We start from the raw sequence: 69,166 nt of genomic DNA on the forward strand, positions 1-69,166 counted from the left end.
TTCCTAGTCTAGACAAAACTCCGAGCGTCACATTTCGACTTCTGCTCCCATTAGCGGAGCGATTGGTAGAGTCACAGAGTTCCTCCTTTTGTCTCATTCCCGGGTGCCCTGGGTTATATTGTTCTTACCATTTTTCTCATTTAAAAATATACCAAAGATCTGGAGCAGGGAGAGGATGGAAGTGTCATTTCAGCCGCCGTGACACGGGAAGGGTATAGGGTGGTCTTGATGGATTCCCTCCTTCTCCATCACCGTTCAATCCCCCCCTCAACCCATCCGAGTTAGCTTCTGTGGGAGCCACAGTGGAGTGTAACCTCCCTTCCACCTCCCAAAGTGTCGCACGACGCAGTCTTCTCGGCTCTCCGTGCTTAGGAATCACAATTTGATCTTAAACCAGACTCACTAGGGCTGGAGATGAAAGTGTCAGAGACCCGGAGGGGAGATTTGAATGGATCACAAACACACAGAGTGATGGTTCTGTGTTTTCATCCCTTTATCTATCGGCAAAGCTTTTTGCTGCTGAGCTGGGATTGTCTCCAGAGGAGAAGACTGGATGTTCTAGCGTCATTGAAACGGGGAAAACGTTTTGTAAATAACTTGACTCAGTAATAATGAAGTGGTGCTGACTGAACAGTGAGGGTAATTAACCAGTAGAACAATTCACCAAGGTTTGTGATGGATTCCCTGGTCTACCGAGGGCCCCTGTCCTTAGGGAGGAGGATTGGCCGACTGGGGCTTTGTAAGACTGTTTGTTCTAAGCTGAAGTGCTAATGAATTTATAATCCCAGGGTTTCCCCTACACGTGGGTCAGAGAAGACTACAGTTGTCAGAGCCCGTGTGAGAGCTGGGCTGAACCCTGGTAAGCTTGTTAGCGGGTGTGTCGCTTCTGTTGTTTGAAATACGTTTTCTCTGCCATGATTTTTCCCTGACGAATAAAGTAGGTTTTCTTAGAAAGGACTGTGTGGCAACGTCTATCCGTAGCAACCTGTCGGTGCTGAGAATTACCAAGGGAAGTCAAAAAGAACAGGAGGACGTCTGGCCCCTTAGAGACTAACAAATTTATTGTAGCATAAGCTTTCGTGGGCTACCGCCCGCTTCATGGGATGCATGGGAAGTCACTATCCATTCTGAAAATACCCCAGGTGGAAGGTGGACGGAGGCATGTCTCCATCAAAGCTCAGGGTTGGTGCCTTTGCTGGACCACGGAAGGAAACCCAGGTGCCGTTGCCCCGAACTGTGACAGGTGGATCTTCCATTGTCTCACCAGGGTGCTGCATTTGTTTCTTGTTGGCGTATCCATCCCAACCTGGATGGGACAGTGTTACACCAAGAACCATTACGTCCCCTGCTCCGGAGAAGGAATTAAAGCTTCCTCACTCCCAGTGGTTCCCCCAAAGCGAGAGGGGAAATTGAGTGATACATCTATTTCTTTACAAAAAAATAAAACCATAACGACCACACTGGGTCGGACCAAAGATCCATCTGGCCCAGTATCCTGCCTTTCAACTGTGGTCAATGCCAGGTGTCCCAGTGGGAATGAACAGAGCTGGGAATCAGCAAATGATTCATCCCCTGTTGCCTATTCCCAGTTTCTGGCAAACAGAGGCTAGAGACACCATCCCAGCCCATCCTGGCTAATAGCCACTGGTGGACCTGTCCTCCAGGAATTTATCTTCTACTTTGAATCCAGAGATTTGAGCAGGATAGAGGCACCGTGGAGCTGTTTCCAGGGCCTTTTATAACTTCTGCCACCCATGGTTTCCAACAAAGCCCTCGGCACGGCTAGTGGAAAATTACAGGGGAAAGATGGAGTTTGGAGTCACATGGGCCAGTCACAGGTCCATGCCTGACTTCGCTCAGTCAGAGCAGTGTTGAGGGGCATTTCCCGTGGTCCATTGAGAGTTGTTCCTCGACGAGCCGCTCAATTTGAATTTGAATTTGGTTTTCCAGCCGCCATTTCAGGAACTTGTCCCGCTCAGGTCGGAGCGGCTGCTCGTCAGGACAGAGGGGTTGTCCACCCGGCAGCTGTCTCGCGTGCGGGGCCTTTCAGCAGGAGCTGATCGGTGCCCCCGTTCTCCATTACGTGTCACAGGCCCCTGTATGCCCCGTCCTTCTTTGGGGGCAGGGCGAGGGTGCCGCTGCCCGCCGGTTAAGTCCGCCTGCCTGCCCTTAGCCTTCGGGGCAGTACGGCCCAATGGCCGGAGTCAATATGGGTGCCCTCTCCCTCGGTCTGTATGGCCTAGTGGTCAGAGTCCATAAACCAGCCCTCCTCAGCAGGGCTACCGTATCCGCTGATGCTGTGTCCTGGATGTTTTTGGGGTCTCTGGCTTCCTCAGGGTGCGCTACCCCTGGGGACTCCGGCCTCCACACGGCATCCGCAGGTATCCAGGTGTCCGTCTGGGTCTCAGCATCTCCAGCTCCTAAGGTTTGGGGCTTTGGCCGCCCCCACGGCTGGAGCCAGCGGCGTGTGTCCTTCCTCTGCCACGGTCAGCCCCGAATGAGCGGGGCGGCTCCCTTTTATACCGAGACAGCACTTGGAGCGTGCCCAGTAGGGGCGAGGGGGCGTGGCTTCCTCAGCCCAGAGCATGGGGTTAACTCCTTCTTGTCCGGTGCAGGGCCTGGACGCCCCGTCACAGCTCCACACCCGGGGATTTTCATACTCCCACCCATCACACCCGGCTCACTAGATTCCCTAATTCTGCCAAAGGTGCTTTCCTGACACTGCTGAGATCCTGCATTCAGTGAGATCCCTGCCCGTCCTGTTCCCTTTCTCCACTGAACCCCACCAGCCCATGCTTCCTGTTCCCAGCTTCCCCAGGACTCTCTCACTGTCTCTGGACCTCTCTGTCAGCAGGAAGCAGTGCCAGGGACACTTGCCCTCTGTCTGGAGTCTTCGATTTCTGGGACATGGATTTACCTTCTTTATGTTTTAGGAGCCTCTTTGATAATAACAAAGGCTCCGTTTTAGTCACGGGTATTTTTAGTACCTGATATTCTGTGATTCTCTGATAGGTCACGGGCCTGAAACAAAAGTCCACGGGCCCATGACCTGTCTATGACTTTTACAAAAAATACCCGTGTCACGGAGTCCCAGGACGATGCTCTGGAACTGCTCCCCACCAAGCCAGGCAGGACTCTGGGGAGCCTCCTCTCCCTCGGAGCAGCCTGTCCCCAGGGCAAGAAGCTCCCACGGCTTCACCTCCTGGGTCTGACCTCGGAGCATTCAGCCTCCTCTGCCCCTCCATGCGCTTCCCACAGCGAGTCCGCCCCAGCGGGGTCCTGGGGGGGCCACAGGGTCCTGCCCCCCCACTTCGCAGTCAGACGTGACTCTCAGCCAACCAGTAACACAGAGGTTTATTCGATGACAGGAACAGGGTCTAACACAGAGCTTGTAGGTACAGAGAACCGGACCCCTCGGCCGGGTCCATTCTGGGGGGCAGCGAGCCAGACCCCCACATCTGCCCTCACTCCCCGTCCCCAGCCAGCTCCAGACTGAAACCCCCTCCAGCCCCTCCTCTCTGCTCAGCCCCGTTCCCGGGACAGGAGGTCACCTGACCTCTTTGTCTCCAACACCTTCAGTTGGCACCTTTGCAGAGAAGAGGCCCAGGCCATTGGTTGCTAGGAGACAGTGTCAGGCATTTAGGTGCACTGGCCCTTTGCTCTGCAGCAATCACACACCCTGATCCACCACCTAGATACTTAAGAACTGCGTAGGGGACACTGAGGCACCGACACCGTATTCAGAGAAAACATTGAGAACATCCCTAGTTCGCCACATCCCCGCCATAATGAAAACTTGGCCAGAGGCCAGTCCGGGGGCACCACGGGTGTTGGAGGAGTGGGGGCCACAGTTACTCAGGCTGGAGGTTGGTGGGAGCTTCCTACTGGCTCCTTCCCTGCAGAGTATTGTGTACCCGGGGAACTGACCCTGGGATTTCACTGGTCTACAACTAATAAATAAACCTATAAATTTACCTGATCTCACTTGTTTTCTGTCCCTTTACAAACCTGATGTGATTTCCACCCTGGAACAAGGGGAAGAGTTATGATGTTCAGAGCTCACAGAAAAGAGAGATCCTTAGAGTTCCCTACACTGGCGAGGAGACATGAAACAAACTCGGACTCTGTAGGTGTCTGGAGGAAAGAGCCGGGGTTCCCCACAAAGACCATGAGAACTTTCTAAGTCCAGGAGTCTCCTCAGCAGGTGTCGTGTCTTCAGGGTCCACGTCCCTCATGCCCTCCGACTGACACGTGGCAGGACCTCCCTCCCTTCCCACTGAGAGTTTGGGTGAGCTGTTGAGGCAGAATTGATCTTTTCCTCTCTTCCATGGAAGGGATGAGTTTGGAGAGGGTTTGCGCATCGGCCTGCTACACCCAGGGTGGTGAGTTCAATCCTTGAGGGGGCCATTTAGGGAATTGGGGCAAAAATCTGACTGGGTATTGGTCCTGCTTTGAGCAGGGGGTTGGACTAGATACCTCCTGAGGTCCCTTCCAACCCTGATATTCTATGAATTCAAATCCTGGTTTTTATTTTCTCTCTCTCTCTAGCACTGACTTCCCTTGTCCTGAGGTTTCTCTCTGTCTCCCAGCAGGTGCTGGGATGGTGAGTAAGAACGAGGAGCAGAACCCCCAGCAGGAAGATGCGGAGCAAGTGAAACCAAATGGGGGAGTATCCCAACGATCCAACGGGAACGTGTCCAGGAGTCACGAGCAGCGAAAAGCCTGGGAGAGGCCGGAGAGCGAACGGGGAAACCAGAAAGGGAAGAACGTGTGTAAACCCACGAATGGGTGGGGAACTCACCAGGACCTCAAAGAAACGGTAACCCGGCAGAAAATACTCAGGGGAAAGAGAAAAAATACATGCGCGGAGTGCGGGAAACATTTCAGTTACCACTCAGGCCTTGTTAGACACGAGATAATTCACATGAAAGAGAGACCCTACGAATGCAGTGACTGCGGGAAAAGTTTCACTCAGCGCTTAAAACTTATTACGCACCAGAGAATCCACACAGGGGAGAGACCCTATGAATGCCGCAAGTGCGGGAAACGCTTCACTCGACGGTCAAACCTTTTTACGCATCAGAAAATCCACACGGGAGATAGACCCTATGAATGCGGGGAGTGTGGGACGAGCTTCACCGACAGCTCGGCCCTTCTGAAACATCAAAGAATCCACGTGGGGGAGAGACCCTATGAATGCTGCAAGTGCGGGAAAAGCTTCACTCAGCAAGCAAGCCTCATTACACATCAGAGGATCCACACAGGGGAGAGACCCTACGCATGCTGCGAGTGCGGGAAAAGCTTCACGCGGAGTTCAAACCTTATCACTCATCAGAGAATCCACACAGGGGAGAGACCCTACGAATGTTGTGAGTGTGGGAAAACCTTCACGGATAGCTCAGCCCTTCTTAAACACCAAAGAATCCACACGGGAGATAGACCCTACGTATGCGGCGAGTGCGGGAAAAGCTTCACTCGCAGCTCAAACCTCATTACACATCACAGAATCCACACTGGCGAGAGACCCTATGAATGTTGCGAGTGTGGGACAAACTTCATTGACAGCTCAGCCCTTCTTAAACACCAGAGGATCCACACGGGAGAGAGACCCTATGAATGCGGCGAGTGTGGGAAAACCTTCACTCAGAGCTCAAAACTGGTCACACATCGGCGAACCCACACAGGGGAGAGACCCTATGAATGCGGCGAGTGCGGGAAAACCTTTATTCAGAGCTCAGACCTTATTAGACATGAGAGAACCCACACGGGGGAGAGACCCTATGAATGCGGCGAGTGCGGGAAAAGCTTCACTCAAATCTCAAGCCTCATTACGCACCAGAGGCTCCATGTGGGGGAGAGACCCTATGAATGCAGTGAGTGCGGGAAAAGCTTCACCCAGAGCTCATACCTTATCAGACACCAAAGAACCCACAAAGGAGGGCCTTTGGGAATGCTGTGAGTGTGGAAACCGCTTTACTCAGAGATCATAAGAAAGTTTTTTATCATAAGAAAATCCACACCGGAGAGAGAAACCTCTTGGTGCTGTGAGTGTGGGAAAAGATCCACTCCGACCTTGCTCCGCATCAGAGAATCCACAAAGGGTGAATGTTGTAAGTGTGAGGAAAATCTTCACTGACAGCTCAGCCCTCATTCCCCGTCAGAGAATCCACCTGTCGGAGAGACCTCGGGAAAGTGACGAGTGCGGGAACAGCTTCACTCAGAACTCAGACACCTCATCGTATCATCAGCGAAACTGTAAAGGGGAACAACACCATGAAACCCTTGTCTAGAACTGTCAACTTTTTTTTTTTAAAGTCTTTTGCTAATTCCAACGTGGTGACCTCATCCTATGATCTGGGAAATGCTGCCCTCTATGATGCAAATGGAAATAGAAGGGAGGTTTTTTTGTTGAATTTACCCTTTGTAGGTGAGCCACATGTGTATAAAATGAGATCAGTGTTGAAAATGAAACAGTAGCCCAGGGGTAGGCAACCTATGGCACGTGAGCTGATTTTCAGTGGCACTCGCACTGCCCAGGTCCTGGCCACCGGTCCGGGGGCTCTGCATTTTAATTTAATTTTAAATGAAGCTTCTTAAACATTTTAAAAACCTTATTTACTTTACATACAACAATAGTTTAGTTCTATATTATAGACTTATAGAAAGAGACCTTCTAAAAACTTTAAAATGTGTTACTGGCACACGGAACCTTAAATTAGAGTGAATAAATGAAGACTCGGCACAGCACTGCTGAAAGGTTGCCAACCCCTGCAGTAGCAGGAAAAATAGCTATTTTTTAATAGACACTCCAGCTCTGGTAACTTACAGAGATCCCGATCCAGGCCTATATCTAGTCCCTGGCCCAGATCTGTGCTACAGAATGAAAGAAACACGGGGCGTGTTTAGGAAACTGATTCCTCACTAACGCGGCTGAGATTTCGAGTGGTTCGGTAAAGGGTTCAACTTCGGAGAAGTGTAAATTATCCCTAACCGAGGCCAAGGATTTGGAAAGAACTTGTCTACACTTAAAAGTGCTGCACTGGTGGAGCTGCGCCGTTTATTCCTGGGGGAATTCTGCGCCACTGCGGATGCACAGAATTCATTGGTCGCGCCCAGTTTTGTATTTTCCTGCATAAAAAGCATTTTGCCTAAGATACGCTGCCGTTCTTTTTCCCCACCAGAGGCAGCCGGGAAAACACACAGTTCTAAGCCCAGTCTTGCAGAATTGCCCCAGGAGCAGAAGTTCATCACAGCCAGGTTAGGACAGAGCGGGGGGGCATACAGAGCTGCCAAGGGGTCACAGACGGGTTCAGAATGGCTGGTGCATGAGCTCAGGAGCTAATGGGGTGACAGCGCTGAGCCTAGGGATGCAGGAGGGGAGCCGCAGAGACCCGTGGGGATGGGGGGGGGTGCAGGGACAGGGACATACATGACTGAGAATGAGAGAGGCTTGGGGTCTGCATGGGGGAGGCTTCCCAACACCCTAACTATCCCCCACCCCAAGAAAAAACTTCCCACCCACACCCAACACCCTCCAGGTTCATTCCTAGGCTCCTTCCCTCTCTCTCTGCTCCTCTGTTACCCCTGACCCCCACCCCCACCCCAAACCTTTTCACGGCTTCTGACAGGTGCAGGAAATACCGGTCTGTATTGTCACATAAATGAATTGCACAAAGTTCTGCATTAATAAGCCGAGTGAGGAATCGATTTGGGGGGGGGGGGGAAATGACCAGAATTTTTTGGTGGTATTGTTTTGGTCTGTATTGTTAGACACATACTTGTTGACAGGTATTTTGAAATAAATTCCCCAAATAATTGTAACAGGCACAATTATATCGTGCAATAAACTATGCAGAATTTTCAAATATTGTGCGCAGAATTTTGCGTGTTTTGGTGCCAAAGTCCCGCAGGAGTAACCGCTGTGGGGCGTTAATGAAGACGCTCCAAGCTGAAGGACGATAGCTCTCCTGTTGGCTTTGTTAATCCACCTCCCTGAGGGGCACCGGCTCTGCCAGCAGGAGATGCTCGCCTGCCACCCTGGCATTGTCTACGTGGCGGGTTGGTTCTGTATAACTAGGTGGTGGATTTTTCACACCCATGACCAATGCGGTTCTACCGATATAGGACGGTAGGATAGATCAAACCTTCGCTTTTCTCTTGCGTTTTATGCATTTGGAGCTCTTCTCCTCTACCTCCTCCTACTTTGAAAGATTAAAAAATGTGGAAATACAAGTCGTCTGCCGTGGCTGGTGCTGGCCCAGGGCAGTTTGGGTGTGTGGGAGAGGGCTCAGGGCTGCAGCAAGGGTTTTTTGGGGGGGTGACAGAGGGGTGGGGGGGGTCTCCCCGACGCTTTCCTGCAGGCCCCGCCTCTGCAGCTCCCATTGGCTGCGGTTCCTGGCCAATGCGAGATACAGCAGCTGGCACTTGCGGCAGGAGCTCATGTCCCTTGGCCTAGGAGCTGCAGGGACGTGGAGCCGGCTAGGGAGCCGCACCAATCCTCCCTCCCCCAGCTCGGGTCCCGGGTCATCTCGACCCCTTCCGCCAGCACCCACGGCGCCCTGGACCACTGCACCACAGGGCACCCCCGCCCAAGTTTTAGTCAGGGTGGGTATTTTTAGTACAAGTCATGGACAGGTCACGGCCCGTGAATTTTTGTTTACGGCCCGCGACCTGTCCATGGCTTTTACTAAAAATACCCGCGACTAAAACGGAGCCTTCGTTATTGTTACCAATGTCGCGGGGGTTTTAGAGGGCTGTATATTATTGTTATAGACTTGCCAATTGACCCGAGTAGAAGGTTTTCGTCCCAGAATCAGGCTACACAGAATCAAATGTCGTGAGTTCAATATCTTGCAAGGACCCTCGGGGGCTAATTTAGCTACAGCGAGTCAGGAAAAAGATGTTGGAGTCATCGTGGACAGTTCTCTGAAGATGTCCACGCAGTGTGCAGAGGCGGTCAAAAAAGCAAACAGGATGTTAAGAATCATTCAAAAAAGGGATAGAGAATAAGACAGAGAATATCTTATTGCCCTTATATAAATCCATGGTACGCCCACATCACAAATACTGTGTACAGATGTGGTCTCCTCACCTCACAAAAGATATTCTAGCACTCAAAAAAGTTCAGAAAAGGGCAACTAAAATGATTAGGGGTTTAGAGAGGGTCCCATACGAGGAAAGATTAAAGAGGCTAGGACTCTTCAGCTTGGAAAAGAGAAGACTAAGGGGGGACATGATAGAGGTATATAAAATCATGAGTGATGTTGAGAAAGTGGATAAGGAAAAGTTATTTACTTATTCCCATAATACAAGAACTAGGGGTCACCAAATGAAATTAATAGGCAGCAGGTTTAAAACAAATAAAAGGAAGTTCTTCTTCACGCAGCGCACAGTCAACTTGTGGAACTCCTTACCTGAGGAGGTTGTGAAGGCTAGGACTATAACAATGTTTAAAAGGGGACTGGATAAATTCATGGTGGCTAAGTCCATAAATGGCTATTAGCCAGGCTGGGTAAGGAATGGTGTCCCCATCGTCTGTTCGTCAGAGGATGGAGATGGATGGCAGGAGAGAGATCACTTGATCATTGCCTGTTAGGTTCACTCCCTCTGGGGCACCTGGCATTGGCCACTGTCGGTAGACAGATACTGGGCTGGATGGACCTTTGGTCTGACCCGGTACGGCCGTTCTTATGTTATGTGCCACCGCTTTACATCTTCCTTTAGGGTGGGTCACCACCCTGTATCTTTGATCTTTTCCAGAACTTTGTCCATCTCAAAATGCCCTTGATCATGCACATATTGAATCAATTCCGTCCTGACTTTCTTAGGCACTAGCCAGTTTAGGCTGTTCCGCAAGGTCTGGGGGAGCCACACTACGCCTCCAGGCTCTTTGTGTTCATGCCAATTTCCTATGAGTGTTTTTTCCTTCAGTAAACATTCATCGTCCCCATCCTGTAGGGCTTGTAGGTCCAACCTCTCTGGGATCGTCCACCTGCTTTCGTGCTGTGGTTACCGCTTTGATTAACTCTTCCTTCCCTCGTTAACAAGGCCGCTTGTCTGGCTAACACATCCGCCCTGTTGCTCCAAACTCCTTCCTCGCTCCCTGGTTTCTGCTGTGCTTCCACACGTGTTACAAAAGTGTCTCCCTTTCTTCCCCCTCTTAAAACCGCCACTTGCTCCCAGTACCGTTCACGAGCTGCTGGCTTTCCACCTCTTGGGCACGTCACACCACGGCTGCTCCGCACACCCGGTCCGAATCGGTAAATGCTGCCAGGGTGGCTTCCTGATCCTCCGCCTGTAACACCTTCAGCACCGCCACCACTTCTGCAGCTTGTGCCGCGCCTTTCCTGACAGATATTCCCAGTGCCGCACGGCCCATGCCAAGGCCAAGCACTCTTTCTTTTCTTTAACACCGCGTGTAAAATTCTGCTCCGTGTCATTCAGTGTTTTGGACCCACAGACCACGCGTTGGAGGGGCGGAAAACAGGGCTGGGGCTGGGGCAAGACGCCTGGGCTGATTGGGGGAAGCAGGCTCAGCTGTGGCCATGCCTCAACCAGGCCCAGCTGGCCCCTATCAGAGGCACCGAGCCAGGAGCCCAGAGGGAGAAGGGCCTGGCTGGAAGGCGCTAAGGAAGGAACCTGGATTGAAGCAGGGCTGGGGGAAGGCCTGGGGAGCTCCGGCTTAGGAAAGCCCCAGGCTGCAGGCCTGGTAAGGCCCATCAGGTACCGGGTTGCAGGGGGCAGCCCATGGGGAGGCAGAGGTGGCAGGTCTGAACCCCCTTTGCCTGTGGTGAGTGACTCATACTGCAGTCTGCCCCAGTGAGCGGGGGCTGGATGGAGCCTGGGCAGTAGCCTAACACTGAGGCCAAGCGGGGATAGTGGGTGGGGGTTCCCCTGGGAGGGGGAGACCCTGAGGCTATGGGGGGTTACTGCCAGGGGGCAGCACCCTAGATAACAGGGCACCAGTTTGGGGGGGACATGGTGCCAGTGAGGGAAGGCGGATCACCGGCCTGCAGAGCTGGGATGAGCTAATTCCCAAGGACGACCAGCACTAATATCAGCAGCCTAGGAAATTACCCTCTTTGGGGCTTCAGGGATCCATTTTCCCCACATCTTAACCACATGGGAGGGACAAATGGCAGGTCCCTGGGGGACCCTTGTAAAACAGAACTGTCGGGCCCTGGAAGCGAACCCAGACTTGTGCCAAGACTCGGGGTGCAAGGGAACGGCGAAGGCATTTGCTAAGTCGGTGACTGAGAACCACTGTCCCCCTGTGGCCACTGCAGCAACTAATTTTTGGGACTTCGCTACGACCGGGGCAGGGGTTAGTGCGTTTAATGCTCTAAAATCCACTGTCATTCGCCAGGTCTTCCCATCCCCTTCTGAACACAATAGTTTACCCCCCGACTCCCGGTTTCCTATGCGGGTCAGGATCGGTGTCGTGACAAATGCTTTTGTTGTCTCCCCTAATAATAAATAAAGATAATAACTGGAGATATACCAATCTCCTAGAACGGGGAGGGACCTTGAAAGGTCATCTAGTCCAGCCCCCTGCCTTCACTAGCAGGACCAATTTTTGCCTCAGATCCCTAAGTGGCCCCATCAAGGATTGAACTCACAACCCTGGGTTTAGCAGGCCAATGCTCAAACTACTGAGCTATGATACTGGGTGTCTTGAATTTTCTGTTTCTGCCGCGTCCCTGGGAAGCCGCGGTTCGCCAAGCAGCAGTGTCAAGCTTAGTAGGGCAGGTTGGTTTTCCTGATCTCCCCATTACTGCCCCTACAATGGGGCAAACTTGTAGCTGGGGGGAGTCCGGGAAGGCGGGCACCCCGATCCGGGGGGCACTGAGGGCCTGGGGTCCATTATGGGAGTGACAGGAGCCCATCAGTCAATTCCTTCTGCCTCTAACTGGCCGACGCGCTACAATAACTCGCCTGTGGGCTTCCCAGCCTATTTCTCACGCGCTTCTCCTGCCATCATGTGCCTCCTCTCTCAGTCCCGTCATGCACCCTCTGCTTTGCATCGGCTAGCAACACCCACTTCCCTTTCTTGGGGGGGGGGGTCACCCCATCACCTGACACGGACCCTCTGCCACAGCCCCGATGCCCCCAACATCACCCTCTAATCCAGGTTGCCCCCCCTGCACCTGGGGGGAAGGGAAGAGCTGAGAGGGTCCCCAACCCAGATCTTCACACCCAGCCCTACTAGCAAGCCCTGGAATTCAGCTCCCTGTTGTCCCCTTGCATTGGGGGGCATGGGGGTCACCCCCCCCACAGCCCTGATCCCCCTCCCCATTGCCTCCAACAGTCCCCTCCTCTCAGTCTGGGGGGGGGGCACTGTCCAGGCAATGGAGGGGGCACAGATAGGGTGACCAGATGTCCCAGTTTTATAGGGACAGTCCCGATTTTGGGGTCTCTTTCTTATACAGGCTCCTATTACCCCGCACCCCTGTCCTGATTTTCCACACTTGCTGTCCGCTCACCCCAGAGCGAGCGAACGAGCCGAAAAGGGGTTAACGCCGCGTCCCCGCTAGACCCAAGATAAGCTGGTGGCTTCAGCCGGCCCAAGGCCGAAGATGTGCTGCTCCCTGCCAAGAGCCGAGGTTCCCACCTGGGAGGACGGCGCGTCCCAAAGCAAGAAGCTGCAGAAACGCCAACCCAAGGCCAGCGAAGTAAAGCAGAGCCGCCGGCCGGCCGCCGCGTGGCCCTGAGGCCGGTTGGTTTGGGGAAGCCGAGGCGGCCACGGAAGGCCGTCTGCACCGGACTACCCAGCGCGGGGAGAAAGGGCTCTTCGGCTGTGGCTAGTAACTCGGGGTGTCGCTGGAAATAGCTCCCCCATTCCTCTGTCCCGGCTGGTCCCAGGAGTGGCTCCAGGCCTCGGCGGCGCTGGGGGATCCAGGAGACGCGTTGACCTGGGGGCCAGCGGAAGGTGGGGTGAGTTTGGGGGTAAGTGACGACCGATCACTAAGTCTAGGCTGCTGCCTGCAGGAAGTTCCCTGAGCGTTACCCCGTTTGCTGGGGGGGGGGGGGGGATAGAAATGTTCCTGCTGCCTGAATGGGGCGGGCCGACGGCTGGTGTAGTGTGACCCTCCAGGCTGGGGGGCAAGAGGCCCTGGGATGTGTGGGGTTAATACCTGGGTGAACTACAGCAGCACCATCCCACAGCCCCCCTGCTCCTCCCCCCCCACCTCCACAGCCACCCCGCTTCCCCCCCACCCCCACAGCCACCCTGCTTCACCCCCACCCCCACCTCGCTTCCCCCCCCACTTCTCCCCCCCCACAGCCACCTCGCTTCCCCCCCCACAGCCACCTCGCTTCCCCCCACTTCTCCCCCCCACAGACACCTCGCTTCCCCCCACTTCTCCCCCCACAGCCACCTCGCTTCCCCCCCACCGCCACCTCGCTTCACCCCCACCGCCACCTCGCTTCCCCCCCTTCTCCCCCCCCACAGCCACCCCACTTCCCCCCCACCTCCACAGCCACCTCGCTTCCCCCCCACTTCTCCCCCCCCACAGCCACCTCGCTTCCCCCCCCCACAGCCACCTCGCTTCCCCCCCCACTTCTCCCCCCCCCCACGGCCACCGCGCTTCCCCCCCACTTCCCCCCCCCCACAGCCACCGTGCTTCCCCCCCACTTCTCCCCCCACACAGCCACCTCGCTTCCCCCCCCACTTCTCCCCCCCACAGCCACCTCGCTTCCCCCCCCACTTCTCCCCCCCACAGCCACCGCGCTTCCCCCCCACTTCTCCCCCCCCACAGCCACCGCACTTCCCCCCACTTCCAAACTGCTTCACCCCACCCCCCAGCTTCCCCCCATAGACACTGCGCTTCCCCCCCACTTGTCCCCCCCCAGCCACTATGCTTCCCCCACCATCTCCCACATCCAAACTGCTTCCCCCCCGCCCCCCAGCTTCCCCTTCCCCCCACACACCCAGCTTCACCTGCACCCCCACCCCACTTCCCCCCCCACCCGAACCACCTGCACCCCCATGTCAGCTGCACTGCCCCCCTTCCCCCACACTGACAACCCCCCCGCACACCCACCCCACTTCCCCCCACCACATGAACTTCCCCCCACAGCCACGCCCCTTCCCCCGTGGACGCCCCCCCCCGCTTTCCCGCCATGCCCCGCCCCCCGCAGACTGCCACCCAGCCCCCTGGCCACGCCCCCGGGCCAACGTTCGCCGCTCCAACCGCCCTAACGGAACCACCCCCCCTCCCCCGCGCGCGAGGGAGGGGAAAAGGGCTACGTCACGGCTCGCGCCGCTGCTCCAACCGCCCTGAGGGAGCCCCCTCGGCACGTCACGCGTCACTTCCGGGCGGCACCCAGCCGCCTTACGGCCCCGCCCCCCGGCTCAGCTAGCAGAGGGGAAGAATAGGCACCGCCCCCTTCCCCCCCCGCGAGGGTCACGCGCTCCTCAGCCCCGCCCCCCCATCCGGGGGACTCCTCCCTCCTGGGGGGGGAAGGTCCCAGGGGCTGGGTCAGGGGAGCCCAGGCAGGGGGTGCGCGGGGTCCCGCTGCTGGGGGGGGGGGCAGGAGCGGGGCCGCAGGCAGCCGGGGGGGGTCCCTTGGGGGGGTGTCCCGTGGGAGGTCCCAGACAGGCAGTGGAGGGAGGGTGGGGGGGGATCCCTGGCTGGTGGGGAGGCCCTAGTGGGGGGGGCTCTTGGGGGGGATTTCTGGGGAGGGGCCTGGCCCCTGACAGACAGTGAGGGTCCCAGGGGGTCTCTGGCTAGGGGGGGTATCAGGGGAGGGGTCCTGGGGGTGTCTGGGGATCCGTGAGCTGGGCCCCCACTCCCCTCCCAGAGCCGGGGAGAGAACCCAGGAGTCCTGGCTCCCAGCCCCCCCTGCTCTAACCCACCAGCCCCCACTCCCCTCCCAGAGCCGGGGAGAGAACCCAGGAGTCCTGGCTCCCGGCCCCCCCTGCTCTAACCCACCAGCCCCCACTCCCCTCCCAGAGCCGGGGAGAGAACCCAGGAGTCCTGGCTCCCGGTCCCCTCTGCTCTAACCCACCAGCCCCCACTCCCCTCCCAGAGCCGGGGAGAGAACGCAGGAGTCCTGGCTCCCAGCCTGCCTGCTCTGACCCACCGGCCCCCACTCCCCTCCCTGAGCAGGGGAGAGAACCCAGGAGTCCTGGCTCCCAGCCCCCCCTACTCTAACCCACCAGCCCCCACTCCCCTCCCAGAGCTGGGGAGAGAACCCAGGAGTCCTGGCTCCCAGCCCCCCCTGCTCTAACCCACCAGACCCCACTCCCCTCCCAGAGCCGGGGAGAGAACCCAGGAGTCCTGGCTCCCAGCCCCCCCTGCTCTAACCCACCGGCCCCCACTCCCCTCCCAGAGCCGGGGAGAGAACCCAGGAGTCCTGGCTCCCAGCCCCCCCTGCTCTAACCCACCGGCCCCCACTCCCCTCCCAGAGCCGGGGAGAGAACCCAGGAGTCCTGGCTCCCAGCCTGCCTGCTCTGACCCACCGGCCCCCACTCCCCTCCCTGAGCAGGGGAGAGAACCCAGGAGTCCTGGCTCCCAGCCCGCCTGCTCTGACCCACCGGCCCCCACTCCCCTCCCTGAGCAGGGGAGAGAACCCAGGAGTCCTGACTCCCAGTCCCAGCACAGGACTTGCTGAGCCTCCGAGCCAACAGCTGGGTCCCTGAGCAGCAGCTCCCGGTGTTGGACCTGGCTCGGGAGGGGGGGGGGGGTTGCAGGCACAGGAAGGGGCTGAGGCAGCTGGGAGCGGGGGGTGCCGGGCGGAAGGAGACAAGAATTGGGGAGAACAAAAGCCCCGAGATCGGCATCCAGGTGGAGAGTGGGCCTGGGGGTCGGGTCCCCTTTGGGGTCGGGGGGTCAGGAGGGGAAGGGCCGTGGGGCAGGTCTGGGGGGGGCTGAACTGCCCCGGGGAGGAGATGGATCCGGACCCTGTTTGTGCCTCTCACCCCCCAATACAAATTCCCTCTCGTTCGGCCCTCGGTATCTTACACGGGGCTGTAAAATCCGGGGAGATCCCCCCCCGTTCCCCTCCGACCCCCCTGTTCTCTCCGTAATCCTCAAATGTCCATTTCCAACCCCCTCTGATCTGGGGGGGGGCTCCCATGCAGTTTATCTGCACTAATTTGGGGGAAATTCTTGCCCGGGGTGGTTCCCCCAAAGGGGTCGGGGCTAATGGGGCCGTTCGGGGGAGCCCTGAGACCCGGCTGCCTCGGGGGTGGGGATGGGGGGGCCGGTCTCTGCCAGGGCGGGGAAGGGGGGAGCACGTGTCCCCCATGGGGACGGCCTGGACCCTGGTTTCCCAATCCCAGGGGCGGCCCCCGAACTGCCAACACAGTAGCCCCCGGGCACCAATTGCCAGTCACGTCCGCAGCCCCTCCTCCTGCCCCCCTCCCTCTTCCCAGGCCAGCGCCCCCTCCTGGGCCTCTGCCAGCGCCCCACAAGGGGACCCCGGCTGCCCAGCCGAACGGGGGGGGGGGATTACCGTGTTTATGGGTTGGACAGTCATATACAAACCCTTCAACCTGCCCCCGCTTATTCCAGAGCCTGTAAAATCCCTGCAAACCGCCCCCTCCCCCTCTTATTCCAGAGCCCCGTAAAATCCCTGCAAACCGCCCCTCCCCCCCTTATTCCAGAGCCCGTAAAATCCCTGCAAACCGCCCCTCCCCCCCTTATTCCCCCGCCCGTAAAATCCCTGCAAACCGCCCCCTCCCCCCCCTTATTCCAGAGCCCGTAAAGTCCCTGCAAACCGCCCCTCCCCCCCTTATTCCAGAGCCCCGTAAAATCCCTGCAAACCGCCCCTCCCCCCCTTATTCCAGAGCCCGTAAAATCCCTGCAAACCGCCCCTCCCCCCCTTATTCCACAGCCCGTAAAATCCCTGCAAACCGCCCCTCCCCCCTTATTCCAGAGCCCCATAAAATCCCTGCAAACCGCCCCTCCCCCCCTTATTCCAGAGCCCCGTAAAATCCCTGCAAACCGCCCCTCCCCCCTTATTCCAGAGCCAGTAAAATCCCTGCAAACCGCCCCCTCCCCCCCTTATTCCAGAGCCCGTAAAATCCCTCCAAACCGCCCCTCCCCCCCTTATTCCAGAGCCCGTAAAATCCCTGCAAACCGCCCCTCCCCCCTTATTCCAGAGCCTGTAAAATCCCTGCAAACCGCCCCTCCCCCCCTTATTCCAGAGCCCGTAAAATCCCTGCAAACCGCCCCTCCCCCCCTTACTCCACAGCCCGTAAAATCCCTGCAAACCGCCCCTCCCCCCTTATTCCACAGCCCGTAAAATCCCTGCAAACCGCCCCTCCCCCCCTTACTCCAGAGCCCGTAAAATCCCTGCAAACCGCCCCCTCCCCCCCTTATTCCAGAGCCCTTAAAATCCCTGCAAACCGCCCCCTCCCCCCCTTATTCCAGAGCCCGTAAAATCCCTGCAAACCGCCCCTCCCCCCTTATTCCAGAGCCCGTAAAATCCCTGCAAACCGCCCCCTCCCCCCCTTATTCCAGAGCCCGTAAAATCCCTGCAAACCGCCCCTCCCCCCCTTATTCCATAGCTCGTAAAATCCCTGCAAACCGCCCCCTCCCCCCCTTATTCCAGAGCCCGTAAAATCCCTGCAAACCGCCCCTCCCCCCCTTATTCCAGAGCCCTTAAAATCCCTGCAAACCGCCCCTCCCCCCTTATTCCAGAGCCCTTAAAATCCCTGCAAACCGCCCCCTCCCCCCTTATTCCAGAGCCCGTAAAATCCCTGCAAACCGCCCCCTCCCCCCTTATTCCAGAGCCCGTAAAATCCCTGCAAACCGCCCCCTCCCCCCCTTATTCCAGAGCCCGTAAAATCCCTGCAAACCGCCCCTCCCCCCCTTATCCCAGAGCCCGTAAAATCCCTGCAAACCGCCCCTCCCCCCTTATTCCAGAGCCCGTAAAATCCCTGCAAACCGCCCCTCCCCCCCTTATCCCAGAGCCCGTAAAATCCCTGCAAACCGCCCCTCCCCCTGTTATCCCAGAGCCCCGTAAAATCCCTGCAAACCGCCCCTCCCCCCCTTATCCCAGAGCCCGTAAAATCCCTGCAAACCGCCCCCTCCCCCTTATTCCATAGTCCCGTAAAATCCCTGCAAACCGCGCCACCCCCCTCTTATTCCAGTGCCCGTAAAATCCCTGCAAACCGCCCCTACCCCAGTTATTCCAGAGCCCGTAAAATCCCTGCAAACCGCCCCCTCCCCCCCTTATTCCAGACCCGGTAAAAACCCTGCAAACCGCCCCTCCCCCCTTATTCCAGAGCCCGTAAAATCCCTGCAAACCGCCCCTCCCCCCTTATTCCAGAGCCCGTAAAACCCCTGCAAACCGCCCCCTCCCCCCTTATTCCAGAGCCCGTAAAATCCCTGCAAACCGCCCCCTGCCCCCCTTATTCCAGAGCCTGTAAAATCCCTGCAAACCGCCCCCTCCCCCCTTATTCCATAGTCCCATAAAATCCCCTCAACCTGCCCCCTTTCCCCTCTCATTATTTAATAGCCACATAAAATCTTCTCAGATCTTGGTGGGTTTTTTGCATGTCGTCACATGCGGAGTTTGTGACGTGTTTTCTCTGCAGTTCTCACAGGTTGATATAAAATTCCCTAAACCTTTGCCCCACTTCTCTCTAGGTGTCTGTTACGAATGTCGCCCTGTTAAAATGTTTGCTGACGAAAGAGACCAGCTAGATATTTAATACCCGTCAAAGCCAGAGGCCTCCCCCTGTTTGGGGGTCAGTGGTTCCCAGCTGGTAAAGGAGAGTTGGCTGGACCCTTTTCTTTTCTCCAGCTGGCATGGGATGAGGAGGTCTCTGTGAGTGCAGTGTGGGTCCAGAAGTATCCCAAACCCCATAGCAAATGGCATCTGTGAGGGGCTGCTTCCCGCAGTGCTAAGATGCAGCCACCTCTGGGGTGGATCCAGGGTGGCCATTATTTGCTAGTGACAGGGCATGGAAGTTTCTTACCTATTGTGGCCTTTCAGGCCGTCCCTTCTCCTGTTAAAGATGCACCCCCCAGGGCTCCCTCTGCCTGTGTGAGTGGCCAGCAGGGGCTGGAGGTCACTTTCTATCCACTTATCAAACACGGTGAGGTGAAATGACAGATTTTGCTTCTCTCCCCTCTGGAAAACTGCAGGAACTTCTGGTTCGGTGGGGAAAACTCTTCCCCTGAGTCCTTGTCCTAGATCTGGGGAGGGAGCGAGGTGGGAGGGGGGTCAGCACTGCCCCCCAGTGATCTGCCCCCCAGTGATCTGCTGAAGAGGATTCTGGCCTCCTCCTTTCGGAACTGTGCTTCTGAGACCATTGTTAATCCAGAGTCACTGTATGGAAAGACAAGGAGTGACTCCGGATTGACAGTGGGGCTAATGAGATCAGCAATTCTCCCTGTGAGGAGGGGCTCTCATTAGCTGCTCTCCCCAGAGAGCTAAAGGAGGGAAGCTGCTCAAACGCTCTGTCCCTCTCTGCTCAGGATACTGGGGTTCAGCTTCCTGGGTCAGACGCTGCAGCCTCCGTTGTGATCTGGGAGACCAGGCTTAGCAGCTGCTGCTCCCCCAGCGGGGTTCTGTGCTGGGAAGTGACCTGAATTAAAGCTGCTTCTCTGCCTGGCCCAGGGGATGACTTTCTCCAGCTGGTCCTAGCGCCCTAGGGCAGCCCTGGGCCCTGTTAATACTAAATTCTGAGCCAGAGTCTCCAGGTAACTGACAGACCTCAGGGAAAGTGCTGGGGACTGGCAAGAAAGTGACTCTGCACAAACAGCCCCTCCTCATTTCTCCTCCCAGTAGTAATTGCCAGGAGAAAATCCAGCCATGGGAGAGCAAAGCCCCCAGGAATGGGACTGTCCCAGCCAGAGGGGCAGGGAGAGAGGACGGGAAGGAGAGACTGAAAGGGGGAGTGGGAGAACTGAGCAGGGAGAGGGATTTCTAGCTCTCCCATCTGCCCAGAGACTTGTATTGCTGCATCCCTGGGTAGAATCAGACAGAGGAAAATCCAGTTCCTGACTCCATATCCCTCCTGCTGGGGTGTGGCTGCCGTGGGGTCAGTGTCTGAGGGGATCCCCCACAGTGAATACTTTGGTTCTGCTTTTTTCTAGCCTTGTGTTCAGAGACTTTGTTAGGGGGTGAGGGGAGGGAGACGGGAGGTTAAAAATGTCTCTGTGGGCTTAGCCTGGCAGGAGAGGCCAGGTCTACACTGTACAAAGAGATCAAGCCTTTCTCAGCATGGCAGACTCTAGGGTGCCTGTCTGCAGGGAAAGGGCCTGGGGGAATCATGCTGTGAAATGAATTAAAGCCTGTTCTGAAACCTTCACAACTGCCCTTCTCGCCCTGCCAGGCTGCGGAATAACGTCCATGTTTCGCTCCAGTTCATCCCGTCCCCTCGTTGGACAGGGGAGAGAAATGGCTGCAGAGGAGCCAGTTCAGGTAGGTATTATCAGGGGGTTGCTGGTGGGTTCCTCCAAGCGGGGAGAGGGAGAGCAAATACGTGGGAGATGGGAAGGTTTGCACAGGCTGGTTTGGAGGTTGCAGTCTGGTTTGCAGGAAATGCACAGGGTGGAGAAAGGGAGGAGGACAGGGGTGTGCTAAACCTGCTGGGAGTTATTTAATATGTGGCCTAGATTCTAGGAACAGACCCAGGAGGTTCGGCGGTGGAAATGCTCTAGTTTGTGGAGCAGAAAATAACCCAGCTGCATGGAGCTGGGAAAACTGACCAGACTCATAGTGCTGGAGCCTGACCTGACTAACCAGCGGCTGCTGTGAGATATGAAGGGGGCACCCACCAGTGAGGCTTAGGGGAGATTCCCCTCCCTTCCCATCCAGCTCTTCAGAATGGGGAGGTTGTTGGGCTTCCTACCAGGGAGCTGTCCCTGGACCCTGCTAGGGGCTCCATCTCCTGAATCAGTCTGTGGATAGTAGCGGGGTGATGGGTCTGCTAGGAGAGAGGAGGGGCTCTCGCTTCGTCCCCTCCCCCTGGTGTTTCCTGGATGCTCTGAGCAGGGTGGGGGTGGGACTCTGACTGCAATCCACCCAGAGTTTCTGTTTGGCTCCTGTCCCCCATGTATAGGGGGGCTGTGAGTGGGGCAGCAGGTACTGAGTGTTGGACTCTTGCTCTTTCAGGGGCCGGTGACCTTCGAGGAGGTGGCTGTGTATTTCACCAGGGGAGAGGGGGCTCTGCTGGACCCCGCTCAGAGAGCCCTCTACAGGGATGTGATGCAGGAGAACTACGAGAATGTGACCTCGCTGGGTAAGGAGTCCTGTCCCCTCTGTTCTTGGAAGGGGAAATGACAAAATAAGGTTCATGTCACCCCTACAGTGTAACCACTACGCTGCCCTGTTTCAGCATCACCCCACATGCCAGTGACACACACACCAGCCCTCTGCCCTGCCCTGCTACACAACACTGCGGGAACAGCACAATGTCACACATCGTCTCTTTGCTCAGGTAAACCTGGGGCTTGGGTCCCGCATAATGGACAGAAGCTTCCAACCTCGGCCTTCGCTCACACACTGATCCTGCTCCACGCAAACCAGCTCCGACTCTCAAACTGATCCCCCTCCCCTGCCCTCGCCGTGAGGATTCCTTCGGAGTCACTGCCCTCACTGGCCCCTCACTACGCCCCGCAGATCACTAGCGTGTGTCCCACCAGAGCGCTGACAATCCCCGTGGCCAGAACTGCCCCTTGTGCACTTTCACCGACACCGCCTACAACGCTGAGCATTGAAACGGGGCAGACTCGGTCCCTCGGGAGTCATCTGCACCTCTCTGCAGACCACGGTCCCAGCTCTGCCAAGCTGCTCCCTCCACCCTCCGGTTACAGCTACAGCTGACCCAGGGCACACAGCTGGGGGCCGTGCGGATAAACGCCGGGATTCCCGTCTGTGAACACAACAGAAACGATGGCGCGTTCGTCGTCCTTCCTCGTATCTGTTATAGAGTCATAGAATTTTAAGGCCAGAAGGGATAATTTGGTCGTCTAGGCTGATCTCCTGCATCACCCAGACTGTAGAATTTCCTCCGGTCTCTGCTGTACTGAGCTGAACACCTTGTGTTGGGCTAAATCATCTTCCAGGAAGGCATCCGGCCTTGATACGAAGACTTGAACAGATGGAGAATTCTCCAGGGACACCACCCTTTCCACCACCTGGACAGAACCATTCCCAGTGGCTCCCCCCAGCTGCAGGGCTGGGGGTGTGAGCACACTTAAGGATACATGGCAGGGGTGGCCTGGACAGTAACTTCATTTTCTGGTTTGCAGAGGTTTAAGTGAAGCTGCCGTTCACATGGTCAAAGGCAGAAGACAGCACCGAGCACCCTGAGCTCTGCAGTAAAGTAGTTTCTGGGTATCCAGTTTCCTTCATTTTTTGTAATGGACTTTTTGCCACCATAACTGTGTCTATATTGAATCTTTGGCCAACGTCATTCTGCTGGATGAGGTAGGGAGTGTGATTTTGTACAGCCCTAAGCCACAGAGCTATCCCGGCAGAACTTGAAAGAGCAGATGGTGTTAGAGAGCACCTGTGGATTTAACAGCACTTCAAATATTCTCAAATCATAGTAGATCAGGGTTGGAAGAGACCTCAGGAGGTATCTAGTCCAACTCCCTGCTCAAAGCAGGACAGATCCCCAACTAAATCATCCCAGCCAGGGCTTTGTCAAGCCTGACCTTAAAAACCTCTAAGGATGGAGATTCCACCACCTCCCTAGGGAACCCATTCCAGTGCTTCACTAGCCTCCTACTGAAATAGTGTTTCCTCATATCCAACCTAGACCTCCCCCACTGCAACTTGAGACCATTATTCCTTGTTCTGTCATCTGCTACCACTGAGAACAGTCTAGATCCATCCTCTTTGGAACCCCCGTCAGGTAGTTGAAAGCAGCTATCAAATCCCCCCTCAGTCTTCTCTTCTGCAGACTAAACAAGCCCAGTTCCCTCAGCCTCCCCTCGTAAGTCATGTGCTTCAACCCCCTAATCATTTTTGTTGCCCTCCGCTGGACTCTCTCCAATTTATCCCCACCTTTTCTGTAGCGGAGGCCCCAAACTAGACACAGTCTCCAGATGAGGCCTCACCAGTGCTGAATAGAGGGGAATGATCACATCCCTCGATCTGCTGGCAATGCCCCTACTTATACAGCCCAAAATGCTGTTAGCCTTCTTGGCAACAAGGGCAACTGCTGACTCATATCCAGCTTCTCATCCACTGTAACCCCTAGGTCCTTTTCTGCAGAACTGCTGCCCAGCCATTCGGTCCCTAGTCTGTAGCCGTGCATGGGATTCTTCCGTCCTACGTGCAGGACTCTGCACTTGTCCTTGTTGAACCTCATCAGGTTTCTTTTGGCCCAATCCTCTAATTTGTCTAGGTCCCTCTGTATCCTAGCCCTACCCTCCAGCGTATCAACCACTCCTCCCAGTTTAGTGTCATCTGCAAACTTGCTGAGGGTGCAGTCCACACCATCCTCCAGATCGTTAATGAAGATATTGAATAAAACCGGCCCCAGCACCGACCCTTGGGGCACTCCACTTGAAACCGGCTGCCAACTAGACATGGAGCCGTTGATCACTATCCGTTGAGCCCGACCATCTAGCCAGTTTTCTATCCACCTTACTGTCCATTCATCCAGCCCAGACTTCTTTAACTTGCTGGCAAGAATACTGTGGGAGACCGTATCAGAAGCTTTGCTAAAGTCCAGGAATAGCACATCCACTGCTTTCCCCTCATCCACAGAGCCAGTTATCTCCTCATAGAAGGCAATTAGGTTAGTCAGGCATGACTTGCCCTTGGTGAATCCATGCTGACTGTTCCTGATCACTTTCCCCTCCTTTAAGTGGTTCAGAATTGATTCCTTGAGGACCTGCTCCATGATTTTTCCAGGGACTGAGGTGAGACTGACTGGCCTGTAGTTCCCCGGATCCTCCTCCTTCCCTTTTTTAAAGATGGGCACTACAGTAGCCTTTTTCCAGTCATCCGGGACCTCCCCCGATCGCCGTGAGTTTTCAAAGATAATGGCCAATGGCTCTGCAATCTCATTGGCCAGCTCCTTTAGCACCCTCGGATGCAGCGCATCCGGCCCCATGGACTTGTGCTCGTCCAGTTTTTCTAAATAGTCCTGAACCACTTCTTTCTCCACAGAGGGCTGGTCACCTCCACTAGGTTGCCTCCCTCATTCAGCAAGGGGCCCACATTTTCCGTGACTTCCTTCATGTTGCTAACATACCTGAAGAAACCCTTCTTGTTCCTCTTAACATCTCTTGCTAGCTGCAACTCCAAGTGTGATTTGGCCTTCCTGATTTCACTCCTGCATGCCTGAGCAATATTTTTGTACTCCTCCCTGGTCATTTGTCCAATCTTCCACTTCTTGTAAGCTTCTTTTTTGTGTTTAAGATCAGCAAGGATTTCACTGTTAAGCCAAGCTGGTCGCCTGCCATATTTACTATTCTTTCTACACATTGGGATGGTTTGTTCCTGCAACCTCAATAAGGATTCTTTAAAATACAGCCAGCTCTCCTGGACTCCTTTCCCCCTCATGATATTCTCCCAGGGGATCCTGCCCGTCAGCTCCCTGAGGGAGTCAAAGTCTGCTTTTCTCAAGTCCAGGGTCCGTACCCTGCTGCTCTCCTTTCTTCCTTGTGTCAGGATCCTGAACTCGACCATCTCCTGGTCACTGCCTCCCAGGTTCCCATCCACTTTTTGCTTCCCCTACTAATTCTTCCCGGTTTGTGAGCAGCAGATCGAGAAGAGCTCTGCCCTTAGTTGATTCCTCCAGCACCTGCACCAGGAAATTGTCCCCTACACTTTCCAAAAACATCCTGGATTGTCTGTGCACTGCTGTATCGCTCTCCCAGCAGATATCGGGGTGATTGAAGTCCCCCATGAGAACCAGGGCCTGCGATCTAGTAATTTCTGTTAGCTGCCTGAAGAAAGCCTCGTCCACCTCATCCCCCTGGCAAAAGTGCCCCTCATGACTATACTCACAGACCTACTTTCTGCCTGTGGTGGACTTTGCCTCTCCTGCAGATCTCCTTCACACCTGCTCTGGGCCTGGTTGACGGGGTGCCTCTGTTCAGGGTTTGGGGTGGGGGGGGCGTTGGCCGGAGGTCATGATAAGCTTTGGCGTTCCCTCAGCCCTGTTTCATGGGGATTCCCCCTTGCCATCCTCTCCTGGGACCTCCAAAGCCGAGCCTCCTCCCTGTCAGCAGCCAGGTAGTGCTCCATCAGATCTGGGTGAATTGTTCAAGGACCACGGTCTCCACCACCGGGGTCCCTGATCACTTCTCTGGTTCCAGCCATCACCAGGTGCTGTCTCGTAGGCACTGGGCTACTACTCGAGGCTCTGGCCTACGGAGGATACCTTTCCTGGTGAAAACAACGGTGGTAAGTGTTGTGGTTAATCCCCCGGTAGGCCTTCTGCGCTGTCCCGGTCAACAGGGTGGCCCGATGCCCTGGGGGCCACCTGGCGGCGGTGGCCATCCGTTGAAATGTTACCAGGAACGCCTTGGGGTCCTCGCTGCCATTTCAATATCTTCTCAGTCTCCATCTCGGGCAAGGCCATGGACAGATGGGCAAAGAGAGATGACCCTGTTGGCGCTATCCTCCCACTGGGGCCTTCCAACGTTGTCTGCATTCTCCACTGCGTGCGGTGGCGTGCGCACACCCCGTCCTCCTTTGGGGGTGGATCGTGCCTGTGGTGACACCGTGGTTACAGTCTACCGGACTGCCCTGGGATTCGAGACACTGCGGCTCAGTGGCATCCTTCAAATGCCTTGTGACCAGATCCAAGGGCTGCCATCAAAGTGTGTGTGTGTGGGGGCGGGGGTTGGCAGCTGGGGTAGGGGGACCTGGGCCCACCCGACTCAACCGGGTCCCAGCTGAAGACCTTAACAGTGGCAGAGTGGTCCACCACTGGGTCAGCGGGGAATCCAGCCGCAACACGCCGACCTTACACGGGTGGGAGATGCCACTCACTCCACCTCCCTCGGCCACTTCTTCCCATGCTTCCTGGAGCTTACGTCCTCCGGGCTCCTCAGCGCAAGTAACTCCCTGGGACTCTGATTCCAGCTGGACAGCTATAGGCAACAGGTCTCCAGTCTGGTTCTTGAGATACTTGGCTCCCGCAGACAAGGGTTGTAATGGCTTCTGGGCTGGGGCATCCACCAAGCATCCTTCCTCCTTGGCGGTCAGGTTTGGGAGTGTTTCTATCTCTTGCCAGGGCATCCAAGGCTGGTGGATGCCAGAATGTGCCTGGGCTGTTAGAAGCAGCATGCTGGATTCAGAGCTGCTGATCCAGGGTCACTTATCACTCAGACACTCAGCGCGTCCCTGAATGCTGGCTGGGAGCATCCTGACATGGGAGCTCCAGCAGCAAAACATTGATAATCACCCAGCATTACAGATAACACAACTCCTCTGGATTGCAACCAAGAATGTGAAAACAGCCTAGGTTGGTAAAGACACACACTTCTCGAGACACGGCGAGTCTTGTTCCCTGAGCAGTAGCCACCATCTCTCGTCTCTGCAGGCTCCTTTGATCTTGGGCTCCATCATTCCTGAAGTCACATCACCTTATTTTTCGCCTGCTGCTTTTCCAGAGGAATTAGAGTCTGTGGCTCCTGAATTCTAGCTTCTAATTTCCCAGGGTTCTCCACACCCAGGGATTTTCATACTCTCCCATTACACCGGACTCACTAGATTCACCAATTCCACAATATGTGCTTTCTTCACATGTAGCACTGCTGAGATCCTGCATTCAGTGATATCCCTGCCCGTCCTGTTCCCTTTCTCCACTGAACCCCACCAGCCCATGCTTCCTGTTCCCAGCTTCCCCAGGACTCTCTCACTGTCTCTGAACCTCTCTGTCAGCAAGAAGCAGTGCCAGGGACACTTGCCCTCTGTCTGGAGTCTTCGATTTCTGGGACATGGATTTACCTTCTCTGTTTTGTAGGAGCCTCTTTCATACTGTGTGTCTGTGACATTACCCAGGGGACAATTTGGACTCTTGAACAGCTGGGTTCCCTCAATTCTTCACCCTTGGGTGCCTTTTGCTGTGAGAACAGCCCCTCTTGGCCAGTCAACAAACAGTCTCCAGCATGTAACTCTACTGAACACCACAAGCTCATACAAAGTCTTTCATTTAACCAGTGCAAATTCACATGCCTCAGCCTTGTTATCCCAAACAGAGTTTCCCACACACTTTAATCCAAACAAACTGGTTGGATAAAACAATAAAACAGGTTTATTAACTACAGAAAGAGAAGATTTTAAGTGACTACAGATAATGAGGCATAAAATTCAAAATTGATTACAAAAGGAATAAAAGATACGATGCAAACCAACTTCTAACTTAACAAGCTAAAGCAGATTGAAAGCAAATGTCTTTCTCTCACCACATCTTGTAACAGGCTGGGTTTCTTCTCAGCCAGGACTCCTCATTCCCCACAAGCTCAGTTCTTCAGGAGTTGTTGATTTCCTGAGCAGAGAGAGAGACTTGGGTTTGTTCATCACTTTGTACTGGAAACATCTTCCATTTTTAGCTGTCAGGATGACTGGCTGGCTGTTGTGGATGTGAACGTCAAGCAGCCCCTGTAATGGAAAGTACATTTTTTGTTCACACCTCCCATCGCCGGAGAATGGCCATATACCCAGGTGATAGCCTTGCTCTCTGAGGACCAGGTCTGTGGGTCGTCCCCAGAATTGTAACATATTTTCGGGAGCATTGAACATTAAAATCTCATAACTTTACAGACATAGTGTTGCTACACTTATTGTAACAGGACACTAATGTTCAGTGGATTATGAATTTTAAATGAAACCTCAAAAAGGCATACTTTGTACTAAACATCATAATTTTGTAGAATAGTGAATATAGGTGTGCAGACTCACACAGTGTCTATCTATGTGAGTTCTCAGCAGATACGTGGGTAGTTGAGTCCCTCATAATCAGTGTTCTCCATCATCTTTGAGGACCTGGGGAACTGGCCCTGAGATTTTATTGGTTTACTAAGGACTGGAGATAAATTTATAGACAATTTTTTATGACAAAGTCTTATGAATTTCCTCAATCTCATTTTTTTTCTTTAATCTAAGCAGGGTTTCCAGTTTCCAAACCTGATGTGATCTCCCAGCTGGAACAGGGGGAAGAACCGTGGGTCCCAGACCTCCAGGGTTCAGAGGAAAGAGAGATCCTGAGAGCTCCCTGCACAGGTGAGGAAACATTAAACCACCTCAGAATCTGTAAGTGGCTGAAATAAACATCTGGGATCCCCTACAATGACCTTGGAGCTCTCTTCGTTCAGGATTGTCCCAGCAGATGTGGTGGCCTCAGTGCAGAGAGAGCACATGGCTTCCTACAGATTGTAGCTGACACCCGGCATTAGCTTGCTCCCTTCCCGCTGAGAATTTAGATGGGATGTGAAGGCTGAATTAATCACCTCCTCTCTCCCATTTGGGGGAGTTCTCCTCCTGATTTTTATTTGATCTTTCTCCAGCACATTTTTTTGGTTTGCTCTTCCTTTTTCCATCCCTTTTTGAGGTTTCTGTCTCTATCACGGCAGGTGACGCGATGCCACGTGAGACTAAGGAGCAAAATTCTCATCAAGAAGATGCTGAGCAAGTAGAATCACACGGTGCATTATCGCAAAGATCAGCAGGGAATGTGACCACAATTCATGAGCAGGGAAACTCCTGCGAGATTCAGCACAGAACAGAGAGAGAGCAGGGAAACCAGCCAGGGGAGAAATCGGGTACTTTAATTTACTGTTGGGGAACTCAGAAGGACCTCATGGAAACTACAGCCCAGCAGGAAATCCCCAGGGGAAAGAGAAAAAATACATGCAGTGAGTGCGGGAAAACCTTAAGTTGCTGCTCAGCCCTTATTAGACATCAGAGAATCCACACCGGTGAGAAGCCTTATGAATGCAGCGAGTGTGGGAAAACCTTCGCTCAGAACTCAAACCTCACTACTCATCGGAGGATCCACACGGGGGAGAAACCCTACGAATGCGGCGAGTGCGGGAAAAGATTCACTCAGAGCTCAGAACTTACAGCGCATCACAGAAGCCACACGGGTGAGAGACCCTATGAATGCGGCGAGTGCGGGCAAAGATTCACTCAGAACTCAGCACTTACAGTGCATCACAGAATCCACACGGGAGAGAAACCCTACGAATGCGGCGAGTGTGGGAAAACCTTCGTTCGGAGCTCAGAACTTACAGTGCATCACAGAAACCACACGGGTGAGAGACCCTATGAATGCGGTGAGTGTGGGAAAACCTTCGCTCGGAGCTCAGACCTGACGATGCATCAGAGAATCCACACAAGAGAGAGACCCTGTGAATGCAGCGAGTGTGGGACAAATTTCAGTGGCAGCTCGGCCTTTCTTCAACATCAGAGAATCCATGTTTGCCACGAATGCGGGAAAACCTTCGCTCAGAGCTCAGTCCTGACTACGCACCAGAGAATCCACACAGGGGACAGGCCCTACAAATGCAGCGAGTGCGGGAAAACCTTCGCTCACAGCTCAAACTTCATTCAGCATCAGAGAATCCACACGGAGGAGAAACCTTACAAGTGTGGTGAGTGCGGGAGAGGCTTCACTCAGCGCTCGAGCCTCCCTACGCATCAGCTAATCCACACGAAGGAAAAGCCCTACGGATGCTTTGAGTGCGGGAAAGACTTCACTAACCGATCAGGCCTTGTTAACCATCAGCGAACCCACACAGGGGAGAAACCGTATGAATGCCTTGAGTGCGGGAAAAGCTTCGCTCACAGCTCAGCCCTCATCGTACATTGGAGAATCCACACAGGGGAGAGGCCCTATGAATGCCGTGAGTGTGGGAAAAGCTTCTATAGCAGCTCAGCCCTTTCTACACATCAGAAAACCCACACAGGAGAGAAGCCCTATGAATGCTGTGAGTGCGGGAAATGCTTCGCTAGCAGCTCAGCCCTTTCTACACATCAGAAAACCCACACAGGAGAGAAGCCCTACGAATGCCGGGAGTGTGGGAAGAGCTTCGCTAGCAGCTCACAGTTTTGTGAACATCAGAGAATGCACACAGGGGAGCGGCCCTATAGATGCCGTGAGTGCGGGAAAAGCTACATTAGCAGCTCAGCCCTTCGTCACCATCAGAGAATCCACACAGGAGAGAGGCCCTATAGATGCCGTGAGTGCGGGAAAAGCTACCTTGGCAGCTCAGCCCTTCATTACCATCAGAGAATCCACACAGGGGAGAGGCCCTATAGATGCCTTGAGTGTGGGGAAAGCTACATTAGCAGCTCAGCCCTTTGTTACCATCAGAGAATCCACACAGGGGAGAGGCCCTATAGATGCCATGAGTGCGGGAAAAGCTATAGTAGCAGCTCAGCCCTTCGTTACCATCAGAGAATCCACACAGGCGAGCGGCCCTATCAGTGTTGTGAGTGTGGGAAAAGCTTCACCCAGAGCTCAGAACTTTCGACACATCAGACAATGCACACGGCAGAGACACCCTCCGAAGGCCGTGAGCGTGGGGAAAGCTTGACTGATCGCTCAGCCCTGTGAGATGCAGCATATCAGAAAGTCTGCAGGGGAGCTAAACACCACAAAAACCTCGAGAGAGATCAACACTTTTTTTTTGTAATGATTAAGCATCCAATTCTGTCGCAGAGGTCATAGATTCTGTGACTGGCATGGACCTCCGTTGCAGCAGCTGCCTGCCCCCGACGCTGAAGCAGTGCCCGCCCCCCCCCCCCCGCGCGGGGCCAGAGCAGGAACCGTCCCCATCCCAGAGCCAGTGGTAAGCCCATAAGGCCGGAGCAACCCACAGGACCAGAGCAAGAACTGCAGCTAACAGCCACCCCCCCGGCGGGGCTCCATCTGTGGTTCCCCACCGCCGGGGTATTCTTAGTGAAAGACAAGGACGGGTCACGGGCTTCCGTGAATTTCTGTTTATTGCCCGTGTCCTGTTCGTGACTTATCTAAAAATACCCACGCCCAAAGCTGAACCTTAGTAATGGTTTTGCTAATTCCCGCGTGATAACCGTGACGGCGGCTTGAACTCTCCATTTATCCCGCAGTTGGTCCAGGCGAGGGGCCGTTTGCGGTTTGTCCGGTCACGGCGCGGACCTGACTGTCCTTTCTATCAACTCCATTGACCCACGAGTCATGGGAGTGGGTCCCTCTTGCCACACAACTGGGAGCATTGTATTGGTACCCTGATGATACCAGTCAGCTTTGTTTTTTTGGGGAACCAGGGCGCAGTATTTAGTCTGTCTGACTCACGAAAGACACCCCTCCATACCCCCACCAGTCTCTGTTGGAACCAAAACCGATCAGAGAAAAGGCTTGCAGAGAACAGTGAAGGGCGGTGGGAGACGCACCTCGACCCCTCCTGACAAGGTGACGAGATGAAAACATCTCCGTTAGCATAAAGAATGAAGAACCGAGACACCTCCCCTAGCCTCATCTGCATGAAAGATGGGACAGGAATTAGCATCAAGAATGGGAACCGCACTGAACTCTGGGACCGAAATAAGCAGGGCTGCACTGCATCATGGGAATCCCTGCTCTGGATGCTAAGGAACCGACGCCTGCCCCCACCCGGCTCAGCAATTATCAGCCCAATTCTAGTAATGAATCTGTAACTGATGCCCAAAATACTGAAGCGGCCTAGTTGCCTTGTGAGCTCCCTGGAAGAAACCCACCACCCATAGCCAAGAGTGATCAGCTCCTATTGTCTGGCTGAAAGAAAACCCTTGAGCCATCACTTTACCCATAAACAAATCTAGTGTCTCCCTTGCACCGTTGTATTTTCAGTTCCACTGGGACTCCATCTCCTGACTGGTCGTGCCGGGGGCTCTGCCTGCCTCCAGCCCTCAGGACCCCGAGCTACCACCATCACCTGGGAACCCCGACCAGCTCAAGCCTCATGGAGTGGGTGAGATCCCTCCCTCCCTCCCTCTCTCTGTTTTCCTTTCTCCCGTAGGTATTAACCTTTAAATAACGTGTTATGTTGCTTTAGGCTCCTTGTGTCGTTATCACTGTTATTCAATAAATAACTTTTATGGTTCAGCTGGTTGCTTCTCTCTCTCTCTGAATTTTACTCTTGTGTTTTTAAGCTTCCCCCAGTCACTCTGCAGCAACGCTGCTTTTACCTAAGCTAAAGATCCCTGTAGTGCCCCAGGGCCGCCCGGGGGGGGGGCAAGAGGGACAATTTGCCCCAGGCCCCGCAGGGGCCCCCACGAGAGTTTTTTGGGGCCCCTGGAGCAGGGTCCTTCACTCGCTCCGGGAGCCACAAAAAATTCTCACGGAGCCCGGGCCCCCGGAGCTTCTTCCGTTCCGGGTCTTCGGTGGCAATTCGGCAGCAGGGGGTCCTTCCGTTCTGGGACCCGCTGCCAAAGTGCCCCGAAGACCCGCGGCGGGGGGGGTCCTTCCACCCCAGGCCCCACCGCCAAAGACCCCAGGCCCCCTGAATCCTCTGTAGTGCCCAAAGATACGGTGGGGTTTGCTCATCGAGTGGGTTACTGCCAGTACAGCTGGAACGTGAAAGTGGGATAGGGACGTGTTAAACTCAGGGCACGTGGAGGCAGGGCAGCTGCAAGTGCTGCTCAACCCAGCCTATTGAGACCACTCAGACTTGCGGGGGGGGGCGGGGGGTGCCCTGGGGAACCGAGCTCCTGCAGGGTAGCCCCATTGGGAGGGGACCTGCAGAAGGAAGGAGTAGTGTGCCGTATGAACACACAAGTGACATAAGCAGCACATTAATAGAATTACAGCACACACACCCCTCAGAAGAGCAACCCTCATCAATGAGCCTACCCCAAAAGAACGGCCACATCTGGTGGTAAACTGGTGGAGATATGCGGGCAGCAGGTGACCCTAATCATGTGGTAACCGTTGAGTATTTGCTGTGGAGTAGGGAAACTGAGGCACAGCCCTGCTTTCTGTTCCTTTTCCAGACCAAGCTCCTTTAGCAAGGTCTCCGTCTCTCCTAGGCTATCTGGTAACCTTCTGTTAAGAGCCGTGCTTCGAATACCTGCAGGACTGTGCAATAAGGAGTTATGAGTAGTGCCTTAAAAATGAAGGTTTTAGAAAGAACGGTTGGTGGGGATCATTAGTGAAATAAGAAAATGGAGGTGGCTGAAAAGGACCTTTTTGCTGCTCGCTTGAGCCAGGAGAAAACCACCAGGTTAGCGAGACGGGTAATGAAGAAAGGGAAATGCCCCTGGGAGAGGGGGTGTTTTAAGGGTGACACTCCCCTGACCGAAGCTAGGCTGAGCTTTGAACAACATTGCACGACCTTTCAGCCACGTGGTCGCGCAAAGAAAGCAGCTGCCGTGTGGGCATTATTTTCTGCGTGGCCGGACGTGGTTGAAATGGTAAAGGGAGGGCAGGAACTGGAGCTTGAGAACGCGCAGTTACAACAGCGGTTGAACAAATGCGAGACAGACGGGTGTGAACTGCTCGTAGAAAAGCTCAGCACAGTGACTGTACCCAGAGATACACAAGAGGAGAGAGACAGGGCAAGTGGGAATGCAGAACAGCATAGGAGAGTTAACACTCACATGTTGTTAGAAGACGCAAGAGCAGGCAGCAAACCAGTAATAATTGGAGATATACCAATCTCCTAGAGCTGGAAGGGACCTTGAAAGGTCATCAAGTCTAGCCCCCTGCCTTCACTAGCAGGACCAATTTTTGCCCCAGATCCCTAAATGGCCCCCTCAAGGATTGAACTCATAACCCTGGGTTTAGCAGGCCAATGCTCAAACCACTGAGCTATCCCTCCCCCCCAACTTACACCCATAAGGGGGTGGTAGGAGCTGTAAGGTTGAGAGAGGATTGGCATCTGGAGGCCCCTGGGAAAATAAAGATACCCCCTGCTGCTGTCCCTCAAAACCCAGTCAACCCCGATTGGCCACGAATTCATAATGTTGCTCCTGTTTCCACAAGGGAGGTTAAACACGTAATTGCAGGAGCCGATCTCCCCACAACAGAGCTGGTCGCGGACGTAGTAAGGTGGGCTGCTAGCCAAGGCTATCGCTGAGAGACAGGGGCCACTGAACCGTGACCTGGCCGTCGCGTGGCTGGCCCGCGGGTGGCAAATGGTGACGGCATGGACTTAACCCAATTGGCTGTTATGCGCCTCTCCTTGTGACGCAGATGCTCTGGACGCAGATGCTCCAGACGCAGGCATAGGCTCTTGCCACTGGACCCCGGGAATGGATGAGGACTCTTAAAAGATCACTGCCTGCGTCTTCCCGCAAGAAACTGTACGTAACGGAAGAGCAGAAACCAGGAGAGGCCCCAGAAACTTACCTAATTGGAAAGAAAATGCTGGCGGCTCTCTCTGCTTCATTACCCCAGACAGAAGAGAACGGGATCATCACTTGCCACTATCAGGGACGCGAATTAGTACAGAGCATTTATGCAGGACTAAATTCTCAGACAAAATTGACCACGGGGAGGAGATCTGCTGCGAGAAACTGGGGTCTTAAAAAGTCAAATCAGCACAAAGACCCCCTCAGAGCCCGTGCAGGCCATCACGTCTACAAATAACGGTCCTCACTCTGCCAGGCGCCCTCCCAACCCTAATTCCCCTACTCCCCCGACCCTGGGCAGCGCCGACCCAAGGAGACCCTTAGGAACGGGATTTGGAAGGAGCTGGTGAATTTAGGGGAGGCTATGGGAAAAGATGATGGCCAGCCCCTCAGCATCCTGATTAATGCTTTGTCTCAGGTCAGGCGGAGACCAGAGTTAATGCAGGGAGCTCCCCCACAACCCACTCCCCGTCAAAGCCAGATCCCTGCCCCCTCTTCTGAGTGGAGGCTCTGGGAGTCTGACCATCAGTAGGGGCGCCTGGTTCTCCCCGGGGCTCCCTAGCAGATCACGACGTCAGTGCAATGTATGGACAAGACCCACTGTGAGGGCTACAGTGGGGAACGCAGGGATGTTAGCCCAATTGCCAGTGGACAGGATCTCCGAAGGGAGACCCACCACTAAACGGGTTCAGCTCGGCGAGTATGAGGGAGAAACCGTCTCCCCTGGTCTGTCTCTTGGGAGTGGCAATTTGCCTGTTAAAAAAGCCATTCCAATCTCCCAGTGTTTGGCTGTGAACAGCCATGTGTCTGTGACCAGGGGGAGGGAAGTGCAAACTGTTTGTCTAGTCAGAAAAGCAGTTTCACTGTTGGGGGAGAAAATGTCTCGGGTTCTGTCTGCGGAGCAGGCAGGAGGTACAGCACCTCTCAGTTTATGCTGACTGAGGATACGTCAGTTGTCTCAGAAGTCGTTCTGGACTCAACCGAAACCCAGAAAGATGCTCAGGAAGATGTTTCTGCCAGGCAACCCCTAGCTAAAAAGGGAAAGGACAAAATTTCTGGAGAAAATGAGTTGTTGCCTAAAAGTGCTCCTGCGGGAATAAACCCTCGGCCTAGCTTGTGCGAGCCGTGTGGCTGCAACTGAAGGGTCTGGAAGTGGGTTGATTGAGTTAGCTCAGGATGAATCATTGCCCGTAGCAAGCAACAGTGTCGGTGCTGAGAAACGTGGTTGTTTCTAGCTGCCAAAGTTTCTCAATCGTGTATAAATCCACTGACTGTTTTAGAAAGATCCAGGGTGGAAGCCATCCCTACTAAAACCAACACTGTGTCTGTCGCCGCTAAGCAGCTCTTTACACACGCCTGGGACGGCCGCTGCTCTGTCGTGAATCGGGCCAGCCCCGGTGAATGTCGGAGAGAAATCCTGAATGGGAAACCCTGGTGGAAATGCTTTCATTCTTCACAGCTCAGAGAATGGAAGGACCCTCAAGACTGTCTTCTCCATCCTGTCGGCCACCCTTCTTGGCCAGCGAGAAGGAACAGCTTTGAGCCATTGGAAAATACGCATCGAGTGGGCTGGTCAGTGCCTACCCCGATGTTAAGACAGAAAAAGGCCAGAAAAGTCCCTGACTTATCATAGAATCTCAGGGTTAGAAGGGACCTCAGGAGATCATCTAGTCCAACCCCCTGCTCAAAGCAGGATAAAGCCCCAGACAGATTTTTATTTTTTAACTCCAGTGCCCTAACTGGCCCCCTCAAGGACTGAACTCACAACCCTGGGTTTAGCAGGCCAATGCTCAAAGCACTGAGCTATCCCTCTCCCCCTTGTTATGGCCAAGCTCACGCAGGTCACCGCTTCACGTTCACCCTGTAATACTGATCCCAGATTCTCCCTGTATATCTGGGGGGGGGGAGTGTGGGACGTTTCTCTCTTCTCTGCCCACTCACAGGCCCCGTACACGAGCCATGACATCCCACCGCTGCCCCAGCCCCCTGCTGTCCAGGCTCTGTGCTGGACCTGGGACCCCTGTGAGCCTCTGGAGGTGCTGGGCAGCTGTGCCACATGCATGGATCCTATGGGAACAGGAGCAACCCCCCGGCCCAGTTCGGACAGGACAAACACACCCAGGGGCAGCCTCCCGGGCGGTGAAAGGTGCAGGGCAGCCCTGGTGTCCTCCGCGATCTGGGGAACAACCATGCCCCTGTGGGTCCTCGTTGTCACTGGAACTCAGACACCTCCGTTACCGGAGAGGAACTGCAGCCGTCTCTGATCACGCCAACAGGCAGAAATACCCCACGGCTCTCCGCCCCAGCCTCATCCCCTTGCACCCCCCAACTCCAGCTTTCAGGCACTGTCTCACTGCACCGGGGGGGTCACCCCATCACCAGTCACCTGACACGGACCCACTGATACAGCCCCGCTGCCACCAGCCTAATCCCTCAACATCACCCTCAAATCCAGGGTGCCTGCATTGCCCCACACACACCTGGGGGGGGGGGAGCTGGGAGGGTCCCCAGACCATATCCCCACACCCAGCCTGACTAGCACCCCCCTGAAATTCAGTTCCGCTGTCCCCCTGCATTTGGGGGGATACCAGGGGTTACCCCCAACAGAGGCCCGATCCCCCCGCCCAATGCCGCCACCGATCCCCTCCTCTCAGGGGTTCTGGGAGGCTGCTGGCCCCGTGTCCCCAGGGGCAGCTCTGTCCGTCATTAGGGACCCCCCCCTCCCCGAGAACCCCCTGTAACATTTCGCAAAGCAGCTCAAAGCCAGCATCTCTAGCACACTGAGGAGATTTAAACTTCACGACTCCTTATAGGAAACGGAAAAGGAGGTGGATATTTCTGGCTGTTTTTAAAATGAAACAGGCAGCGAGTCTTGTTTTGAAAATGCTGATGACGAACAAGTCTAAGCTTCGTTGTGAGGCGCGTTGTTTGCCCGGCCTGCTCAAGCCCCGAATGCTCGAGTAGGGGGAACACTGAGTAGGCGTCTTAAATCCCTTCCTGCTGTTTCACGGCTGATACTCCCTGATGAACACAGGAGCCTGGTCTGGTAACAGGCTGATTCAGTGATACAAGCTCCGAAAGCGAGATCTTGGCAGAGTGTCGCCATTTTCATACTGGAATAAAATTCATACTGTCATTATGAATAATAGGAGTGTGCAATAAGCAGGTCTTAAAAACAAAGTTTCTCTCTCCAAGCTCCCTGTGTTTGTCCTTCGTCCTCAGGTAAAGCAGAAAATCCCAGGAAAGGGGCGTTTTCGGGAGGAGTTGGCAAGACTTGAGGTGCTGGTGACAGGGGTTCGCGGGCTGTTAACATTTGGGAACCGCTGCTCCAGTCGCTGGGATGGAGGCCGTGCCGTGCTCGGCGTTAATGCCTGGAGGAACGACAGCGGGTATCAACCCCCCTCCCCAGCCCCCTGCTTCCCCCACAGCCACCTTTCTCCCCCCACCTACTTCCCCGCCTTCCACCCCTTACAGCCAGCCTGCTTCCCCCACCCTCCACCTCCCCCCAGCCACCCCTGCCACCCTGCTTCCCCCTTACCCCCACCTTGCTCCCCACATCCTGCTTCCCCCTACCCTCCACCCCCACAGCCACCCTGCTCCCCCACACCCCACAGCCACCCTGCTTCCCCCCACCCTCCACCTCCCCCCACAGCCACCCCTGCCACCCTGCTTCCCCCTTACCCGCACCCTGCTCCCCCCTACCCTCCACCCCCACCCTGCTTCCCCCCACCCCCCCCCACAGCCACCCCGCTTCCCCCCACAGCCACCCCCTGCCACCCTACTTCCCCCCCACAGCCACCCCACTTCCCCCCTACCCCAACCTGCTTCCCCTACCCTCCACCCTCACAGCCACCCTGCTCCCCCACCCCCTGCTTCCCCCCACAGCCACCCCTCTTCCCCCTACCCCACCCTGCTCTCCCAATCCTCCACCCCCACAGCCACCCTGCTCCCCCACACACCCCACAGCCAGCCTGCTTCCCCCACCCTCCACCTCCCCCCACAGCCACCCCTGCCACCCTGCTTCGCCCTTACCCGCACCCTGCTCCCCGCTACCCTCCACCTCCACAGCCACCCTGCTCCCCCCACGCCCCACAGCCACCCTGCTTCCCCCCACCCTCCACCTCCCCCCACTGCCACCCCGCTTCCCCCCTACGCCAACCTGCTCCCCCCACCCTGGTTCCCCCTATCCTCCACCTCCCCCCACAACCACCCTGCTCCCCCCTCCACAGCCACCCCCTGCCAGTGGGGTATCAACCCCCCTCCCCAACCCCATGCTGTCCCCACAGCCACCCTTCTCCCCCCACCCTCACAGCCCACCTGCTCCCCCCCCCCCACAGCCACCCTCTGCCACCCCGCTCCCCCCCCCCTCTGCCACCCCGCTCCCCCACAGCCATCCCACTTCCCCCTACCCTGCTCCCCCCCACAGCCATCCTGTTCCCCCCACAGCCCACAACCACCCTTCACCTCCCCCCACAGCCACGCACAACCACCCCACCCCCCACACGCTGCTTCCCCCCTGCAGCCACCTCCCCGACTGCCCCACGAGCCCCTGGCAACAGCCCCGCAAGTGACGGGGGAGGGGGAGGGGGGGAGCTGCGAGTCTCGGCGGGGCAGGATGACGCGCCAGGTCCAACGTTCGCGGCGCGCGCCGCTGCTCCAACCGCCCTAACGGAAATCATCCCCCGACCTCGCGCGGGAGAGGGGGGGGAGAGGGAGCGCTACGTCACGGCTCGCGCCTCTGCTCCAACCGCCCTAAGGAAACCCCCCCAGCAGGGAGCCCCGCGTCACTTCCGGGCTGCTGCCGGCGACCTCCCGCCTCGGAGACTAGATGGGACCAGGGGCACCGCCCCCTCCCTTTCCCCCTGCGCCAGGCAACGGGCCGTCACGCGCTCCACAGCCCCGCCCCCAGCCGGGGACTCCCCACCTCCCCCGCCTGCGCCCTTTGCTCCGTTACCGCCGAGAACTGACCCCTCTCGCTCGCCGTAGCTGGGGTCTCCCCACCGCCACAGGGGTGCCCCCAACCCCCCCCGAGACCTGCCCCCCTCCCCCACCATAGCTGTACTGGGTGTCCCCCCACCCCCACAGGGGCACCCCCAACCCCCCCCGAGACCTGCCCCCCTCCCCCACCATAGCTGTACTGGGTGTCCCCCCACCCCCACAGGGGCGCCCCCAAATCCCCCCCCGAGACCTGACCCCCCCGTCCCCCACCATAGCTGTACTGGGTGTCTCCCCACCCCCACAGGGGCACCCCCAACCCCCCCCGAGACCTGCCCCCCTCCCCCACCATAGCTGTACTGGGTGTCTCCCCACCCCCACAGGGGCACCCCCAAACCCCCCCGAGACCTGCCCCCCCACCATAGCTGTACTGGGTGTCTCCCCACCCCCACAGGGCCACCCCCAAACCCCCCCGAGACCTGCCCCCCTCCCCCACCATAGCTGTACTGGGTGTCTCCCCACCCCCACAGGGGCACCCCCAACCCCCCCAGAGACCTGCCCCCCTCCCCCACCACAGCTGTACTGGGTGTCTCCCCACCCCCACAGGGGCACCCCCAAACCCCCCCGAGACCTGCCCCCCCACCATAGCTGTACTGGGTGTCTCCCCACCCCCACAGGGGCGCCCCCAAATCCCCCCCCCGAGACCTGCCCCCCTCCCCCACCATAGCTGTACTGGGTGTCTCCCCACCCCCACAGCGGCACCCCCAACCCCCCCCGAGACCTGCCCCCCTCCCCCACCATAGCTGTACTGGGTGTCTCCCCACCCCCACAGGGGCACCCCAACCCCCCCCGAGACCTGCCCCCCTCCCCCACCATAGCTGTACTGGGTGTCTCCCCACCCCCACAGGGGCACCCCCAACCCCCCCCCGAGACCTGCCCCCCTCCCCCACCATAGCTGTACTGGGTGTCTCCCCACCCCTACAGGGGCACCCCCAAATTGCCCCCCTGGAGCATTGACACCCCCTCCCCCACCTTAGCTGGGCCAGGGGTGGGCTAGGAGGATTTGCCTCCTGGGGGCCAGGGATTGGGGGGCTGGGCTGGACAGGATCAGTCTGGGGGTGTGGGGAAGGAATCCACACCCCAGAATGGGGAAACAGCTGGCAGATGAGCTTGCAGGTCCGTGGGAGGGGTTTTACCGCCTCTCTCTAGCCGGGGGAGCCCCCCACGACTGGAGAGGAGCTAACCTCCTTCCTCTGTTTCAGGGAGGGGGAAATCTATTGATACCAAGGCCAGCAGGGACCTGTGACGGAGGCCGGCTCTCCTCACCCCAGGGCAGCACCTCCCCGAGGCAAGTTTCACTGCTCGCCGTTAGTCTGGATCAGCAAAAAAACCCGCGGCGTCCTTGTGGCACCTTAATAGGGTGACCAGACAGCAAGTGCGAAAAATCGGGACAGGGGGTGGGGGGCTAATAGGTGCCTATATAAGACAAAGCCCCAAATATCGGGACTGTCCCTATAAAATCGGGACATCTGGTCACCCTACGCCTTAAAAACTAACCCATTTCTTTGGGCATAAGCGTTCGTGGGCTAGGACCCACTTCGTCGGCTGCATGAAGTAAAAGATACAGGAGCAGACACGAATACGTGAAAGGCTGGGGGTTGCTTTACCAAGTGTGAGGTCGGCCTCGCCTTTGAGCAGGGGGTTGGCCCGGATGTCCTCCTGAGGTCCCCTTCCAACCCCCTGCCGTGATTCTAACGAGATCAATCAATCAACAGCAGGATACCAAGGGAGGAGAAATAACTTTTGAAGCGGTTAGAGAACGGCCGGTTAAATTGACAAGAAGGTGGGAGTAACAGGAGGGAGAAATTAGTATCGGGGAAATTCAGTTCAGGTTTCGTAATGACCCCACCACGCCCCAGTCTTTATTCAGGCCGAATCGGATGGTGTCCAGTTTGCAAATTAATTCCAGTTCTGCAGCTTCACGTTGGAGACTGGTTTTGAAGGTTTTTTTGGCTGAAGAATGGCCACTTTGAGGTGTGTAACTGAGTGCATCTGAAGAAGTGGGTATTCACCCACGAAAGCTCATGCTGCAAAACGTCTGTTAGTCTATAAGGTGCCACAGGATTCTTTGCTGCTTCTGAGTGACCAGAGAGACTGAAGTGTTCTCCTACTGGTTTTTGTGGAGAATCCGCTCACCAACTCGTCCGATGCCCCTTCCCACAATTACTGTCCTCCAGCCAAATCACATTAAATCCCCCCCCCTTTCCGGGTACCTTCAAAGTCTGCCTCCAGATCAGCTTCTGGCAGGGCTGTCTCTGGCATGTCACTCCCCCAGGGACATGAAGGGACGCCCCCAATCACCCATCAGGCCCGGTTCCAGACCAGGGACCCTCCACCCAGCAGCTCTGGCCTTTCCTCCCCCAGCTCTTCCTGCGTCTTCCCCGGACTGCTGCGTCCTACCGCTGTCACCGGAACGTCCTCCCTTCAGCCGGCGGCGTTTTAGGGGCACCAGAAAGGGAAACGTTTCATTGTTGAAGGAAAACACACACACAAAAAATGGAGATATCCTGTCTCCTAGAATGGACCTTGAAAGGTCATCAAGTCCAGCCCCCTGTCTTCACTAGCAGGACCGAGTACTGATTTTTGCCCCAGATCCCTAAGTGGCCCCCTCAAGGATTGAACACCCGGAGCATCGCTCGTTATAAACTTTCAAAAATGAATGCGGCATAACGTGGCATTGTTCATTCCAATTAATGCACGATCGGCTTGACAATGTATTCATTTCATTATTTAGTCGACATATTTAATGAAAATAATACACCACGTATACTTCCTTCATTCTTTCCTATCAAAATCTACATTTGATTCTACCTTCAGAATAGCCAATTATTGTTATTCATAAAATTTATAAAATTGGAATGGTGGATACTCCGTCGTACAACAACAACGGACAATATCAGTAGGACAAATTTCAACCTACGCACGCATATTCGCACATGATAAACACATACCCTCGAATACGTGACATCCACACGCACTTGGCACAAAGTATTAGCAAAACGACGCAGCAGCAATTGCCAGATTGCTTAGATCGGAAACAACTCAACAAAAAGAGTTAGTCTCAGTTGACAACCTCCGAAAACTAGTAAACTTAGCATTGTCAGAGCGGATAATGGCTGCGCGCGACGAGAAAACTGACGCCACTGCCACTTTGTACCGTAGGGAAGCAGCACGCTTGTGCCCGCAACGCAGGGGTGGCGTAGGCTACGGCTGTAATGTACGAGAGGGAACGACAAGTTAAAATGCGAGTTCATCGATGTTTCTCTTTTCTTTATTCATTCGTTTTCCAGCAATAGGGTAAACAAAATTTTGAGGCACCGCTTTTTGCGCCTCCAAATCCTGCTGCCATCACAGGACCTTTGTAATCTGCTAGTCTGACCCCCAAATCATTCCTAGGGCAGAAACGCGTCCAGTCTTGATAGCCAAATGGCCGGGACGGAGCATTGACCGTGATCCTGTCGGGAAATTGTTCCACTGGTTAAATAATCTCACTTTAAACAATTTGCACCTTATTTCCACTCGGAAGGCTTCAACGTCCAGCCATTTGTCTGCTAGGCTGAAAAGCCCAGTGTTCAATATCTGTTCTCCACGTAGCTCAGGGGTGGGCTAAATACGGCCCGTGGGCCGGATCCGGCCCATCTAACGTTTCGGTCCGGCCTGCCATGACGAACGTTTCTGTCCGGCCTCCTCGGCCCCCTTGTGATCTCTGAGTCCAGGCTGCCTGCCTGCCGTGGCCCCACGCCGCTCCTGGAAGCAGCTGGCTGCTGCTGGCACATCTCTGTGCACCCCTGGAGTGTGTGTGGGGGGGGTGGCTCCGCCTGCTGCCTCCACCCCCAGCACCGTCCTCACAGCTCCCACTGGCCAGAAGGCGCCTGTGGTAAGCACCTGCCGGCCAGAGCCTGAACCTTGCATCCCCACCCCCTGACCCAGGTCAGAACCCCCTCCTGCCCCCAAACTCCCTCCCAGAGCCCGCACCCCCTCCTGCACCCCAATCCCCTGCCCGGCGCCCCCTCCTGCGCCCAACTCCCTCCCAGACCCTGCACCCCCTCCTGCACTTCAATCCCCTGCCCGGCGCCCCCTCCTGCCCCCAAACTCCCTCCCAGAGTCCACACCCCTCACCATCTCCTGCACCCCAACACTCTGCACCAGCCAGAGCTCCCTCCTGCCCCCAAACTCCCTCCCAGACCCTGCACCCCCTCCTGCACCCCAATTCCCTGCCCGGCGTCCCCTCCTGCCCCCAAACTCCCTCCCAGAGCCTGCACCCCCTCCTGCACCCCAATTCCCTGCCCGGCGCCCCCTCCTGCCCCCAAACTCCCTCCCAGACCCTGCACCCCTCCTGCACCCCAATCCCCTGCCCGGAGCCCCCTCCTCCACCCAAACTCCCTCCCAGAGCCTGCACCCCCTCCTGCACCCCAATTCCCGTGCCCGGAGCCCCCTCCTGCCCCCAAACTCCCTCCCAGACCCTGCACCCCCTCCATTAATACAGTAGCAATGTGCGGCCTGTGACGACGACACCAAAATTCGTGGAGTGGCCCCGCTATGAAAATTATTGCCCACTCCTGACGTAGGTGCCGTAACCTTTTCTTGGGTAAGCTAAATAGGTTGAATTCCTGAAGTCTCTCACTCTAAGGTAGGTTTTTGAATCCTTTCGTCCCGGCCCGTCTCTGACTCCCCTCCTGCGTACACACGGCCTTCCTGAATTTGGGCCCCAGATCTTTTTCAGAGTCACTGCTTCCCAGGAGAGAGCCCCCCTGCACCCCCCATCCTGTAAGTATCGCTGACATTCCTTGTTCCAAGTTACATTTAGAGGTATGAATGTGCATATTGTCTGCTTGCACCCAGTTTCTCCAGCAATCCAGATGGCAGTGACCCTCCTCTCCACTCCCGCCATCTTTGTGTCATCCACAAACTTTCTTTTTGTTTTCTTCCAGGTCATTGATAAAAATATCAAATAGCATTGGGCCAAGACCCGATCCCTGCAGGACCCCACGGGAAACACCCCATTTACAGATCCATTTTCAGACCGTTCCTTTAGCCAGGGTTTAATCCCTTTCATGCAGGCCATTTTCATTGCAGATCGCTCATTTTGCACTCAAAATGTGTGCTACCAAGTCACACACTTTACAGAAGTCTATTACGTCAATGCTCACAGACTTTACGGTCAGAAGGGACCACCTAGTCTGACCCTCTGCACAACGCAGGCCACAGAATCTCGCCCACCCACTCCTGTATCAAACCCCTAACCTATGTCTGGGTTACTGAAGTCCTCAAATCGTGGTTTAAAGACCTCAAGGTGCAGAGAATCCTCCAGCCAGTGACCCATGCCCCATGCTGCAGAGGAAGGTGAAAAACCTCCAGGGCCTCTGCCAATCTGCCCTGGAGGAAAATTCCTTCCTGACCCCAAATATGGCGATCGGCTAAACCCTGAGCATGTGGGTAAGACTCACCCGCCAGCACCCAGGAAAGAATTCTCTGCAGCAACTCAGATCCTACCCCACCTAACATCCCATCACAGGCCATTGGGCATATTTACCGCTAATAGTCAAGATCAATTAAATGCCAAAATGAGTCTATCCCATCATACCATCCCCTCCATAAACTTATCAAGCTTAGTCTTGAAGCCAGATGTGTCTTTTGCCCCCACTGCTCCCCTTGGAAGGCTGTTCCAGAACTTCACTCCTCTAATGGTTAGAAACCTTCGTCTAATTTCAAGTCTAAACTTCCTAGTGTCCAGTTTATATCCATTTGTTCTTGTGTCCACATTGGCGCTGAGCGTAAATAATTCCTCTCCCTCCCTGATATTTATCCCTCTGATAGATTTATAAAGAGCGATCAATCATATCCCCCTTATCAAGTAAACTTGTCATCTCCTCAAAAAATACACCAAGCTAGATTGACAGGATCTATGTTCTACAAACCCACGTGGATTGGCATTAATTACGTTGACCTCCTTTAGTTCTTTATTGACTCCCATATCAGCCGCTCCATTATCTTGCCCAGGATCGATGTCAGGCTGAGAGGCCTAGAACCCAGTCATTTACCCTTTTAGAAATTGGCACATTCGCTTTCTTCCAGTCTTCCGAAACTTTCCCAGTGTGCCAAGACTGATCGAAAGTCAACAGTAATGGCCCAGTGAGCTCCGCAGCCAGCCATTTAAAAACCCTTGGGTGTAAGTTATCTGAACCTGCTGATCTTAAAATGTCTAACGTTAGTAGCGTCTGGTTAACAGCCTACAGATGGAATGGAAAGAGTGTTACCATCACCACCCCATGAGCCTACAGCATCTGCTTTTCTCTCCCAAATACAAAACAGAAAATTATTGAACATTTCTGCGTTTTCTGCATTATTATTAATAGGTCTACCATTTCCAGCTACTAATGGACCAAAACTATTGTCTAGATTCTGTTCCTGATTTTTTTTTAAATCCTTCTTATTGTTCTTAACTCTCCTGTCCATAGAGTTCTCCTTGTGCCCCTTGGCTTCCCTTATCAATTTTCTACAATTCCTGGCTTCTGATATATATTAATTACTATCAGATTCCCCTTTCTTCCATTTGTTTTATATAAATTCATTTTACTTCTAAACAAGATTTTTTTTCAAACCATCACAGCCCTCTTCCTGAATTCATAGACTCATAGTATCAGAGGGGTAGCCGTGTTAGTCTGGATCTGTAAAAGCAACAAAGAATCCTGTGGCACCTTATAGACTAACAGACGTTTTGCAGCATGAGCTTTCGTGGGTGAATACCCACTTCTTCAGATGCAAGCGGGTATTCACCCACGAAAGCTCATAGACTCATAGAAGTTCGGGGTTGGAAGGGACCTCAGGAGGTATCTAGTCCAACCCCCTGCTCAAAGCAGGACCAATCCTCAACTAAATCATCCCAGCCAGGGCTTTGTCAAGCCTGACCTTAAAAACCTCTAAGGAAGGAGATTCCACCACCTCCCTAGGGAACCCATTCCAGTGCTTCACCACCCTCCTAGGGAAATAGTGTTTCCTAATATCCAACCTAGACCTGCCCCACTGCAACTTGAGACCATTGCTCCTTGTTCTGTCATCTGCCACCACTGAGAACAGTCTAGATCCATCCTCTGTGGAACCCCCTTTCAGGTAGTTGAAAGCAGCTATCAAATCCCCCCTCAGTCTTCTCTTCTGCAGACTAAACAATCCCAGTTCCCTCAGCCTCTCCTCATAAGTCATGTGCTCCAGCCCCCTAATCATTTTTGTTGCCCTCCGCTGGACTCTCTCCAATTTATCCACATCCTTCTTGTAGTGTGGGGCCCAAAACTGGACACAGTACTCCAGATGAGGCCTCACCAGTGCTGAATAGAGGGGAATGATCACATCCCTTGATCTGCTGGCAATGCCCCTACTTATACAACTCAAAATGCCGTTAGCCTTCTTGGCAACAAGGGCACACTGTTGACTCATATTCAGCTTTTCGTCCACCGTAACCCCTAGGTCCTTTTCTGCAGAACTGCTGCCCAGCCATTCGGTCCCTAGTCTGTAACAGTGAATGGGATTCTTCCGTCCTAAGTGCAGGACTCTGCACTTGTCCTTGTTGAACCTCATCAGGTTTCTTTTGGCCTAATCCTCTAATTTGTCTAGGTCCCTCTGTATCCTATCCCTACCCTCCAGCGTATCTACCACTCCTCCCAGTTTAGTGTCATCTGCAAACTTGCGGAGGGTGCAGCCCACGCCATCCTCCAGATCGTTAATGATGTGGAACAAAACCGGCCCCAGCACCGACCCCGATTTCCTTCTTTGAGGGAAGAACTGGCTTTGTCACTCAGGGCAGGGCAGTGGAGCTAACATGCTGGCATGGTGCCACCCAGGAAATGAGCCGTTAAATTAGGAAGGATGGTGGCACGGAGCGCTGAACTTGTCTCGCACGGGTCAGCCAAGCGGTGACTCTGGCCGTAGAAATATTTACGGTAGCTGCGAGGCGTGACTGGCTGCTCCGTGCTCAGGGTCTAATCCATCACCATAGGTCGGGCAAATTTTCCCCCAAGTCAGATTGGCAGGAACGTGGGGAGTTTCCCCGTCCTCGGCAGTGTGGGGTGCAGGCCACATGGATCCGCTCTGTAGCCCCAGGGCGAACCGTGGAGTGGCCCGTTCCCGCTATCCTAATCTCCTCCCAGGGTTAGGGAATTGGGACTGTGCCGAGAGCACTGCGGGGAACCAAGCCCCCCAATCGAATAGAGGCAGATTATTCCGCTCAGTGTAGTAAAGGTGTGAAAAAATGATCGAAGTTATGTCACTGGCCCCTGTTTTTGCCGCTGGGTTTCTACAGTGGCTGGGGGCAGGGGGCTAGAGGATGCTCTGGCAGGGGGTCTGTCTGGGCTTTTCCCCCACTGGCTGCAGGGTCCCTGCCACGCCCAGAGTCTGGAGGTGGGGGGTGGTGGTCCCTGGGGCTGGGTCAGGGGATCCTAGGCAGGGGGGGTGCGGGGTCCCGCTGGGGGGCAGGAGCGGGGCCTCAGGCAGGCAGTGAGGGACTGTCCCTTCGGAGGTCCCGGACAGGCAGTGAAGGTCTGGTGGGAGGTTACCAGGCACATGGGATGGTGAGGGTCCTGGGGGGGGCAGGCTGGCAGGGGTCCATGAGTGAGGGTCCCAGGGGGTCTCTGGATAGGGAGGTATCAGGGGAGGAGGTCTGGGGGGGTCCATGAGTAGGGGCTGCTTCCGGCCACACTCCTCCTCACTAATCAGCTGGTGCCGGACTCCCGGCATCCCCTGGCCATAGCCGGTCACCCGTCCCCCTGGCCATTGGGGCCTCTGGGCCTCTGCTGTCAGGCAGGAGGGTCTCTGCGCCCGCACAGGGGCGAGGACGGGGACTCGGGACTGGTGGGGCCGATCTGGACCTGTGGTGCCGCGAGCCTGGGGAACTCCCTGCCACGGGACCCCGCGAGCACACGCTGGCCTCCAGCCGGATCAGGGCCATCCAGCTTGTGGCAGCCACCTCACCGCAACAGGGATCGGGAAGAACCACAGTGGGGGAGGTGGGGGAGATGGGAGGATCCCCCCCCCCCGGCTTCCCAGCTTTCCCCACAACCCCATGAGAAGCAGTGAGCAGCGTCAGGTTACTCAGGGGAAACTGAGGCACAGGGGGCAAACATCCCCCAAAGTGAGACACCAAGGATTAGAACCCAAGCATCCTGGCTCCCAGTCCCCCAGCCCCTGCTCTAACCACTAGACCCCACTCCCACCCCAGAGCCAAGGAGAGATCCCAGGAGTCAGCTGAGGCCTGGCCTGGCTTGATGCCCGGGGTGGCCTCTAGGTCCGTCCTGTTCCTTTCCTGTCCTTGCAGCAGGCACAGGGCAGATCTCCTCCCCACTCCGAACGGGAGCAGGGGGCGATGGGTCCTCCTAGCCTCCCCTCCGCAGGGCACCCTGCTCCAGATTTCTTAGCAAGATTAAAGGGGATGAGAGAGACAATGCCAGCCAGGGAGAGAACCCAGGAGTCCTGGCTCCCAGCACCCCCTGCTCTAACCACCAGCCCCCACTCCCCTCCCAGAGCCAGGGGGAGAATCCAGGAGTCCTGGCTCCCAGCCCCCCCCCCCCCCGCTCTAACCACCAGCCCCCACTCCCCTCCCAGAGCCAGGGAGAGAACCCAGGAGTCCTGGCTCCCGGCCCCCCCTGCTTTAACCACCAGCCCCCACTCCCCCCCAAGAGCCGGGGAGAGAACCCAGGAGTCCTGGCTCCCAGCCCCACCTGCTCTGACCCACCAGCCCCCACTCCCCCCCAAGAGCCGGGGAGAGAACCCAGGAGTCCTGGCTCCCGGCCCCCCCTGCTCTAACCCACCAGCCCCCACTCCCCCCCAAGAGCCGGGGAGAGAACCCAGGAGTCCTGGCTCCCAGCCCCCCTGCTCTAACCACCAGCCCCCACTCCCCCCCAAGAGCCGGGGAGAGAACCCAGGAGTCCTGGCTCCCAGCCCCAGCCCAGGACTTGCAAACAGCCCGGTCCCTCCCCTGCCTGTGGGCGGCAGCTCCCAGGGAGGAGCTGGGAGGTGTCTCGGTCCCGGCTCCCCCCGGCTCCAGCGATCGCGGCCCGGCCCGGCTCTGAGCGGCGGGGAGGGGGGTTTGCAGGCACAGGAAGGGGCTGGAGCAGCCGGGAGCGGGGGGTGCCGGGCGGAAGGAGGCAGGAGCCGGGAGAACAAAGCCCGCAGCTGGCATCCAGGTGGGGACAGAGCCCGGGGTGGGGGGTCCCCCCTTTGCTGGGGGGGGGTCAGGAGGGGAGGGGCCGTGGGGCAGGTTGGAAATTCCCCGGGGGAAGGGGGGGGGGATAATTGGATCCTGTCCCTGCTTGTCCCACTTGCCTCGCACCCCGGTTCCCCTCCGACCATCAGCTCTCTGGTCTCCCCCGGTTCCCCCCTGTTCTTGCTGTAATCCTGATTTGGGGGGGGTCCCCACCCATTGTATCTGCAGCGATTTGTCCTGGGCCCGGGGGGGGGAAATTGTCGCCCTGAGTCGTCCCCCCCAAAGGGGTCAGTTTGAGGGGAGCCCTGAGACCCGGCTGCCTCTGGGGTGGGGATGGGGGGGGCCGGTCTCTGCCAGGGTGGGGAAGGGGGGAGCACGTGTCCCCCATGGGGACGGCCCAGACCCTGTTACACAATCCCCCGAACGGCCAACAGCCGCCCCCAGCCTCTGCCCATCCCCCCCCTGCTGCCCCTTCCCTCATCCAGGGACCTTCCAGCTCCTCCTCCCCGGCCCCCTTAAAACTGGCCCCCCCAAGGGCTCCCTGCGGCCCGTGGGAATGGTGGCACTGGGGGGAACCGTCGCTTTCCGTTTGTGTGTTGGACAGTCACATAAAATCCAGTCCAACCATCCCCCTTTTCCCTCTCGTTATTTTATAGCAGCATAAAACCCCCTCTGATCTTGGTTGTTTTTCACTCACGTGATCAAATACGGAGTCTGTGACACGTTTTCTCTGCAAATTTTGATATAAAATTCCCTAAACCTTTGCCCCACGTCTCTCTAGGTGTCTATTACTCATTTCGCCCTGTTAAAAGCTTTGCCAATGAGAGGGACCAGCCACATCTTTAATACCCGTCCAAGCCAGAGGCCTCCCCCTGTTTGGGGATCAGTGGGTCCCGGCTGGTAGCGGGAGAGTTGGCTGGACTCTTTTCTCCAGCTGGCATGGGATGAGGAGGTCACTCTGAGTGCAGTGTGGGTCCAGAAATATCCCAAACCCCATGACAAATGGTTTCTCTGAGGGGTTGCTTCCCGCAGTGCTAAGATGCAGCCACCTCTGGGGTGGATCCACGGTGGCCATTATTTGCTAGTGACAGGCCACGGACGTGTCTTCACTATTTTGGCCCTCCATTCCCCTGTTAAAGCAGCACCCCCCAGGGCTCCCTCTGCCTGTGTGAGTGGCCGGCGGAGGCGGGTGGTAACTTTCTGTCCACTTCTCAGACACTGAGAGGTGAAACCACCAACAGATTTCTGCTTCTCTCCCCTCTGGAAAACTGTACGAGCTTCCGGTTCTGTGGGGAAAGTGCTGGGGACTGGCATGAAAGTGACGCTGCACAAACAGCCCCTCCTCATTTCTCCTCCCAGTAGCAATTGCCAGGAGAAAATCCAGCCCTGGGGGAGCAAAGCCCCCAGGAATGGCAGGATCTAGGGTGTCTGTGTGCAGGGAAAGGGTCTGGGGGAATTCTGATGTGAAATGAACTGAAGCCTGTTCTGAAACCTCCACAACTGCCCTTCTCGCCCTGCCAGGCTGCAGAATGACGTCCACGTTTCGCTCCAGCTGATCCCGGCCTCCCATGGGACAGGGTAGAGAAGTGGCTGCCGAGGAGCCAGTTCAGGTAGAGATTATCGGGGGGTTGCTGGTGGGTTCCTGCTGGAGGAGAGGGACAGCAAATACACCGGAGGTGGGAAGGTTTGCACAGGCTGGTCTGGAGGTTGGAGCGGGGCAGGAAATGCACAGCGTGGGGAAAGGGAGGAGGACAGAGTGTGGCAAACCTGCTGGGAGTTGTTTAATATATGGGTTAGGTTCTAGGAACAGACCCAGGAGGTTCGGAGGTGGAAATGCTCCAGTTTGTGAAAAAAGAAAATAGCCCACATACCTGAGACTAGGAAAACTGACCAGACTCCCAGGGCTGGAGCCTGAGCTCACTAGCCAGCGGCTGCTGTGAGATATGAAGGGGGCACCCACCAGTCAGACATAGGGGAGATTCCCCTCCCTTCATATCCCGCTCCTCACAAGGAGGAGGCTATTGGGCTTCCTACCAGGGAGCTCTCCCTGGACCCTGCTAGGGGCTCCATCTCCTGTATCAGTCGGTGGCTAGTAGGGGTGTGATGGATCTGCTGGGAGAGACAAGGGGCTCTCTCTTCGTCCCCTCACCCTGGTATTTGCTGGATACGCTGAGCGGGGTCGGGGTGGGACTCTGTTGACTGCGATCCACCCAGAGCTTCCATTTGATTGGCTCCTCTCTGCCACAAATAGTGGGGCTGTGAGTGGGGCAGCAGGTACTGAGTGTTGGGCTCTTGCTCTTTCAGGGGCCGGTGACCTTCGAGGAGGTGGCTGTGCATTTCACCAGGGAAGAGGGGGCTCTGCTGGACCCCGCTCAGAGAGCCCTCTACTGGGATGTCATGCAGGAGAACTATGAGACTGTGACCTCGCTGGGTAAGGATTCCCGTCACCCCTACAGTGTAACCATTACGCTGCCCTGTTTCAGCATCACCCCACATGCCAGTGACACACACACCAGCCCTCTGCCCTGCTACACAACACTGCGGGAACAGCACAATGTCACACATCTTCTCTTTGCTCAGGTAAAGTTGGGGGTCGGGTCTCGCCTAAAGAAAAGAAACGTCTTATCCCCGGCCTACCCCTCCGCCGTACGCACACGTCTTCCCGTCTCACTGGTTTTGATTCTTTCTGTTTCCCTCAGCCCCAAGACCACCCGTTCCCCAGCACAGACATGCGCTTTCTTGGTGACATCCATGACTGTCACAGCATCCCAGTGCAAGAGGGCCAGGGGGTTGGTTGTATCTGATGGAAGTTCTCCCACTGACATAGCCCTGTCCACACCGGGGCTTAGGGTGCTGTAACTTACCTCACCCAGGGGGGGCGGCTTATTCAACCCCCCGAGCAACATAATTGACATCAACTGTAGCGTGTCCCTAGCCGAGGATATCGGTAGAAAGCTAATGAGATAATGTTGGTCGATATCATTGCGTGGTGCATGGATGCAGGACACGTGCAAACACTGCAGACGTGTCAGGAATGATTGTCGGCACGGGAATGGGTTCCCTGGGGAGGTGGTGGAATCTTGGGTTCAGAGGAAAGAGAGATCCTGAGAGCTCCCTGCACAGACAAAGACGCATTAAACCACCTCAGAATCTGTCAGTGGCTGAAATAAACATCTGGGATCCCCTACAATGACCTTGGAGCTCTCTTCGTTCAGCAGATGTGGTGGCCTCAGTGCAGAGAGAGCTCATGGCTTCCTACAGATTGTAGCTGACACCCGGCATTAGCTTGCTCCCTTCCCGCTGAGAATTTGGATGGGATGTGAAGGCTGAATTAATCTCTCCCGTTTGGGGGAGTTCAGTTCCTGATTTTTATTTGACCTCTCGCCAGCACATTTTTTGGTTTGCTCTTCCCTATTCCATCCCCGTTTGAGGTTTCTCTCTCTGTCCCGGCAGGTGACGCGATGCCACGCGAGACGAAGGAGCAGACGCCTCAGCAGGAAGAGGCTGAGCGAGTGGATAAACTCAGAGCATTATCGCAAAGATTGGAAGGGAATGTGTCCACGATTCACGAGCAGGGAAACTCCTGCGAGATTCAGCACAGACCAGAGAGAGAGCAGGGAAACCAGCCAGGGGAGAAAGTGGGTAAATTAATTTACTGTTGGGGAACTCAGAAGGACCTCAAGGAAACCACAGCCCAGCAGGAAATCCCCAGAGGAAAGAGAAAAAATACATGCAGTGAGTGCGGGAAAGCCTTTAGTTGCTGCTCAGCCCTTATTAAACACCAGAGAATCCACACGGGTGAGAAACCTTATGAATGCAGCAAGTGCGGGAAAACCTTCACGCAGAACTCAAACCTCATTAGACATCAGAGGATCCACACGGGGGAGAAACCCTACGAGTGCGGCGAGTGCAGGAAAAGCTTCACTCACAACTCAAACCTTCTTGTCCACCAGAGACTCCACACGGGGGAGAAACCCTACCGATGCGGCGAGTGCGGGAAAAGATTCACCCACAGCTCAGAACTTACCACGCACCAGAGAATCCACACCGGGGAGAAGCCCTATCGGTGCTGCGAGTGCGGGAAACGCTTCACGGCCAGCTCGGCACTCATTACGCACCAGAGAATCCACACCGGGGAGAAGCCCTATCGGTGCTGCGAGTGCGGGAAAAGCTTCGCTGTCTGCTCAGCGCTCATTACGCACCATAGAGTCCACACAGGAGAGAGACCCTATGAATGCTGCCAGTGTGGGACAAACTTCAGTGACAGCTCAGCCTTCCTTCAGCACCAGCGAATCCACACGGGAGAGAGACCCTACGTATGCTGCGAGTGCGGGAAAAGCTTCACTCGCAGCTCAGATCTGACTACGCATCAGAGGATCCACACGGGAGAGAGGCCCTACGAGTGCGGCGAGTGCGGGAAAAGCTTCACTCAGAACTCAAACCTCATCGCGCACCAGAGAATCCACGCAGCCGAGAAGCCCTACGGATGCGTCGAGTGCGGGAAAAGCTTCACGCGGAGCTCAAACCTCATCGCGCATCGGAGGATCCACACAAAGGAAAAGCCCTATGAATGCTGTGAGTGCGGGAAAAGCTTCACCGACAACTCGGCTCTTATCACGCATCAGAGGATCCACACGGGGGAGAAACCCTACGGATGCCGCGAGTGCGGGAAAACCTTCACTCAGAGCTCAAACCTCATCGCACATCGGAGGATCCACACGGGGGAGAGGCCCTATGAATGCCGCGAGTGCGGGAAAAGCTTCACTCAGAGCTCACAACTTTCTACGCATCAGAGAATCCACACGGCAGAGACACCCTCCAAATGCTAAAAGAACAGGAGGCCTTGTGGCACCTCAGAGACTAACAAATTTATTTGAGCATAAGCTTTCCTGGGCCAGAGCAGGAACCGTCCCCATCCCGGTGCCAGTGGTAAGCCCATAAAGCCAGAGGAAGAACTGCAGCTAACAGCCACCCCCCCCACCCCCGGCAGGGCTCCATTTGTGGTTCCCCACCGCCGGGGTATTCTTAGTGAAAGACAAGGACGGGTCACGGGCTTCCGTGAATTTTTGTTTATTGCTCGGATCCTGTTTGTGACGTGCTAAAAACACCCACGCCCAAAGCTGAACCTTAGTAATGGCTTTGCTCATTCCCACGTGGGAACCGTGACGGCGGCTCGAACTCTCCGTTTATCCCGCAGTTGGTCCAGGCGAGGGGCCGTTTGCGTTTGTCTGGTCACAGCGCAGACCTGACTGTCCTTTCTATCAACTCCATTGTCCCACGAGTCATGGGAGTGGGTCCCTCTTGCCACACAGCTGGGAGCATCGTATTGATACCCATCCTCCTGTTGCAAAGGTCCCGTTAGCGTCACCAGTGATGCAGCTTGTATCACTCCCGGTTGTGCTGGAGCAATTATTTTTGGAACTTTTTTTTTTTCATTATATTTAAATTAATTTTAAACGAAGAGGAGCAGGAGCAGGGGGGGAAAACGTGTCCTTTCGGCTTCTGTGACCCTGGAAGGAGATGGGGTGACTCAGAGGTCCCCTCCCTCCAGAGCGGTTCTGGGCCATGCAGAGTTTATCTGCACAATCGGTCCCTCCACCTCTCAACGTGTCATGGGATGCATCGTTCTCAGCCTTTGGGGGGGGCCAGAGGGACCCCCGCCCAGGGCGGCCCACCCAAGGGGGCGCGGGGGCTGCATTCCCAGCTGACCTGCCAAGAGGCTCGCTGGGCGACGGAGGCGGCACGGGAGGCAGGCGAGCAGCAGCGTGGGGGCGTGGGGGAGACCCGAGCTGCAGGGGGCTGCTGGACGACCAGACGTGGGAGCCAGGTGACACCCCCGGAGCAGGGGGGCCCCCTCCTCTGTTTGTCCCTGGAGTCACCCCCGGCCACTCCGGACTGGGAGCCTCCTCCTGACTGCTCTGCAGGGGGGAGGTGCTGATTGATGGCGGGGTGATCCCCTCCCCCCCACCCGGGTACCCGATTTCCACTGAGCTGGGGTGACGGGACGGGGGGAATCTGCGTGAGCTGCTGCCTCTCTGGGGCCGGAGCTGCCGGCAGCTGCTTGTGTCTGACCAAGCCTAGTTCAGGCTCCTGCCCCTGAGAACTTTCTTAAAGAGACAGCGCGCTCACTCACCCAGGCACACACACACACACACACACACACACACACTGCCTCGCATACACACACACACACACACTGACACACACACTGCTTCGCACACACACACAAACTCTGACACTCTCCTTCACACAGTCCCCCCAACACACACACCAGGGCTCCCTGCATCCAGGTCACTTCCCCACCTGGGTGCAGGAGGGGGATGCAGGGAGCTCAGGAGGGAGGTGCAGGGATTAGGGGTGAAGGGGGCCCAGGGCAGGGGTTAGGGGGCAGGAGGAGAGGTTGGGAGTGAAGGGGGAGCAGGATTAGGGGTGAAGGGGGCCCAGGGCAGGGGTTAGGGGGCAGGAGGAGCGGTTGGGGGTGAAGGGGGAGCAGGATTAGGGGTGAAGGGGGCCCAGGGCAGGGGTTAGGGGGCAGGAGGAGCGGTTGGGAGTGAAGGGGGAGGAGGATTAGGGGTGAAGGGGGCCCAGGGCAGGGGTTAGGGGGCAGGAGGAGAGGTTGGGAGTGAAGGGGGAGCAGGATTAGGGGTGAAGGGGGCCCAGGGCAGGGGTTAGGGGGCAGGAGGAGAGGTTGGGAGTGAAGGGGGAGCAGGATTTGGGGTGAAGGGGGCCCAGGGCAGGGGTTAGGGGGCAGGAGGAGCGGTTGGGAGTGAAGGGGGAGCAGGATTTGGGGTGAAGGGGGCCCAGGGCAGGGGTTAGGGGGCAGGAGGAGCGGTTGGGAGTGAAGGGGGAGCAGGATTAGGGGTGAAGGGGGCCCAGGGCAGGGGTTAGGGGGCAGGAGGAGAGGTTGGGAGTGAAGGGGGAGCAGGATTAGGGGTGAAGGGGGCCCAGGGCAGGGGTTAGGGGGCAGGAGGAGCGGTTGGGAGTGAAGGGGGAGCAGGATTTGGAGTGAAGGGGGCCCAGGGCAGGGGTTAGGGGGCAGGAGGAGCGGTTGGGAGTGAAGGGGGAGCAGGATTAGGGGTGAAGGGGGCCCAGGGCAGGGGTTAGGGGGCAGGAGGAGCGGTTGGGAGTGAAGGGGGAGCAGGATTAGGGGTGAAGGGGGCCCAGGGCAGGGGTTAGGGGGCAGGAGGATAGGTTGGGAGTGAAGGGGGAGCAGGATTAGGGGTGAAGGGGGCCCAGGGCAGGGGTTAGGGGGCAGGAGGAGCGGTTGGGAGTGAAGGGGGAGCAGGATTAGGAGTGAAGGGGGCCCAGGGCAGGGGTTAGGGGGCAGGAGGAGCGGTTGGGAGTGAAGGGGGAGCAGGATTAGGGGTGAAGGGGGCCCAGGGCAGGGGTTAGGGGGCAGGAGGGGAGGCTGGGAGTGAAGGGGGAGCAGGATTAGGGGTGAAGGGGGCCCAGGGCAGGGGTTAGGGGGCAGGAGGGGAGGTTGGGAGTGAAGGGGGAGCAGGATTAGGGGTGAAGGGGGCACACCGCAGGGGATAGGGGGCAGGAGTAGAGGATGGGAGTGAAGGGGGAGCAGGATTTGGAGTGAAGGGGGCCCAGGGCAGGGGTTGGGGGGCAGGAGGAGAGGTTGGGAGTGAAGGGGGAGCAGGATTAGGGGTGAAGGGGGCCCAGGGCAGGGGTTAGGGGGCAGGAGGAGAGGTTGGGAGTGAAGGGGGAGCAGGATTAGGGGTGAAGGGGGCCCAGGGCAGGGGTTAGGGGGCAGGAGGAGAGGTTGGGAGTGAAGGGGGAGCAGGATTAGGGGTGAAGGGGGCCCAGGGCAGGGGTTAGGGGGCAGGAGGAGCGGTTGGGAGTGAAGGGGGAGCAGGATTAGGGGTGAAGGGGGCCCAGGGCAGGGGTTAGGGGGCAGGAGGAGCGGTTGGGAGTGAAGGGGGAGCAGGATTAGGGGTGAAGGGGGCCCAGGGCAGGGGTTAGGGGGCAGGAGGAGAGGTTGGGAGTGAAGGGGGAGCAGGATTAGGGGTGAAGGGGACCCAGGGCAGGGGTTAGGGGGCAGGAGGAGCGGTTGGGAGTGAAGGGGGAGCAGGATTAGGGGTGAAGGGGGCACAGGGCAGGGGTTAGGGGGCAGGAGGAGCGGTTGGGAGTGAAGGGGGAGCAGGATTAGGGGTGAAGGGGGCCCAGGGCAGGGGTTAGGGGCAGGAGGAGAGGTTGGGAGTGAAGGGGGAGCAGGATTAGGGGTGAAGGGGGCCCAGGGCAGGGTTAGGGGGCAGGAGGAGAGGTTGGGAGTGAAGGGGGAGCAGGATTAGGGGTGAAGGGGGCACAGGGCAGGGGATAGGGGGCAGGAGGGGAGGTTGGGAGTGAAGGGGGAGCAGGATTAGGGGTGAAGGGGGCCCAGGGCAGGGGTTAGGGGGCAGGAGGAGCGGTTGGGAGTGAAGGGGGAGCAGGATTTGGGGTGAAGGGGGCCCAGGGCAGGGGTTAGGGGGCAGGAGGAGCGGTTGGGAGTGAAGGGGGAGCAGGATTTGGGGTGAAGGGGGCCCAGGGCAGGGGTTAGGGGGCAGGAGGAGAGGTTGGGAGTGAAGGGGGAGCAGGATTAGGAGTGAAGGGGGCCCAGGGCAGGGGTTAGGGGGCAGGAGGAGCGGTTGGGAGTGAAGGGGGAGCAGGATTAGGGGTGAAGGGGGCCCAGGGCAGGGGTTAGGGGGCAGGAGGAGGTTGGGAGTGAAGGGGGAGCAGGATTAGGGGTGAAGGGGGCCCAGGGCAGGGGTTAGGGGGCAGGAGGAGCGGTTGGGAGTGAAGGGGGAGCAGGATTAGGGGTGAAGGGGGCCCAGGGCAGGGGTTAGGGGGCAGGAGGAGCGGTTGGGAGTGAAGGGGGAGCAGGATTAGGGGTGAAGGGGGCCCAGGGCAGGGGTTGGGGGGCAGGAGGAGCGGTTGGGAGTGAAGGGGGAGCAGGATTAGGGGTGAAGGGGGCCCAGGGCAGGGGTTAGGGGGCAGGAGGAGCGGTTGGGAGTGAAGGGGGAGCAGGATTAGGGGTGAAGGGGGCCCAGGGCAGGGGTTAGGGGGCAGGAGGAGCGGTTGGGAGTGAAGGGGGAGCAGGATTAGGGGTGAAGGGGGCCCAGGGCAGGGGTTAGGGGGCAGGAGGAGAGGTTGGGAGTGAAGGGGGAGCAGGATTAGGGGTGAAGGGGACCCAGGGCAGGGGTTAGGGGGCAGGAGGAGCGGTTGGGAGTGAAGGGGGAGCAGGATTAGGGGTGAAGGGGGCACAGGGCAGGGGTTAGGGGCAGAGGAGGAGAGGTTGGGAGTGAAGGGGGAGCAGGATTAGGGGTGAAGGGGGCCCAGGGCAGGGGTTAGGGGGCAGGAGGAGCGGTTGGGAGTGAAGGGGGAGCAGGATTAGGGGTGAAGGGGGCCCAGGGCAGGGGTTAGGGGCAGGAGGAGAGGTTGGGAGTGAAGGGGGAGCAGGATTAGGGGTGAAGGGGGCCCAGGGCAGGGTTAGGGGGCAGGAGGAGAGGTTGGGAGTGAAGGGGGAGCAGGATTAGGGGTGAAGGGGGCACAGGGCAGGGGGAAGGGGGCAGGAGGGAGGTTGGGTGTGACGGGGGAGCAGGATTTGGGGTGAAGGGGGCCCAGGGCAGGGGTTAGGGGGCAGGAGGAGCGGTTGGGAGTGAAGGGGGAGCAGGATTAGGGGTGAAGGGGGCCCAGGGCAGGGGTTAGGGGGCAGGAGGAGCGGTTGGGAGTGAAGGGGGAGCAGGATTAGGGGTGAAGGGGGCACAGGGCAGGGGTTAGGGGGCAGGAGGAGAGGTTGGGAGTGAAGGGGGAGCAGGTGTAGGGGTGAAGGGGGCCCAGGGCAGGGGTTGGGGGGCAGGAGGAGAGGTTGGGAGTGAAGGGGGAGCAGGATTAGGGGTGAAGGGGGCCCAGGGCAGGGGTTAGGGGGCAGGAGGAGAGGTTGGGAGTGAAGGGGGAGCAGGATTCGGAGTGAAGGGGGCCCAGGGCAGGGGTTAGGGGGCAGGAGGAGAGGTTGGGAGTGAAGGGGGAGCAGGATTAGGGGTGAAGGGGGCCCAGGGCAGGGGTTAGGGGGCAGGAGGAGAGGTTGGGAGTGAAGGGGGAGCAGGATTAGGGGTGAAGGGGGCCCAGGGCAGGGGTTAGGGGGCAGGAGGAGCGGTTGGGAGTGAAGGGGGAGCAGGATTAGGGGTGAAGGGGGCCCAGGGCAGGGGTTAGGGGCACGAGTAGAGGGGTTGGGAGTGAAGGGGGAGCAGGATTAGGGGTGAAGGGGCCCTGGGCAGGGGTTGGGGGGCAGGAGGAGAGGTTGGGAGTGAAGGGGGAGCAGGATTAGGGGTGAAGGGGGCCCAGGGCAGGGGTTAGGGGGCAGGAGGAGAGGTTGGGAGTGAAGGGGGAGCAGGATTAGGGGTGAAGGGGGCCCAGGGCAGGGGTTAGGGGGCAGGAGGAGAGGTTGGGAGTGAAGGGGGAGCAGGATTAGGCGTAAAGGGGGCCCAGGGCAGGGGTTAGGGGGCAGGAGGAGCGGTTGGGAGTGAAGGGGGAGCAGGATTAGGGGTGAAGGGGGCCCAGGGCAGGTCATCGTGGGCAGGAGGAGAGGTTGGGAGTGAAGGGGGAGCAGGATTTGGAGTGAAGGGGGCCCAGGGCAGGGGTTAGGGGGCAGGAGGAGAGGTTGGGAGTGAAGGGGGAGCAGGATTAGGGGTGAAGGGGGCCCAGGGCAGGGGTTAGGGGGCAGGAGGAGCGGTTGGGAGTGAAGGGGGAGCAGGATTAGGGGTGAAGGGGACCCAGGGCAGGGGTTAGGGGGCAGGAGGAGAGGTTGGGAGTGAAGGGGGAGCAGGATTAGGGGTGAAGGGGGCCCAGGGCAGGGGTTAGGGGGCAGGAGGAGCGGTTGGGTGTGAAGGGGACGCAGGAGTAGGCGTGAAGGGGGCCCAGGGCAGGGGTTAGGGGGAAGGAGGAGCGGTTGGGAGTGAAGGGGGAGCAGGATTAGGGGTGAAGGGGGCCCAGGGCAGGGGTTAGGGGGCAGGAGGAGAGGTTGGGAGTGAAGGGGGAGCAGGATTAGGGGTGAAGGGGGCCCAGGGCAGGGGTTAGGGGGCAGGAGGAGAGGTGGGGAGTGAAGGGGGAGCAGGATTAGGGGTGAAGGGGGCTCAGGGCAGGGGTTAGGGGGCAGGAGGAGAGGTTGGGAGTGAAGGGGGAGCAGGATTCGGTGTGAAAGGGGGCCCAGGGCAGGGGTTAGGGGGCAGGAGGAGCGGTTGGGAGTGAAGGGGGAGCAGGATTCGGGGTGAAGGGGGCCCAGGGCAGGGTTAGGGGGCAGGAGGAGCGGTTGGGAGTGAAGGGGGAGCAGGATTAGGAGTGAAGGGGGCCCAGGGCAGGGGTTAGGGGGCAGGAGGAGAGGTTGGGAGTGAAGGGGGAGCAGGATTAGGAGTGAAGGGGGCCCAGGGCAGGGGTTAGGGGGCAGGAGGAGAGGTTGGGAGTGAAGGGGGAGCAGGATTAGGAGTGAAGGGGGCCCAGGGCAGGGGTTAGGGGGCAGGAGGAGAGGTTGGGAGTGAAGGGGGAGCAGGATTAGGGGTGAAGGGGGCCCAGGGCAGGGGTTAGGGGGCAGGAGGGGAGGTTGGGGGGTGAAGGGGGAGCAGGATTAGGGGTGAAGGGGGCCCAGGGCAGGGGTTAGGGGGCAGGAGGAGAGGTTGGGAGTGAAGGGGGAGCAGGATTAGGGGTGAAGGGGGCCCAGGGCAGGGGTTAGGGGCAGGAGGAGAGGTGGGGAGTGAAGGGGGAGCAGGATTAGGGGTGAAGGGGGCCCAGGGCAGGGGGGAGGGGGCAGGAGGAGCGGTTGGGAGTGAAGGGGGAGCAGGATTAGGAGTGAAGGGGGCCCAGGGCAGGGGTTAGGGGGCAGGAGAGGCGGTTGAGAGTGAAGGGGGAGCAGGATTCGGAGTGAAGGGGGCCCAGGGCAGGGGTTAGGGGGCAGGAGGAGCGGTTGGGAGTGAAGGGGGAGCAGGATTAGGGGTGAAGGGGGCCCAGGGCAGGGGTTAGGGGCAGGAGGAGCGGTTGGGAGTGAAGGGGGAGCAGGATTAGGAGTGAAGGGGGCCCAGGGCAGGGTTAGGGGGCAGGAGGAGAGGTTCGGAGTGAAGGGGAGCAGGATTAGGGGTGAAGGGGGCCCAGGGCAGGGGTTAGGGGGCAGGAGGAGCGGTTGGGAGTGAAGGGGGAGCAGGATTAGGGGTGAAGGGGGCCCAGGGCAGGGGTTAGGGGCAAGAGGAGAGGTTGGGAGTGAAGGGGGAGCAGGATTAGGGGTGAAGGGGGCCCAGGGCAGGGGTTAGGGGCAGGAGGAGAGGTTGGGAGTGAAGGGGGAGCAGGATTAGGGGTGAAGGGGGCCCAGGGCAGGGGTTAGGGGGCAGGAGGAGCGGTTGGGAGTGAAGGGGGAGCAGGATTTGGAGTGAAGGGGGCCCAGGGCAGGGGTTAGGGGGCAGGAGGAGAGGTTGGGAGTGAAGGGGGAGCAGGATTAGGGGTGAAGGGGGCCCAGGGCAGGGGTTAGGGGCAGGAGGAGTGGTTGGGAGTGAAGGGGGAGCAGGATTAGGGGTGAAGGGGGCCCAGGGCAGGGGTTAGGGGGCAGGAGGAGCGGTTGGGAGTGAAGGGGGAGCAGGATTAGGGGTGAAGGGGGCCCAGGGCAGGGGTTAGGGGGCAGGAGGAGCGGTTGGGAGTGAAGGGGGAGCAGGATTCGGAGTGAAGGGGGCCCAGGGCAGGGGTTAGGGGGCAGGAGGAGAGGTTGGGAGTGAAGGGGGAGCAGGATTAGGGGTGAAGGGGGCCCAGGGCAGGGGGTAGGGGGCAGGAGGAGAGGTTGGGAGTGAAGGGGAGCAGGATTAGGGGTGAAGGGGGCCCAGGGCAGGGGTTAGGGGGCAGGAGGAGCGGTTGGGAGTGAAGGGGGAGCAGGATTAGGGGTGAAGGGGGCCCAGGGCAGGGGTTAGGGGGCAGGAGGAGCGGTTGGGAGTGAAGGGGGAGCAGGATTAGGGGTGAAGGGGGCCCAGGGCAGGGGTTAGGGGGCAGGAGGGAGGTTGGGAGTGAAGGGGGAGCAGGATTAGGGGTGAAGGGGGCCCAGGGCAGGGGTTAGGGGGCAGGAGGAGCGGTTGGGAGTGAAGGGGGAGCAGGATTTGGGGTGAAGGGGGCCCAGGGCAGGGGTTAGGGGGCAGGAGGAGAGGTTGGGAGTGAAGGGGGAGCAGGATTAGGGGTGAAGGGGGCCCAGGGCAGGGGTTAGGGGGCAGGAGGAGCGGTTGGGAGTGAAGGGGCAGCAGGATTAGAGGTGAAGGGGGCCCAGGGCAGGGGTTAGGGGGCAGGAGGAGAGGTTGGGAGTGAAGGGGGAGCAGGATTTGGGGTGAAGGGGGCACAGGGCAGGGGTTAGGGGGCAGGAGGAGCGGTTGGGAGTGAAGGGGGAGCAGGATTAGGGGTGAAGGGGGCCCAGGGCAGGGGTTAGGGGGCAGGAGGAGAGGTTGGGGGTGAAGGGGGAGCAGGATTCGGAGTGAAGGGGGCCCAGGGCAGGGGTTAGGGGGCAGGAGGAGAGGTTGGGAGTGAAGGGGGAGCAGGATTAGGGGTGAAGGAGGCACAGGGCAGGGGTTAGGGGGCAGGAGGAGCGGTTGGGAGTGAAGGGGGAGCAGGATTAGGGGTGAAGGGGGCCCAGGGCAGGGGTTAGGGGGCAGGAGGAGAGGTTGGGAGTGAAGGGGGAGCAGGATTAGGGGTGAAGGGGGCACAGGGCAGGGGTTAGGGGGCAGGAGGAGAGGTTGGGGGGTGAAGGGGGAGCAGGATTAGGGGTGAAGGGGGCCCAGGGCAGGGGTTAGGGGGCAGGAGGAGAGGTTGGGGGGTGAAGGGGGAGCAGGATTAGGGGTGAAGGGGGCCCAGGGCAGGGGTTAGGGGGCAGGAGGAGCGGTTGGGAGTGAAGGGGGAGCAGGATTAGGAGTGAAGGGGGCCCAGGGCAGGGGTTAGGGGGCAGGAGGAGCGGTTGGGAGTGAAGGGGGAGCAGGATTAGGAGTGAAGGGGACCCAGGGCAGGGGTTAGGGGGCAGGAGGAGCGGTTGGGAGTGAAGGGGGAGCAGGATTAGGGGTGAAGGGGGCCCAGGGCAGGGGTTAGGGGGCAGGAGGAGAGGTTGGGAGTGAAGGGGGAGCAGGATTTGGGGTGAAGGGGGCCCAGGGCAGGGGATAGGCGGCACGAGGGGAGGTTGGGAGTGAAGGGGGAGCAGGATTTGGGGTGAAGGGGGCCCAGGGCAGGGGTTGGGGGGCAGGAGGGGAGGTTGGGAGTGAAGGGGGAGCAGGATTAGGGGTGAAGGGGGCCCAGGGCAGGGGTTAGGGGGCAGGAGGAGCGGTTGGGAGTGAAGGGGGAGCAGGATTAGGGGTGAAGGGGGCCCAGGGCAGGGGTTAGGGGGCAGGAGGAGAGGTTGGGAGTGAAGGGGGAGCAGGATTAGGGGTGAAGGGGGCCCAGGGCAGGGGTTAGGGGGCAGGAGGAGCGGTTGGGAGTGAAGGGGGAGCAGGATTAGGGGTGAAGGGGGCACAGGGCAGGGGTTAGGGGGCAGGAGGAGAGGTTGGGAGTGAAGGGGGAGCAGGATTTGGGGTGAAGGGGGCCCAGGGCAGGGGTTGGGGGGCAGGAGGGGAGGTTGGGAGTGAAGGGGGAGCAGGATTAGGGGTGAAGGGGGCCCAGGGCAGGGGTTAGGGGGCAGGAGGAGCGGTTGGGAGTGAAGGGGGAGCAGGATTAGGGGTGAAGGGGGCCCAGGGCAGGGGTTAGGGGGCAGGAGGGGAGGTTGGGAGTGAAGGGGGAGCAGGATTAGGGGTGAAGGGGGCCCAGGGCAGGGGTTAGGGGGCAGGAGGAGAGGTTGGGAGTGAAGGGGGAGCAGGATTAGGGGTGAAGGGGGCACAGGGCAGGGGTTAGGGGGCAGGAGGAGCGGTTGGGAGTGAAGGGGGAGCAGGATTTGGGGTGAAGGGGGCCCAGGGCAGGGGTTAGGGGGCAGGAGGAGCGGTTGGGAGTGAAGGGGGAGCAGGATTAGGGGTGAAGGGGGCCCAGGGCAGGGGTTAGGGGGCAGGAGGAGCGGTTGGGAGTGAAGGGGGAGCAGGATTAGGGGTGAAGGGGGCCCAGGGCAGGGGTTAGGGGGCAGGAGGAGAGGTTGGGAGTGAAGGGGGAGCAGGATTAGGGGTGAAGGGGGCACAGGGCAGGGTTAGGGGGCAGGAGGAGTGGTTGGGAGTGAAGGGGGAGCAGGATTAGGGGTGAAGGGGGCCCAGGGCAGGGGTTAGGGGGCAGGAGGAGCGGTTGGGGGTGAAGGGGGAGCAGGATTAGGGGTGAAGGGGGCACAGGGCAGGGGTTAGGGGGCAGGAGGAGAGGTTGGGAGTGAAGGGGGAGCAGGATTAGGGGTGAAGGGGGCCCAGGGCAGGGGTTAGGGGGCAGGAGGAGCGGTTGGGAGTGAAGGGGGAGCAGGATTAGGGGTGAAGGGGGCCCAGGGCAGGGGTTAGGGGGCAGGAGGAGCGGTTGGGAGTGAAGGGGGAGCAGGATTAGGGGTGAAAGGAGGCACAGGGCAGGGGTTAGGGGGCAGGAGGAGAGGTTGGGAGTGAAGTGGGAACATGAAACGGAGTGAAGGGGGCACAGGGCAGGGGTTAGGGGGCAGGAGGAGAGGTTGGGAGTGAAGGGGGAGCAGGATTCGGAGTGAAGGGGGCACAGGGCAGGGGTTAGGGGGCAGGAGGAGAGGTTGGGAGTGAAGGGGGAGCAGGATTAGGGGTGAAGGGGGCACAGGGCAGGGGTTAGGGGGCAGGAGGAGAAGTTAGGGGGGAAGGGAGGGTGGGGAGGCCTGGGGCAATGGGGGGTGGGTAAATTTGGCCATGGGACCATTACTGCTCAGGCCGGTCCTGCCCAAAGGGCTAATTTAGAGGGAGCCGATTTGGCGCTGACCTGGGCCCGCTGATCTCCGTCCGCAGCCTGTGGGGCTCTGTCCCACACTGCGTAAGGGGAAAACGATACGATACCCCCGTGAGCCATTTCATTGTACCAAGCCAAGCCAAGCACACGCCTCACGGCGGCTGAACCGCGAAAACGCCACTGAATGAACGACCGGTTCAGCCGACACGCGCGAAGTTACGGCCCACTCAGCAAATCACTCAGCGGCAAGCGTGCGATCGCCTTGGATTCCAGTCGTCCGTCTCATCCCGGCTTCGCATTCGGACGACCGATGCTAAAACCGTACAGAGCCTACAGCAGGCATCCGAAGCGGCGTCCGGCCGTTCAGTCGTAATCCCCGACCGCAGAACTTCATCTGGGCAGAGCAGTCCGCACGGCGCGGGTGGACGCTGAAACCAAATCATCGTCCATATTTCAGCTACAGCCGGGGGTCTCAAACTGGGGGGGCGGGACTCCTCAGGGGGTCACGCGGTTATTACGTGGGGGGTCGTGAGCTGTCAGCCTCCACCCCGAACCCCGCTTTGCCTCCAGCATTTATAATGGTGTGAAATATGTAAAGTGTTTTTAATTGAAAAGGGGGGTCGCACTCAGAGGCTCGCTGTGTGAACGGGTCACCAGTACAAAACGAGAACCCCTGAGCTACAGCGTCAAATTGAAATCAACCTTCCTCCTTCGCTTTCACTACCGGGTGGGTAAATCCTTCTGCGTCCCCCCGCCACACAGACAAACACTTTCCCGAGGCTTTAGTGAGGCCGGGTCTGCGCTAGAAAACGAAGCTGGCTCGACGACGTCGCTCGGGGATGCGAAGAAGCCGCCCCCGAGCGGCCCAGTTACATTGATCTAATCCCATTGAGCAAGGCGGAGCGGGTGCGCTGAAAGGAGAGGTGCGGCGGTTGTAGCCTTTCGAATGGAGACAAGCCCTGAGAAAAGAAATAACAGCTCACGCCTGGCAATGTATCCCCGAAAGCCTGGCTTCTCGACAGGCTTTCCCGGGGGGAAGAGCGCGCGTAGCGTGATTTCATAGGGGAGCTTTAGGAGTATTTTGAGTCAGGGAGCTGTGCTGTCGGGAGCTCCCCCTGTGTGGATCTCACAGGTGGATCAGCAGAGACGCAGGTGGTGACCCTTCTCGGGGTGCTGAGGGCTGTGAGTTTCCTCCTCGTCGCCTGCCACGAGGAAGAGGGACTTTTGATTTGCCAGCTCGGTGTGAGTGAGAGGGAGACCGGATGTCCCGATTTTATCGGGACTGTCCCAATAGTTACTTGTTTGTTCCGTGTCCGGACCGATGTTCGGTCGGGACATGAATTCCCCCCCCCCCCGATCATCACCAGATCCTCAGAGAAACCCCAGATCCTCTGTTCCCGAAGCAAAGGTCCATCCCAGGTTACCAGTTTCACTGTAGGCCACTGCTCCTGGGTCACACGCAGCACTCGAGTGCAGTTATCAAACAGAAAGAAATGCATTTGCGAAGGGAGAGAGATTTAGACAGAAACAAACGGGATTGATGGAAACAAGTGGTTACAGACAATTTCCCCCCCCACCACACACACACACACACACAAAATGTGATCTACGGTTATGACTAGTTACCTTTCCTAGCTAATAAAGTAGATTCTCACCTCGCACTTCAGTCTGTCACAGTGATTGCTAGTCCCTAGGAGCCAGGGGCCTGCCATTCATGAACCACCAGTGGTCGCTGGGAATCTCCTTGGTGAACGGACCCAGAGTGTTTTTCTCCCCCCTGTTATGAACTGAATCAGTCTTTTGTCTCCATTCACAGAGAGAGGAATCCCCTCGTTGTCCTACCATCGGTGACAAAGCTCCTCCTCGACCTCGGTGGGTCCTGCGCTTATTGGCGGGTTTTCTCGCCTCACGGATTCACCCTGCGGGTCGGGGAACAGCCCAGAGACCTTCCCCTCTGGGAGACGCCACAGCCCAGGTCAGTTCCTCCTGTGTCGGATCAGGAGTTGGGAGGAACCCGGGCCCGCCCTCTACTCCGGGTTCCAGCCCAGGGCGCTGTCGACCGCAGCTGTCTAGAGTGCCTCCTGGTATGGTTGTGCGACAGCTACAACTCCCTGGGTTACTTCCCCACGGCCTCCTCCCAGCACCCAACAAACCAGAGCCTTGTCTTAGACACCTTATTTGACCCCCTTTAGACAAGATTTGGTGCCACTACGGGACCTTGGTTGCACCAATGACCTGTACGGTCCCAGTTCATGTCAATAACGTCACCCGACTCCTGGGGCCGGTTTTGTTCAATATCTTCATTAATGATCTGGAGGATGGCGTGGGCTGCACTCTCACCAAGTTTGCAGATGACACTCAACTGGGAGGAGTGGTAGATACGCTGGAGGGTAGGGCTAGGATACAGAGGGACCTAGACAAATTAGAGGATTGGGCCAAAAGAAACCTGATGAGGTTCAACAAGGACAAGTGCAGAGTCCTGCACATAGGACGGAAGAATCCCATTCACTGCTACAGACTAGGGACCGAATGGCTGGGCAGCAGTTCTGCAGAAAAGGACCTAGGGGTTACAGTGGATGAGAAGCTGGATATGAGTCAACAGGGTGCCCTTGTTGCCAAGAAGGCTAACGGCATTTTGGGCTGTATAAGTAGGGGCATTTCCAGCAGATCGAGGGATGTGATCATTCCCCTCTATTCAGCACTGGTGAGGCCTCATCTGGAGTACTGTGTCCAGTTTTGGGCCCCACACTACAAGAAGGATGTGGAAAAATTGGAAAGAGTCCAGCGGAGGGCAACAAAAATGATGAGGGGGCTGGAGCACATGACTTATGAGGAGAGGCTGAGGGAACTGGGGTTGTTTAGCCTGCAGAAGAGAAGAATAAGGGGGGATTTGATCGCTGCTTTCAACTACCTGAAGGAGGGTTCCAAAGAGGATGGATCTAGACTGTTCTCAGTGGTGGCAGATGACAGAACAAGGAGCAATGGTCTCAAGTTGCAGTGGGGGAGGTTTAGGTTGGATATTAGGAAAAACTTTTTCCCTAGGAGGGTGGTGAAGCACTGGAATGGGTTCCCTAGGGAGGTGGTGGAATCTTCTTCCTTAGAGGTGTTTAAGGTCAGGCTTGGCAAAGCCCTGGCTGGGATGATTTGGGTTTGGTCCTGCTTTGAGCAGGGGGTTGGACTAGATACCTCCTGAGGTCCCTTCCAACCCTGATCTTCTATGAGTCTATGGTGGGACAGGGATGGACAATTACAGCAGGGTCAGAGGAGCAACAAGAAGAAAATCAGTGGGGGAATCTGCTCAATATCTTGGATGTGTGTGACCCAGGGACCCCTGAGGACATGAAGGGTGCATAGGGATCCACTGGCTGTGTGCCGAATCGGTGGCTCCTACTGACAGCCAGTAACGGGCCGGTCATTTGCAAAATGTCGCTCTTGCGTCTTCTCCAACGTACGTCTGTTTCCACCCGACGCAACCAATCAAGACGGTGAAGGTGAGACGCCATCACGAGCGCTACAGGGAGAAGCCCACGGCAGGCGGGTATCGTGTTTATGAGTAAGCTCAAAGCACGAGTCTGGTCTAGCAGGAGAAGCCGAGGAGTTGCCCGGGCTCCTTCGCTGCGGAGAGCGCGGCTTGTGTCGTGAAAAGGGGACTACGGCCAACCTGGCTGGAAAACAACTGAGACGTCACGGGGCGAACTCAGCTTCGTTAGACAAGGCGACAGCATTTGGTTCAGTAAGTCGAGGCTTTGAGGCGGCGTCTTAACGGATTTATTTTACTGGGAACCGTTCGTTTCCGGAACTTTGACTCGCAACTTTTCAAATCGCTCTGCTTGGTGAAATAAACGTTCCCTTACGACCATGGGGAGGCTCGCAGAAGCAGTGCCAGCTCAT

The 69,166-nt window shown here is 57.3% G+C and overlaps 2 protein-coding genes across 4 annotated transcripts in view; both read left to right on the forward strand.

Moving 5' to 3' along the window:
• LOC123356622 (zinc finger protein OZF-like) overlaps positions 1-5,990 on the forward strand; it is an 18,842-nt gene extending 12,852 nt beyond the window's left edge. The window contains 2 exon segments of the mRNA XM_044999983.1: positions 4,590-5,931; positions 5,933-5,990. Of these exon segments, the coding sequence (XP_044855918.1) occupies positions 4,601-5,931; positions 5,933-5,990 (1,389 nt within the window). The 5' untranslated portion in view covers positions 4,590-4,600.
• A 22,288-nt stretch (positions 5,991-28,278) lies between these two features.
• LOC123356660 (zinc finger protein 883-like) lies at positions 28,279-54,422 on the forward strand. 3 transcript variants are annotated; one of them, XM_045000051.1, is made up of 2 exons: positions 28,279-30,453; positions 53,169-54,422. In XM_045000051.1, the coding sequence occupies exons 1-2, from the start codon at positions 28,514-28,516 to the stop codon at positions 54,259-54,261; spliced, it is 3,033 nt and encodes a 1,010-aa protein (XP_044855986.1). In that variant the 5' UTR covers positions 28,279-28,513; the 3' UTR covers positions 54,262-54,422. The 3 variants fall into 3 exon arrangements, with proteins under 3 accessions (XP_044855986.1, XP_044855985.1, XP_044855984.1); XM_045000050.1 differs by having other exon boundaries at positions 28,487-30,369; XM_045000049.1 differs by lacking the exon at positions 28,279-30,453 and adding an exon at positions 51,813-51,863 and having other exon boundaries at positions 52,886-54,422.
• Positions 54,423-69,166: the final 14,744 nt, after the last annotated feature.

Source organism: Mauremys mutica, chromosome 26 (assembly GCF_020497125.1).
Source record: "Mauremys mutica isolate MM-2020 ecotype Southern chromosome 26, ASM2049712v1, whole genome shotgun sequence".
Lineage (NCBI taxonomy): Eukaryota > Metazoa > Chordata > Testudines > Geoemydidae > Mauremys > Mauremys mutica.

Bases quoted from the DNA above. Each gene is read 5' to 3' on its own strand.
- LOC123356660 (XM_045000051.1), top strand. From the start codon at position 28,514: ATGCCACGTGAGACTAAGGAGCAAAATTCTCATCAAGAAGATGCTGAG. The intron at 30,454-53,168 runs GCGTGGGGAAAG...AAATACATGCAG, and splicing joins ACACCCTCCGAAGGCCGTGA to TGAGTGCGGGAAAGCCTTTA.